General features: G+C 40.6%; 3 protein-coding genes and 1 long non-coding RNA gene across 5 annotated transcripts; 2 read left to right on the top strand and 2 right to left on the bottom strand.

Moving 5' to 3' along the window:
- Positions 1-9,827: 9,827 nt before the first annotated feature.
- Positions 9,828-11,360, bottom strand: LOC307201356. The gene is made up of 3 exons (XR_013832687.1): positions 11,273-11,360; positions 10,106-10,332; positions 9,828-9,874 (listed from the first exon to the last, which is right to left on the bottom strand). It is a non-coding gene; the product is annotated as an uncharacterized lncRNA (long non-coding RNA).
- Positions 11,361-18,116: 6,756 nt separating this feature from the next.
- LOC307201355 (vomeronasal type-2 receptor 116-like) lies at positions 18,117-19,903 on the bottom strand. 2 transcript variants are annotated; one of them, XM_079950494.1, is made up of 4 exons: positions 19,806-19,903; positions 19,640-19,690; positions 18,754-18,980; positions 18,117-18,524 (listed from the first exon to the last, which is right to left on the bottom strand). In XM_079950494.1, exons 2-4 carry the CDS (start codon positions 19,671-19,673, stop codon positions 18,249-18,251), a joined length of 537 nt encoding a protein of 178 aa, XP_079806620.1. In that variant the 5' UTR covers positions 19,674-19,690; positions 19,806-19,903; the 3' UTR covers positions 18,117-18,248. The 2 variants fall into 2 exon arrangements, 1 of the variants encoding a protein (XP_079806620.1); XR_013832686.1 differs by lacking the exon at positions 19,640-19,690 and having other exon boundaries at positions 19,806-19,900.
- A 26,249-nt stretch (positions 19,904-46,152) lies between these two features.
- Positions 46,153-54,825, top strand: LOC307201667 (vomeronasal type-2 receptor 26-like; the record flags this gene model as incomplete). Its single annotated transcript, XM_079950963.1, has 4 exons — positions 46,153-46,213; positions 53,206-53,427; positions 53,703-53,829; positions 53,924-54,825. The coding sequence occupies exons 2-4, from the start codon at positions 53,254-53,256 to the stop codon at positions 54,823-54,825; spliced, it is 1,203 nt and encodes a 400-aa protein (XP_079807089.1). The 5' UTR covers positions 46,153-46,213; positions 53,206-53,253.
- A 4,534-nt stretch (positions 54,826-59,359) lies between these two features.
- On the top strand, positions 59,360-65,766 carry LOC307201666 (vomeronasal type-2 receptor 26-like; the record flags this gene model as incomplete). Its single annotated transcript, XM_079950962.1, has 5 exons — positions 59,360-59,650; positions 59,876-60,739; positions 62,068-62,295; positions 62,920-62,983; positions 64,865-65,766. 5 exons carry the CDS (start codon positions 59,360-59,362, stop codon positions 65,764-65,766), a joined length of 2,349 nt encoding a protein of 782 aa, XP_079807088.1.
- Positions 65,767-72,089: the final 6,323 nt, after the last annotated feature.

The raw sequence follows: 72,089 nt of genomic DNA, 5'->3' as shown, positions 1-72,089 counted from the left end.
CGGTTATTGGCTTTGACAATGGGGGTATCTTTATGCTTAATGAAGGTAGCAAACACTAAGGTTGTGATGAAAGAAAAAGAAGCCGTAACTGAAGCTAAGCCTTTTCCTAGAGGTTCTTCATAAGACAAAAAAATTATGATTTTGGGGTTGCACTGACTTCTGTTCTTGCTTGGATACTGATCTTCTGGGCATTTGAAACAGTCTTCCGTATCTGTATACAGGTTGAGGTGGGGGAGTTACAACTTACTGACCATTCATTGAATACAGAAAATTATTTTTACCTTTTGTTTTGGCAAGATGACATGACCTACCTGTTTGGTTTGAAATCTTCCCATCTGGACATGGAGCACAATCATAGCAGCAAAATTTTTCACCCTCCTTCCTTTTCTTCTGATGACCAGGATGGCAACATTCATTACACACAGAAAGGGGAACAACCTGTCCATATACATTTTTGTTTTTGTTTTTTTTAAAGAATTAGTTATATTGAAAAAATATATTTCTCACTTACTGATGAAGTATCATAACAATAGAGAAAGCCATGCAGCACATTCAAATGAAATGAAATAATCAATGATATATAGATGCAGGATGTTTGTACCAGAGTGACTTGTTTTATTTACAGTAATAAGTATGCTGTTCCCCTCTCCCGTTTGTTTATGTGAAGTTGTAATTATCATGGCAGATCTCAGATGTGCCTGTAAGTGAGTTGCCTGAAAATGTTCGGAAGACTACATGTAGGAATGACAAAATCATGATGAACGTAATACAAATTGAAGCTTTTGTTCATATCATGATTGTCATCAAGGTCACCTTAAAGGTCAGAGGACGTTACAATGATCTGGCAGAACTTGAACTTTTTCCGTAAAAATCCCCCCCATTCATACCTGATTCTACTTTATCCCAGCCTCCGTGACTGAGTGCGTCTTTACTAGTAGTAGAATTGCCATAATGCTCCTTTTGAACTTACAATACATAGAGTTGTTTTTATTTGATTCCAGTGGTCTTGCTAATGTGGTTTGATTTTATATTATGCACTGATTATTTTTCTATGATATTTTGTAAACCACTTAGAGACTATTGTAGTTAAGTGGAATATGAATTGTATTTTAAAGAGCAGAAACAAAGACCTCACACTATTGTCAGATAGTAACTCAGACCATTGAGACAGTAATGTTAAAACTTAGCACCATCAATTCCCTAGAATTACAGGCAGGGTTTTCCCTCAGTCATTCCTGGAGATGCTAAACACTGAACATGGAACCCTTTGTATGGAAAACATATGCTCTACAATTGAGCTCCAACTCTTTCACATGTAGCAAGCAAAGACACTGTAATGAGTCATATATTGTTGAATTGGAAAGGACGCTAAGAGACCATATGGGTCATCTAGTACAATCCAATTTCTGCTGAAGTAATATGATGGTGTACATTCCGAAAATTTTATGTGTTTGTTTGTTTGTTTTAGATCATGTCATCCATGTCGTTGGCATAACGTGATGTACAGAAATACACCCTTTGTGAAATGTATTGATAATGCCATTAGTCTTAATGTCAAATGGAGTCCAGAAGACATGGCAGCATAATACCCACCCACCCAAGAGTGAAGGGGGGGAGAGCATAAACAGGGTCATAGATCCCTCCAAGCTCCTTCCCAAGCTGGACGAGTGCTAACTAGATTTTGGGGAGGGTGTTGAAGATTCTTTGACCCTTCCAGAGCCCTTACACCTCCTTCCCATAACTGGGCAAGTGCTTACTAGGAGCCTACTCTGCTTTGACCTGGTTTGGGAGGAACTGTTTGTGCTGCCCTGAAACCTCCTCTGGTTTCTGAATGTGAAAGGAAAAATTGAATTCACTCTAGAGTTTCAAGTGCCATTGCAACATCAAGTAATGGAGAAAATATACTCCTTATATCTTAGTGCAATACAATGGGCTCTCCAAGATAGACCCAGAATGCCCCTTCCGACCTTCAGGAGGAGGGGGGGTTGTGGGATCACGACCCCGCCCACACTCTGCGAGGCTGGCGTCAGCCTCGCAGGAGACAGGGATTCACCCAATTAGCATACCCTGTGGCGCCAGCCAATTGGCTGGCGGCAGGGGCGGGCCTTCCTAGGGCCACTTAAGGTCAGGGCAGCCCCTGGCTCACCCCCTTTCTTCCCTGGAGACGTCGCAGTTTGCAGTTTGCAGTTTGGGTTTCCCTCAGCTGCTGGACCACATGGAGTTATCTCAGAAGAGGCTGGCCGGCAGGGAAGTTTTTACCTTTTGTTATTCCTTTCTCCTCTAGGAGTGAGGGCTGCTTAATTTGCCTTTATTGCGCTGCTCTCTTCATAATTGGGTACTTTGGCTGAATTTTAATTGATTGGGGTGCCTGGGGGGGTGACTACATTGCCATTCGTCGTTAATTCTGCTGGTGCGTTGCTGTTTGTGTGTGTGTTTATTGTTCCCGTGGTTAGCAGAGGTGCTTCAGAATTTCCTCATCCTTCCTCCTTTTGCTTCTCCCCCTCTCTCCCCATGGTTTGAATGCTCTTTAATCAGCTGATTTTACACGGTCTCCGTTCTGCCCCCCTTGTTTCTCCCCTCTCCCCAGCTAATTTAAACAGTCTCCATTCTGGCCCTTCGTTTCTCTCCTCTCCCCGGCCAGCCCTCACGTTTCCCGCATATCAGCTGTTCCTGCTTGTGGGAGATCTTATCTGCCTTGCCTGGAGCGTTCCTGCCTTGCTTCTTTGTTGCCTTTGTTCTTGAGCTGCAGGGCACCTCGTGGAATATGCTGTAGCTTCACAGAAAAAGCTCCCTTTCTTTTACAGGGAATTTTCAGCATTCGCTGCTGGTGTTGCTTTATTTCTAAACTGCTTGATTTTCAGGAGTTGTTATCTCTAATTTTGTGGGGCTTTTCTCCTTCTGGGGGTTTCCCCCTTTGCGCTCCAGTCCAGCTGCTGCAGTTTAACACGGGAGCTGTAATTGAGCTAAAATCACTGTGTGTGTGTGTTTGTGTGCTTTCCTTCCAGCATCTCTTTCACGTCTACAGTTTTACAGGAAGCTCTGTGTGTTTTGGTGCAAGTTCCCTGCCCTCAGGAGCTTGCCTTGCCTGCTGCTGCATGCCCCCTTCAGAAGAATTTATTCAGCTTTGTGGAGCTTTTTCTGGAAGAAAGGCCAGAGGACACAGCGCACCCATCCAATCAGGTTTTTGCTGTTGGGGCTTCATGCTTTAGCTAGGGGTTTGTGCAGGGGAGCGTGGTGCAATTAGGTGGATGGCAGCTGCGGGAGGAGAGCGGGCTGCATTTGGTGCCGGTTGTGTTTCATTTTCCTGCTGGGGTGAGGGGGCAGAATTTCTTCTCAAATAATCATTTCAGCAGCATTCTTGAGGGGGTGAGTTCTACAGGCTGCTTTATTTTCGCGCGGAAGTTTAGACTTGGAAAGCATCGGAAGCAGCTGTGCCGTTGCCGGGCAACCACCGTGCCCCTGCCGCCATTTCATCCACCCACATTGCCTTCCGGGCGGTTGCCATTTTACTATAGGCACTCCACGTGGGAAGTAATTTTAAAAACCCTACCTTTTAAGCCTAACCGGCGGAAAAACCAGGGAAATAATTAATGTTCATAAGGGGTACGTGGGGAATGCCTGCAGGTTTTGCTCTTGCGGTTGTGGAATTTTTCAGTGTTAAAGGGCTAGCGTTAAGTGTTTCCGCACATGTTCCTTGCCGCTAGGCAGTGGGAACGCATTACGGCCGCCATTTTGATTGCCCACGTGGCCTTGCGGCGGCGGCCATTTTAGGAGAGGCAAAACCACGTGGGATCTACTTTTTGAGTGCCCCTCACTTTCTATTTGGTTTTAAATTCAAAAGCAATATAAACAATATAAACAAAGGAAATAAACACAAGCTATATAAACAAAGGATGATAGCGCAACTATTAATAGAGCCTAGCTTAAATATGAGCATGCAAGGGGCTGCAGGGAGCCCCTCCTCTTGGTGCATAAGCTTGCATAGAGCTGGCTACAGCGTCTCTGGCTAGGCTAATCTTAGAATTAATATCCTCTAATTAATTTGACTGCTTTTGTTTATACTTACACTCTCGAGAATTTCATTCTGGGAATTTAGGAAACACATTTAAATCAAATTGAAGCATTAGTGCATAGTATATTGGAATTCAAATTATTTCATTCAGCTTGCGGTGCTCTGTGGAGCTGTGTCATTTACTCTCTGCCTAGGCTTTAATTTTATAATTTGGTATAGTCAATTCATAGTTATAAGGAAAAGAGATCCAGGTTTTACATCATTTGATTTATTAAAGGGTTTCTTCGCCTGCAATCTCTTGCGAGTTTTGCATACAGGTTATAGGGAATCTAAAGCAAATAGCTCATGCCTCTTTTACGTTCATCTCTTTCTGGTATTTCATCAGTTAGTTTATAAGTATATATTTAATCTGGCAATTTTAAATCATTTGGTTGATTTTGATAATAGTGCTTAAGGGCTTTTGGGAGCTTTGCTTTGCTTATAGGTTTGTTGCATAAGTCAACTTATCATCTTTCACTGCTGTATTGCTGGGTTACAATGTATAATTCTACCTCTAGCTTGCTGCATAGCTGCTGACATTATCAAAGGTGCTCTTCTGTTTATTATAGACTCAGTATTCCTCAAAATACATTGCTTGAGGTGTGGGCTGGTATTTTGGTTTGCTATCCAGTGCAGATAATAATGAGCTACGGTGATATTGTTTGCAGCTAAATACAATTTGTTGGAGATTAGTTAGGCATCTTTGATTCCTTTAAACTCACCAGTGCGGACAATACTGAACTACTGTGATATTGCTCGCACCTCACCCATATAATCCAAGCTAGTTGGCGTTGATTTTACTGAACCAGGCTAATTAAGGGTATCAAACTATGTCTGCTCAAAATGCCGCTATATCTGGGGTGGCACAAGGGAACCAGGAGGGGTCCCAGGCTTTGTAATGCCTACTGTATCGGGGGGGGGGGGGGCATAAGGGAACCAAGAGGGGCCTCAGGCCTTCGTAGTGCCTAGTAACCCACATACTTTGGCACAGTTTTTCAATGCTCTTAGACATTTTATAGGCAATATAGGCCCGCAGGCCAGGTGGCAGCGGCACCTCTTGCGCTCACCCAAGAATGCATCCCGGATACGCCACCTACGTTGTGGACCGCCCTGGTACCTCCGCGGCCACCGCAGCAGTGCTGAGAGCAGCCAATGATTCAACAGTGAGTCCTGTGTCCAAGATGGGTTAGGGTAGCCTCCTGTGCCCTGCAACCCACAGGCCTAGTCAGTGTTTCCTCTGCTTTGGAAACCTTTTACCAACAATTCAGGCCCATGGTCACTACGGCCTCTTCCGAAATAGTGAGGAGCTCCTTTGCACTTTGGCCTCCTTATTTAGGGTTCCACATTCGGGTAGCAATCCATTTATGCATCCTCACACATAATTACAGTCTACGTGTCCCTGGGTTTTCAATGACAGATCCTCGGGAGGTAGGGCTCATGCTTACAATTATAACCTTTCTGCCTCTCAGTATACCCCAGACTTTCCCAGTATTCCACAGGGAATGCTGTGGAAGGGAGAAAGAAGTCTAAGTAAGAAGAAGCATTCCGCCAAGAAGAGCAAAAGAAGTAAGCCTTCTGATGCCGAGGACGATTCAGAAAAGCTTCCTGCTGCCCACCACCTGCTGTGTTCCGAGCGACCAGAATTACTGGATGGAGCATATGGGTCCCTATGTGGGAAAAGGAAAGTCAGAAAATTTGAAGCCAAGCGAGTCCCTCACCATGAGGTTTGCTGGGAGTACAACACGGGTGTGTGCCAAGGGCCAAATTGTAAGTATGTGCATGAATGTGAGAAGTGCCTAGGTAACCACCCAGCGTCTTCGTGTTTTAAAGGTAAACAGCCTTTTCCGGGCAGCAGGGGGCATTTCCATCAGGGGTCTTGAAAAGCTCACAGACCCGCCAAAAAGAACAGCCAGAAACTGGTATTAATTTGGCCCTTGACTGGCATGTTCTCTTCTGTTGAGCCCTCACCTCTTAGAACCCTTCTCGATAGATACCCTAAAAAATAGAGGCAGCAAAGAGTTTCTCTTATGGCCTCAGGATCCTCATTTCATTACCCCCTAACTCGGGGAACCCCCCCCCCAAACCAAAGAATCAGTTCGGGAAGTGTCCCGTCTAAACAATTATCGCACTCCTAGAGTGGCAAACCTGTCCCGGACCTTTGACCTTTAGTGCTTAGAAATAAACATCTACTTCTCTAACAAATTTACCCCTGGGGTTAACAAGGGCATCACGGATGCACAGGTGCAGCGAATTGCCACAGCCATTCCGGGAGCACCTTTGGAGCCTTGGGAACATGATGTCCTGAAGGGAGTATTAGTTTCAGGAGCCAAGCCCACGCTTAGATCTTTTAAAAGGGCTTGGGTGGACTTTATGGAGTTTCAAGGCAAACTTATAAATAATAATAATAAAATATGAGAATGATAATAATAATAATGACAATAATAATAATAGTAAAAAACAAAAAAAAAACAAAAAAAAACCAAAAACCAAAAACCTATGCTTGACACACCTCAAGGTAAATTAAAAAATCCTAAGCTTCACACGCCTCCTACCAAGGCTGAAGCTCTGCAATACTTGGTACATTGGAGAGTGCTGGGTCGTGCAGCAAAGACTCTTAAACATCCAGTAGGCGGCAATCTCCTTTTTCTGTAAGGTTGTTTAATCCAGAGACCCTGGTGTGGCCTTCTTAGTGTGAAGGGCACTGTGGGGCTGGCGCAGGCCGCAGCCTCCTAAAAGTGATGGTAGAAGGCCCTTAACTTATGACATTCTATGCTAATTCATAAATAAATAAATAAATGTAAAATAATAATAATAATAATAATAATAATAATAATAATAATAAACCATAAAAAAAAAAAAACAAGAAGGAAGAAAATTAAGAAGTATCTGTTGGTCCGAGGACAAGGCCCAGTTATTTACAGCTGCATACTCCATTGCCTTTGGCGCTATGCGCAGTGGCGAAGTGGTTTGTAAGGGCCAACCAGATTCCATTGCCCGAGGTAGTTTGAGAGACCTGACCTTGTTCAGATCCAATTTAGTCCTGCATGTCCAATGTTCCAAAACCGATCAGCAGTAAAGGACACTAAACAATTCATGTACATGGGACCAACCGTCTCAGGTCCATTCCTCGAACATTGGGATGGCTCCGGCCTTGCATGGCATCAGTCCATGCACGTTATGCGAAGGGCGATTGCTGCCTGAGGTTTACCCTCAGCTAAATTCACGGTTAACTCCTTTCGGATTGGGGCCGCCACCACAGCAGTGCATTTTGGACTCTCATCTGAAAGGATGAAGGACTTGGGGGCAGTGGAAGTCTGATGCATTAAGGGAAGTCTGATGCATATAAAGGATATATTCATAAGACCTTGTGATTGTTCACAGTATACCTGACCTGGCTTTGTTACCTTCTTTTGCTTTCAGGTGACGTTGTGATGCATATTTGGAGTATAGGCCCTGCACCGTCCACTGGGATATAAACCATGCCGCTAATGGGGACCTAGGGTGCAGGAGCTACGAGGGCGCGCATCTGGATAATCAGGCACAGCATGGTGCATTGGGCCAGGGTCCGCGCCATCAATTCCGGTCTCGGGCCGCACCTTAGCTACATAAATATATCTTGGATCTCTCGAAGGAGAATGCGCTGGGCCAAAAAATGTTGCCCGCTATTAGGGCCAGAGAGGCGGCGGAGGGGCCCCCAGATGCTTTAGATATCCAATTAGGCGAAAAGTGTTAGCTTACAGAAAGGCAGTCGACTTGATGTGGCATATCTTTAGTGACTTGGAGGAACTTAAGGCCTCTTACCCAAACGTCACTACTAGTTTATTTGGGGCCTCGTGGATGGAGAGGCGGGTTTGGAGAGATTGCAGGTGCCCGATAGCCATAAACAGGGCTAGGAAAGCCTGGCATTGGGCGGTGGTGCGTAGAGTGGCAGCCCTGGGTGGGAGTGGCATTGAGGGCCCACCCAGTGCCATGGTCATCCAGCTGAGCGAGAACGACTTGGCGTATAGGAAAGGGGTGGACTTGATATGGAACATTATCAATGACTTGGAATTGTTGAGGGCATCCCATGAAAACATTACAATAATCTGGTCATCTTTGCTGGAAAGGCGATGTTGGAAAGGGATGCAGAAAAACCCGTGGCTGTGAACAAAGCTAGGAGGATTGTGGAGCGCACGGTGGCTCGTAGAGTGGCCGCATGGGGCGGTCGGGTCATTCAGCACCCATGCATACGGTTTGACAAGGAAATGCTTTATCACTGGGATGGCGTGCATACGGTTTGACAAGGAAATGCTTTATCACTGGGATGGCGTGCATCTATCTGATGCTGGCAATGCTATTTGGTTGGCAGATAATTTTCAAGGCGTTAGGGATTGGTTACAGGTCTGAGGGTATTGGCGGCGAGCCGGCTTGCGGCTCGGTGGCGGTAGGCATTGGCCGGGGTATTATCATGCAGATGAGGTTGGGGGGGAGGAACGCCATCACCTCCCCCAATGCTTGAAGGGTAGTTCGTTAAAGGACTCCGAGGGGCGACGCCTCGTCCGAAACCTACGGAGGCTAGGGCCTAAAGCGCGCCCCCGAGCGGTAACCCCTTGGGGAGCGCCCAGGGATATGCATCTCGGGTGGCTCCCCCTGTTGGTGTTTAACCCTTCCCGGTCAGACCGGATAGTCGGTTAGGGCCAATGCCTAAAGCCAATACCCTTCTTTCCTGTAATCAATAAAGTTGTGGCCATTTTTCGCCCATTAACCTAAAACTCTGTGTCCGTTGTCTTCATTTATTCCACCTGTGGGGGGGAGGGAATAGCCACACAATGCCCCTTCCGACCTTCAGGAGGAGGGGGGGTTGTGGGATCACGACCCCGCCCACACTCTGCGAGGCTGGCGTCAGCCTCGCAGGAGACAGGGATTCACCCAATTAGCATACCCTGTGGCGCCAGCCAATTGGCTGGCGGCAGGGGCGGGCCTTCCTAGGGCCACTTAAGGTCAGGGCAGCCCCTGGCTCACCCCCTTTCTTCCCTGGAGACGTCGCAGTTTCCCACCCACCCGCCCTTTAGGTTTTGCCACTGACCTTGCTATGGGCTTCGGCTGGTCGCCGCAAGGGGCCTGGTAGGAGTTTTTCCATTTGGCTAATTGGCTGGTTTTGTGAGCCACTTGGTTTTTTCGCCTACCTCGTAGCAAATCGTCACAACTCCCTCGGTTTTGGCGGTAGGCATTGGCCGGGGTATTATCATGCAGATGAGGTTGGGGGGGAGGAACGCCATCACCTCCCCCAATGCTTGAAGGGTAGTTCGTTAAAGGACTCCGAGGGGCGACGCCTCGTCCGAAACCTACGGAGGCTAGGGCCTAAAGCGCGCCCCCGAGCGGTAACCCCTTGGGGAGCGCCCAGGGATATGCATCTCGGGTGGCTCCCCCTGTTGGTGTTTAACCCTTCCCGGTCAGACCGGATAGTCGGTTAGGGCCAATGCCTAAAGCCAATACCCTTCTTTCCTGTAATCAATAAAGTTGTGGCCATTTTTCGCCCATTAACCTAAAACTCTGTGTCCGTTGTCTTCATTTATTCCACCTGTGGGGGGGAGGGAATAGCCACACAATCAATACCTCGTTAAAATATCTGTGCCATACAATTTTATTCTCACTAATGGTAATTCCTTTCCTATCAGCAACATGTGGAAAAACACTGCCAACTTTTATTCTCTGAAAGGAATTGTTGGGAAAGGTGACCAGGTTCATGATGTCAAATCCACCGCTTATTTCCCATTGATCATTAAAGGAAATGGTTTCTCCAGCTGAATTGTTAAATGAGATGCCTTGAAGAAAGTGGTGGAGCTATTTCAAAAGTAAAAGGAAAGAAATCAAGACAAAATAGCAGCATGCTGAAGATTTCAGAATGCCATTCATTGCAAGTTTCAATTTTGGAAGGAAATGTAAGCCCAATTTTTGAAATGAGAAAGATGTTGAATATCTTCCTTATTTATTCCAGGAGGACAAAAAATAATGTATTCCTACCATGTAGCCATCAGACATTGAAATAAAAAGAGTTTGTTGAGAAGAAATTACCTGCCAAGGCTGCAGAGACTGAAGTTTGACACTGTTACCAACTGCCTTTGGTTTATGTTTGGATCCAGTCAAGACCATGGCATGCAAAGCATGAGCCAAAGCATAAACAGCATTATAGATACTGTAGCTGTGTCCAGTCATGTGCATTTCAAAAAGACCTGCAGGGAGACTCTCCAGCCTCTCCTCTCCAGTACAAGTGTCATCATCCATCACAGGCATACCTGGATCTGGAAAGGAACAATCAAATGCTTGCTCCCAGAAATTTTTGATGAAACCATCTCTTTCTGTCCTGTAAGGTTTGATATCCTGAAGAAATTCCCTGAAACCTGGAACCTCTTTTGTGTGAATAGCAAATAAAATAGTACCATGGAACATCTGGAAATCCCATCCTCTTGTACCACCTGTTAATATAAAAACTGTTTGGGTTGTCACAATCCACACCTTTCCAAATGGGTTTTTTGTATTTCCTGAATCTTGTGAATGCATAAAAGTTCTCAGCCGTAAAATTCTTAAAGATTCTCCATACATGATAACTGTACTAGCTTTATAGTCTGGGAAAGCTATATGAATATCACTGTAATCATAAAACTGATTTATTAAATCCTCCATCAGATTTCCTTTGGGGATTCTTTTGGTGAAAGCTGAACAGATTCCATGTCTGAAAATCAATGGCTCCAGTATTTTTAGGAATTGCTCTCCACTGTTATCATCCACAACAAAGAGCCCAACCCAGGTCCACCTAAAATGCTGAAGTAACCATAAAATACCCATATACTGAAGGTTTTCGTTTGGGACCATGCGGTAAATGGAGGGAACTTCCACTATTTTGGTCTCATCTATGGTAAATGAGCCATATGTAAGCTGTAAGAAAACACAGATAAGAGGTAAATATTTAGAGGTACTCTAAATATTTCAGAGGTAAGTTAGGAGTACTCTAAATATTTCAGAAGGCACTTATTAGGAACTTCTGCATGACAAAATATATTTTTCAAAAGATTTTTTGACTTTTTCTGGCTGAAATTTCTCAAGTTATGGAAACGTTCATTATATATGAAAATACAAATATACACTATATCCCCAAGTCTTTCTTCTTAACCATCCCATTATTACAAGTTGTAAAATCAGAAAGATATAATATTACCACCAGCAGCCATGCACATATCCTACCTGTGGTATCTTATATAGACCTAAGACATCCATCAAATGGAAAGAAGTGTCTGAGCTAAGTCCTCCAATGACGGCTAATAGGTTTTTCTCTGTGGCACATTTGTAGTTGGGGAGAAACCTATGTGACTTGAAGATCTGATGCAATGCGGTGCGAAAGGTCATCCTTGCATCATAATAGGTGTCAGAGATGTGGAAACCAAGTGTCACATTAGGTAGTATTTTGGGATTCTTGTTGATTTCATTTATGGCAAACACCAAGGCTAGCACATGCTGGTAGAACTTGGTAATGACTCTGCCAATAATATTACTCTCATTAATTCAGAAGGTGAGTCAGAAATGCATGAATTCTTTATGCTACAAACCTAGTCATACCTGTGTGTAACTGAATTGAGTTTATTTACAGCAAAAGCCAAGGGATATACATATTGTCAGAACTTGGTCACTATCCTGACAATAGACATTTTTTTTCTAATTCCAATTATGTATCTACAATTCATGAAACTGTTATGCTGTAATCCCACTTATCTACATGATCACTCGAATCTCACAGGAATGGGAATATATTTTACATTTGCTCCTGATTCCCTACAGCCAACTATCACTCTTCTTGCCAGCCAAAACTTTGCCTGTGCTTTGTCATTTATAACATATGCATTTTAAAAAAATCTGTAATGCATAGTGCCTTGTCATGTCCTGAGAAAAATATATTGAGATATTTAATCTCTCTTTCCAGTGCACAAGGAATAAGCATAGAGGTTACTTCTTAATGTTTTATAACTCCCCATTAAAAAATATTTACAGCAACCATATTTTCTCTAAATACATGCAATTTAAACGGTTCAGATAAGAGGATCCTTACTGTGGGATGTCAAAGAGGTTCTGAGTAGGATGTTCCTTGAACCAAACTTCATGGAAAAAGTAAAAGAACAGAGAAGTAATCTCACCAATGAGGAGACCACCTGGCTGGTACCATTCATGTGGTATAGGCAGGGGATCACCTGTGAGACATTTCAGGGGACCTACTTTGGGCACAATGGAAGACAAAAGAAAAAGAAGCAGCAGCAATGTTTTTCCTAACATGCTTTCCTCAAAGCTTCTTTCTACATATAAGTTGCCCTGCACCTATTTCCTTACATTGAGCTTATAAAAGGCAACAGAAAAAAAATGTCAGAGACAGTGTTGCTTGCCTCTTGTATTTAATCCGAATTTCCCATAGGACACGTGTTCATTTATAATCTCTTTCAGACTTGCTTGCTGACTGTTTTCTCCTACCCTTTTGAAAGTCTCTGGAGCTTTGACCACCTGAGCAAATGATAGTGCTGTCGGTAATTGTGTATTTATGAGGGGAAATTAACATTTAATACCCCTTTTTTGTCATTAAGCAGAACTAAGAAATCAAAGGGAAAGGCTGTCTGTAGTATTTTATGCAAAACACCAGAACACACAACTTTGATATAATTTCTTATAAATATACAGTGGTGCCTCGGGTTAAGAACTTAATTCGTTTTGGAGGTTCTTTCTTAACCTGAAGCACCACTTTAGCTAATGGTGCCTCCCGCTGCTGCCACCGCACGGTTTCTGTTCTCATCCTGAAGCAAAGTTCTTAACCTAAGGTACTATTTCTGGGTTAGCGGAGTCTGTAACATGAAGTGTTTGTAACCTGAAGCATCTGTAACCTAAAGTACCACTGTATCCTTTATTTTAGGCATCCTTAAAATGTTGTCATTACATCATGTAAAATCTCATTGCCACTTTTTTATAGAGTATGGGTAGGCAAACTAAGGTCTGGATCTGGTCCAATCGCCTTCTAAATCCAGCCCACGTGTTTTTACATGAGTAGAATGTGTCCTTTTATTTAAAATGCATCTCTGGGTTATTTGTGGGGCCTGCCTGGTGTTTTTACATGAGTAGAATGTGTGCTTTTATTTAAAATGCATCTCTAGGTTATTTGAGGGGCATAGGAATTTGTTCATTGTTTCTTTTTCAAAATATAGTCTGGCCCCCCCACAAGGTCTGAGGGACAATGGACTAGCCCCCTGCTGAAAGTGGCAATCTTTGTTCCTCCCAGTTCTCATTTCCCCATCAGAGTGGTGTTTTGGCCTATCAGGGTGAATGATGTCCAATTGGGCCATTGTGTGCATGTCATGTTCATATACAGTGGTACCTTGGGTTACATACGCTTCAGGTTACATATGCTTCAGGTTACAGATTCCGCTAACCCAGAAATAATACCTCGGGTTATGAACTTTGCTTCAGGATGAGAACAGAAATCGTGTTCCAGTGGCACGGCAGCTGTAGGAGGCCAAAATAGCTAAAGTGGTGCTTCAGGTTAAGAACAGTTTCAAGTTAAGAACGGACCTCCGAAATGAATTAAGTACTTAACCCGAGGTACCACTGTACCCAAGCAGCATGCAGTGAAGGTGGAGGAGATTTCTTGATGCATGATGGCAGCATGTGGTTGGCAGCAGACTTAGGCAGTGGGCGAGTTGAAACCCTCCCATTAAGCCACCTCACCATCCCAGTCTCATTGGTTTTGGTTTCTATAGTTATTATATTTTAATAAATACAACCTGTTGCACATCCTTCTTGTCTTGGGTTTTCTTGGGTGTTGACAGATGTGTATTGCTTCCACATTAGACCATATCCTTACACTCTTTCAAGTGTGGTGTGCTTAAAGGGGATATGGTAATGCCTTGGGAGACCAGGGCTTTGACCCCTGCTCAGCCTGAACCACATCAGTGACCTTGATCCAGTCATCATCATCATCATTCCAACACAATCCTTTTATTTGTATGCCACCTTTCCACAGTTAAAACAATGTTCAAGGCAGCTTACAATATGAAAAGATTTACATAATTACAAACATAGCAAAGTGGTCATAAAAAGAAATAAAACAAATCAAAAATTTCATAACCAAACTGAACAATTTCCACATAAAAATAAAGATACAAAAAAAATTAATAGCAATAATAGCAAAACCTCCAGACAAAACTTTTCCCCAAATACCCTAGTCCTTGCTGGGCAGCAGCAGCAGCAGTACTTATGAAGCCTGGCAGGTTGCGCCCTGGGCCAGGTGGAAAGAGGCAGGAAGGTGGCCCTCAGGCTCCCAGTCAGTGTCAGATTTACCTTCCTCACAGCTAAGACAGAGTAGTACAATGTACACCACTTAAAATAAGAAATGTGGGTTATAAATGTAATTACAAAATAGAAGCCACTTCCTCTCATTTTCTTAACCTTTTCCTTCCAGCCTGCAAGAGCAGTAAAGAGAGTCACCAAAGGAAAAAGGAAGCCCTAATAATTGTTTCTGTGCCTCCTAGGCAATTACCTATATTCTGCAATTTAAAAACCTTTTCTCTCTTTCTTAAGGGAGCAAGGGCTGTCTGACCTTAAATAGAGAATTGCAAGACATGTTCATGGAGAATCAGTACCCTATTTGGTGTAAAAGGTAAAAAGTAGAGGAACCTGGATGTTTAAGTCCAGTTGAATTTGACTGTGGGGTGTGGTGCTCACCTCCACTTTCAGGCCCAGGGTGCCGGCGTTTGTCCACAGACAGCTTTCCCAGTCATGTGTCCAGATGACTATGCGCTTCTGGCACAATGGAACATTGTAACGGAAGCCAGAGTGCACAGAAACACTGTTTACCTTCCTACCATAGAGGTACCTATTTATCTGCTATTGCTGGTAATGCTGGGACCAAGCAATGGGAGTTCACTCCATCACACACATACCCTCTTTTTTCCCCTGAAATCATTTTTATTTCATATTACAAATGTAAATTAATTACAATACCAAATACATATACATAAAATGAGATTTCTCTGAATCTCAGGACTTCCCCCATCCCCTCATGGGTCGTATTGTCAACATTTCCAACTGCATATTATTACATAGTCTATTTTTTGTATCGATCCATATTGTCCATAGTATTTCTTACATTACGAGTGAGATTAAAATCCTGCTAATGTTTTCATCTTCTTACAGTTGTCTCCTAAATAAGTTATGAACTTTTCCCATTATTTCTTGATTTTCTTGTCTTCTTTGTCTATGAGTTTTCCAGTCAGTTTTGCCATTTCAGTGCAGTCTTACAGCTTAGCTTGCCATTCCTCTCTAGTAGGTAAACCACAAACCCTCTGGAGCTTTATGATTGCAAAGTCAACATATTAGTTGCACAACATAAAAAAACCAGAAAATAATTGTTCTTGCATTAGAAACCAAAAAACATCATCCCATGTGGTGCCAAAATACTTGGCCATCAAGCAAAGCAGTATGACTGGAGAAAAGAGGACAAATTCCTCAATGTTGTCTCCTCATTATCTGCTCCCTGCTGTTCAGTTCAGGCCTCAGCAAAATGATGTAGCACTTAGGGAAAAACATGCATCCCAGTAACACAGCACTGGACGTCAGGATGGAGAAGATCTCCACAGCCACCATGCCTTTCCCTCTGGTGCTCAGGTAAGTTGGAACAAAGGACAACCAAACACTGCAAAATGCCAACATGCTGAAAGTGATGAACTTTGCTTCATTAAAACTGTCAGGTAACTTTCGGGCCAGGAAGGCCACAATGAAGCTGCTGATAGCCAGGAGACCCATGTAGCCCAAGACACAATAGAACATGGTGACAGACCCTTCATTACACTGGACAATGATTTCTTCATTCACAGAATGCATGTCTAAATCAGGGAATGGGGGAAAGGTTGAGAGCCACACTGTGCAAAAGCACAATTGAACCAGTGAACAACAAACAGCAGTTGAATAAGATACTTTCTTCCCCATCCATTTCTTCACTCTTGATCCTGGTTTTGTGGCCATGAATGCTAGAGAAACAATGGTGGTCTTGGCCAACATGCAAGAAACAGCCACTGAGAAAATGATTCCAAATGTTGGTTGTCGGAGAAGGCAGGTCACTTTCCCAGGTTGCCCAAGGAATAACAAAGAGGAGAGGAAGCAGAGCAGGAGGGAGACCAGGAGAATGTAGGTGAGGTCCCGGTTGTTGGCTTTGACAATGGGGGTATCTTTATGCTTAATGAAGGTAGCAAAAACCAAGGTTGTGATGAAAGAAAAAGAAGCCGTAACTGAAGCTAAGCCTTTCCCTAAAGGTTCTTCGAAAGACAAAAAATGTATGATTTTCGGGTGGCATTGACTTCTATTCTTGCTTGGATACTGATCTTCTGGACATTTGAAACAGTCTTCCATATCTGAAAAATGGGGTAGGGTGGGGGAGATTCTACTTACTGACCAATCATTGGATACAGCAAAATATTTTCACCCTTTGTTATGGCAAGATGACATGACCTACCAGTTTTGTTTGAAATTTTCCCATCTGGACATGGAGCACAATCATAGCAGCAAAATTTTTCACCCTCCTTCCGTTTCTTCTCATGACCAGCTTGGCAATATTCATTACACACAGAAAGAGGAACCACCTGTCCATATACATTTTTAGATTTTTTGTTATTTAAATAGTTATATTGAAAAGATATATTTCTCAGTTACTGATGAAGTATCATATCAATAGAGACAGCCGTCAAATGAAACGAAATAATCTATCATATATAGATGCAGGATGTTTGTGCCAGTGTAACTTGTTTTATTTACAGTAATAAGTATTCTGTTTCCCCTCTGCCATTGGTTTATGTGAAATTGTAATTATCATGGCAGATCTCATAGATGTGCCTCTAGGTAAGTTGCCTGAAAATGTTCAGAAGAATACATGCAGGAATGACAAAATCATGATGAATGTAATACAGTTTGAAGCTTTTGTTCTTATCATGATTGTCATCAAGGTGACCTTAAATGTCAGAGGATGTTACTATGATCTGGCAGAACTTGAATAGCCAATATTTTCATAAACATCACCCCCACATTCATTCCCGATTCTGCTTTATTCCATCTTGGCATGACTGAGTGTGTCTTTACTACTTGTAGAATTTTTATGATGCCCCTTTTGAACTTCCAGTGTTGTTCTTGTTTGATTCCAGGGGATTTGCTAATGTGGTTTGATTTTATAGCACGCACTGATGATTTTTGTATGATATCTTTATAAACCACTTAGAGACTATTGTAATTAAGTGGAATATGAATTGTTTTTTAAAGAGCAGAAACACAGAAGACCTCACACTAGTGTCAAATAGTAACCCAGACCATTGAGACAGTGATGTTGAAATGTAGCACCAGCAATTCCCTAGAATTTCAGGCAGTCATTCCTGGAGATCCTAAAGACTGAACATGGGACCCTTTGCATGGAATACATATGCTCTACAACTGAGCTCCAACTCTTTCACATGTAACATGCAAAGACACTATAATGAGTTGTTGAATTAAAATGGACCTTAAGAGCCCACATGGTTCATCTAGTATAATCCAATTTCTGCTGAAGTGATATGGTGGTGTACATTTCATTGTTGAGATACTGCACTACAAGAGCAAAGAAATGGGTCAAAAGAGGCAAACAGGCAAGACAGCTCACTAAGATAATGTTGTCAGGAAGACACAATCTTTGTGTAGTGTGTGCCAATCCAAACATTTTCTATGGTTTATTTTGGTAGATCATGACATCCATGTAGCTGGCATAATGTGATGTATTTTTTTTTTTTAATGATTTTTATTAATTTCCAATTTCTAAAAAATTGGAAATTAATGTGATGTACTAAAAGACACCCTTTGTGAAATGTATTGATAATGCCATTAGTGTTAATGTCAAATGGAGCCCAGAAGACATGGCAGCATAATACCCTCCCACCCAAGACTGAAGGAGGGAAACAGCATCAACAGCATCATAGATCCCTCCCAGCTCCTTCCCAAGCTGGGCAAGTGCTAACTGGGAGCCTCCTCTGCTTTGTGCCCAGTGTGGGAGGAACTGTTTGTGCTGCCCTGAAACCACCTCTGGTTTCTGAATGTGAAAGGAAAAATTGAATTCACTCTAGAGTTTCAGGTGCCATTGCCATGTCAGGTTATGGAGAAAAGATTACTCCTGACTTCATAGTTCAACACAATGGGTTCTCCAATATAGACGTAGAATCAATACCTCATTAAAATATCCATGCCACACAATTTTATGCTCACTAATGGTAATTCCTTTCCTATCAGCAACATGTGGAGCAACACTTCCAACTTTTACTCTCTGAAAGGAATTGTTGGGAAAGGTGACCAGGTTCATGATGTCAAATCCACCTCGCATTTCCAATTGATCATTAAAGGACATGGTTTCTCCAGCTGAATTGTTAAATGAGATGCGTTGAAGAAAATGGTGGAGCTATTTGCAAAAAGAGAAGGAAATCAAAAAAGAAAAACACCATGCTTAAGATTTCAGAATGGCCTTCGTTTCAAATTTCATTCATAGAAAGGAACTGTAAACCTTGTTTTGAAAACAAGAATATGTGTACCATTTTCATTATTTATCCAAGCAGGACAAAAACTAATGTATTATCACCCTGTATGAGTATGTACATTGAAATATGAAGCATTTGTTGGGGAAACATTACCTGCCAAGGCTGCAGAGACTGAAGTTCGACACTGTTACCAACTACCTTTGATTTAGGTTTGGATCTACCAAAGTCCATGGCATGTAAAGCATGGGCCAAAGCATAAACAGCATTATAGATACTGTAGCTGTGTCCAGTCATGTGAATTTCAAAAAGACCTGCAGGGAGATTCTCTAGCCTCTCCTCTCCAGTACAAGTGTCATCATCCATCACAGGCATACCTGGATCTGGAAAGGAACAATCAAATGCTTGCTCCCAGAAATTTTGGAGGAAACCATCTCTTTCCGTCTTAGTAGGGATTATATTCTGAAGAAATTCCCTGAAACCTGGAACATCGTTTGTGTGAATGGCAAATGAAATGGCACCCTGGAACATCTGAAAATCCCATCCTCTTGCTGCGCCTGTTAATATAAAATCTGTTTGGGTTGTCACAATCCACACCTTTCCAAATAATGGGTTTTTTGTATTTCCTGAATCTTGTGAATATATAAAAACTCTCAGATGCAAAATTATTAAAGATTCTCCATACATGATAATTGTACGAGCTTTACAATCTTGGGAAGACAAATTAATTGAACTAGAATCAAAAAACTGATTTATGAAATCCTCCATATGAGCTTCTTGTGGGATTCTTTTGGTGAAGGCTGAACAGATTCCATTTCTGGAAAACAATGACTCCAGTATTTTTAGGAATTGCTCTCCACTGTTATCATCCACAACAAAGAGCCCAACCCAGGTCCACCTAAAATGCTGAAGTAACAATATAATTCCCATATACTCAATGTTTTCGTTTGGGATCATGCGGTAAAAGGGAAGAACTTCCATTATTTTGGTCTCTTCTATGGTAAATGAGCCATATGTAAGCTGTAAGAAAATATATAGATACTGTGTAGATAAGTTAGGAGTAGGGTCTTTATCATTAGGGTCTTTTTCTGGTCTTTGAAATTCAAGCAAATTCAATATCACTAGTTATTTCTTCTGAATCATCACATTATTCCAAGTTGTAAATACAGAAATATATATTCCCACCAGCCCCCATGCACATATTGTACCTGTGGTATCTTATATAGAGCTAAGACATCCATCAAATGGAAAGAAGTGTCAGAGCCCAGTCCTCCAATGACGGCTAGGAGGTTTTTCTCTGTGGTACATTTGTAGTTTGGAAAAAACCTATGGGACTTGAAGATCAGATCCAGTGTGGTGCGATAGGTCATCCTTGCATCATGATAGGTGTCACATATGTGGAAACCAAGTGTCACATTAGGCAGGATTTTGGGATTCTTGTTGATGTCATTTATGGCAAACACCAGAGCCAGAACATGCTGGTAAAACTTGGTAATGATTCTGCCAATAACATGACTTTCATTAATTCACAAAATGAATCTACAATGCAGGAATAAATAATGCTATAAACCTTGTAGTTTCTGTGTCAACAGAATTAAGTTTATTTACAGCAAAAGCCAAGAGAAATCCATCTTGCTAGAACTTGTTCGCCACACTGAGAATAGAATCATTTTTCTAATTCAGAAGATATACCTATTACTCTATAATACCATTACATGAGCAATTGAATCTTACAGGAGTGGAAATATCCTTTCCAATTTCTCCTGATTCCCTACAGACATCTGTTACGATTCTCACCAAACTTTATTTATATTTTGTTACATATAACATATGTGTTTTTCATCTATAATGCCTAGTGTCTTTAGCAACACTGTGATATCTTTAAAATAATATAACAATATGCTCCTCCTCTATCCCAGTGCACAAGGTATATACATAATGATGATTTCTTTTACTGTTTTTATATTTCCCCATTCACAAATCTTTACAGCATTGGATACTCCCCCATATATCCTATACATTTATAAAATATATTTGGCTAAGACAATCCTTACTGTGGAATGTCAAAGTGATTCTGGGAAGGATGTTCTTTGAACAGAATTTCATGGAAGAAGTAGATTATCTGAGAAGTAATCCCACTAATGAGGAAACCACCTGGCTGGTACCATTCATGAGGTATAGGTAGAGGATCACCTGTGTGACATTTCATGAGACCTACTTTGGACACAGTAGAAGGCAGAAGAAGAAGAAACATTGTTTTTCCTAACATGCTTTCCTCAAAGTTTCTCTCTAAATATAACATAAGCTGTCCTGCACCTATTTCTTTCTAACTAGCTTTGACAAGACAACGGGAGAAAATTGTCAGAGATGTCCTTGCTTGCCTCTTGCATTTAATCCCAACTTCCCATGGCACAGGCATTCATTTATCATTACTTTCAGACTTGCTTACTGACTGTTTTTTACTAACCTTTTGAAAGTCTCTGGAGCTTTGACCACATGAGCAAATGATAGTGCTGTAGATAACTGTATGTGTGAGAGGGGAATTACTCTCTCAGTGTTTTGATACTAATTGACCCTTCTGGTAGGCAACATGTTGGATCGTGTCTTCCATTTGTGAGCAGAAGTCTTCTCTGGTCCCTAAGAAAATAAGATAGGGGAACTTGACTCCAGATTTGCATGATCAAAAATATCATGTCTGACTGAACAAATAGCTTTTCATATAAATCACAAAGTCTTATTTATATCTCATCTATGGCTAATTATTACATTTAATAATTTCTGTATGTATGCTATTTCTGGATACTGTACTGAAATAAGCATATATTTGTGCTTTAACTGTAAGTGGATTGATGTTCTTTAGTCAATATACAACAACAGAGTATTTTTTAAGATTAGAATTTTTATGGGATGCCACGTGAGGAATTTATCTCTGCAGGACTAATGGGGTGTGTGTGGAGTTTTTCTATATATGCATTCCAACTTTTGCTCCAAACTGAGGTAGATATGCAGCTACATGAATGCACTCCAATCTTAAGTTTTAATGTTCTAAATTTCTTTTTATGTTGTAAACTGCTACAGATTACATTGTATGGTTTTAGATGAAAGTTTCCTTTTATTCTCTGTTGTCTGTTGTAAAGGTATTTCGCCTATATACAATAAAATGGATTGATTGATTAAAATGGTGAATGTTGGGGTGGGAGTTAATATCCAAGGTGATAAAACTCTGGCTGTAGACCTATCTGCACCAAATAAAGAGAAATCTATATTTTATGAAGTACTTACGGATAGGTTGATGGACTTTTCATATGAAAATTGATGCCTTATGGAAAACTGAAATAGAGACAGACCTTCAGAGAAAAATATTAAAAATTTCCAGGGTAAACCACTTAAATTTTTCTTTGAAATGATGGATAATATGAAAATTGCTGACATCCAGAGATATAAAAATGGAAATGCAAAGCAATTTACATATTTCAGTGAGGGACCCAGCTCTTTCTCAATACAGTGGTACCTCTGGTTATGAACTTAATTTGTTCTGGAGGTCTGTTCTTAACCTGAAACAGTTCTTAACCTGAGGTACTACTTTAGCTAATGGGACCTCCCACTGCCGCTGGGCCGCCGGGCCGCCGGGCCATGATTTCTGTTCTTATCCTCAGGCAAAGTTCTTAACCCGAGGTACTGTGTCTGGGTTAGCGGAGTCTGTAACCTGAAGTGTTTGTAACCCAAGGTACCATTGTAAGAGATATGATATGGTTGACTAAGACGCTAACAATTTAAGTGAATAAAGTAGATCGCAATCCAATCATTATGACTCTCAAAATCATTATGACTCTCAAAAGTTTTATTAGGTGGAGGTTTAATGCTGTTAAAACAAGAGAAGGTTGTACAAGATTGCAAACACAGTTTAAAAGGGTTATTTGAGAATAATTTTAATAAAGATGTAGGAGAAGGAGAAGAAGAGGAGGAGGAGGTGGCGTTTGGATTTGACATCCCACTTTATCACTACCCTAAGGAGTCTCAAAGCGGCTAACAGTCTCCTTTCCCTTCCTCCCCCACAACAAACACTCAGTGAGGTGAGTGGGGCTGAGAGACTTCAATAACATCACTGCCACATAACTGTTGCTGTTGTTGTTAATTAAATCTGTATACTACCCTTCATTCAAAGATTACAGGGGAGTTCACAACAGAAAAATAAAAAAATGAGAAGACAAAATATATTGATGATAGAATTGCATTAGAGGAAATTGCTTGCAAATAATAATAATAATAATAGGATCAGGAGAAATTTACACTATGATGCAGCATTTCAAAAATGAAAACAGCAAGAAATAAAAGACTACTCTAACAAAAATGAATGGGATTGCAAAAAAAATTGCATCAAATGCTTAAGTGTGAATTAAATATTACTGTGTCTACTCCATTGGCAGTATAATGACAAAGTTCTATCAGCACGCCCTGGCTTTGGTGTTTGTAATATAGGAGATCAATGATGATCAAAAGATCTTGCCCAATGCTACACTTGGGTTCCACATCTATGACAGTTACTATGATGCAAGGATGACCTATCGTACCACTTTGGACCTGCTCTTCAACTCACACAGATTTGTCTCCAACTACATATGTGATATCCAGAAAAACCTCATAGCCGTCATCGGGGGACTTACATCTGGCATCTCTATCAATATGGCAGACATCTTAACCCTCTACAAGGTTCCACAGGTAGGGTCTGTGTTTTGGAAAATGAGAGAGACTGCAAATTAAAAGAACCCTTTTTTTTAAAAAAAGGCAGAGTTGGGTGAGCAATCCTGTGGCAAAATTTTCTGGGATGAGTGATTTATGATGCAGAGGAACTCTGGGATCAAAAACGGCTCACAGAGTGTTAAGTGTCCAATCCTGGATCATCTGAAGATATGCTACTATAATTTGCTCATCCCATCTCAGCTATGGTTTAGCCACTACTGGTGTAAGTCCTACACTCAAAAGGCCTTCCAGGGTAACGATGGGACTGGGCAGGAGCTTAGGCTGGATCCTAAACCTGTTCAGTTTGTGCACATGAACTGTCAGCTCACCATGGAACATCTTTATTACTGCTGTCAGGCTTAGGTAAAGCAGAAAAAAATATACTGGAAAATGCTTATTTTTCTCAAAAAAATGATTAGCTGTCATTCTTTTGAAACCCACAAAGTTCTTAAATAAATATTTTGTTATGAAATCACATACAACAAACAATATGGGCACAGAGATAATCATCTTAGCTTATTGCTGCAATGAAGCTGTTTTCTTTTAGCTTACCTATGGTTCATTTGCCGCAGAAGAGATTCAAGCATTGCAGAGCTTTTCCTTTTACAGCATGGTCCCAAATGAAAGCCATCAATATATTGGCATTATCCGTTTACTTCAGTATTTCGGATGGACATGGGTTGGGCTGTGTGTTGTGGATGATAACACGGGAGAACATTTCTTGAAGACCCTGGAGCCACTGTTTTCCAAGCATGGAATCTGTTCAGCCTTCACAAAAAGAATCCCAGAGCAAGTTTCTATGGAAAATGTAGATGAAATACTGAATAAAATTGAAAGAATTTATGTATCTCTCACAGATAAGAAGGCCAGAACACTTATCTGCTATGGAGAATCTTTGACAATCGCCTGGCTGAGAATTGTTAATCTTTTTCATGATCATGGACATAAGGAAAATGCTTCATTTGGAAAGGTATGGGTTATGACATCCCAGATAGATTTCACATCTACTGGCCCTCAGAGAAACTGGGATTTTCAGCTTTTCCAAGGTGCACTTTCCTTCACAATTCAGTCAAGAGAGCTTCTGGATTTTTCAGAATTTCTCCAGAGCATCAAGCCTTCCAGGACCCAAGCAGATGGTTTTCTCAAGGGCTTCTGGGAGCAAGCATTTGACTGTTTATTTCCAGATCCAGAGATGCCTATGATGGATGATGACAGCTGTACTGGAGAGGAGAGGCTAGAAAGTCTCCCTGCGGGTATTTTTGAAATGCACATGACAGGCCACAGCTACAGTGTCTATAATGCTGCCTATGCTTTGGCTCATGTTCTGCATACCTTCTACTCATCCCAATCCAAGCACAGACCAAGGGTGGATGGTAGCAGTATTGAACTTCAGTCTCTGCAGCCTTGGCAGGTAATGTCTTCACAACAAAATAATCTCATTGCGATGGATAGTGACCTTATGCATACAAAATACAGCAATGCTGTTTATACTTCAGCTTATGCTTTGCATGCCATTTATACATCTAGATCCATACGAAGAACAATATTCTTGAGTAATGTTGATGACCTTCAGTCACTGCATCCATGGAACTTAATGTCTTTACATAAAAAAATCATTTCAATTCACAATTAAAATTATCATATGTGAGAATCAGCTGAAGCAGGTGACAATTGTAATGAATCTTATACATTCAAACAGCTTCATGGGGCTTGCATCTCAAGCGGGACTTGACATTTTTCCACAGGGCCTGCAAGACAGAGCTGTTCTACCAGGCCTTTGGCCAGGGCACAGCCTGACTCCCTCCCTCGGAAATCTTCGCGGAGCTCTTGCCCAATGGTTGCCAGTGGCTTGAATTAATTAATTTCATAATGAATGATTTTAGAGTGTTGTTTGTGCTGTACTTTTGTACTGTTTTATTGTTCTTAGCCGCCCTGAGCCCGGCTTCGGCTGGGGAGTGCGCAATATAAATTATTATTATTATTATTATTATTATTATTATTATTATTATTATGTCATTGGACCATATATTTAAGTTAAGTCTGAAAACTTTTCTATCTCTCAAAACTAGGTTGACTTATTTCTGCAAAATGTTGAATTTAACAACTCTGCTGGAGTGATGGTGTCCTTTAATGATAAAGGGGAATTGAGCGGTGGATATGACATTATGAACCTGGTCACATTCCACAACAACTCTTTCCAGAGAGTGAAAGTTGGGAGAGTGGACCCCGGTGAAGAAGAAGACTTCATCATTAATGAAGATCTAATTGTCTCGAGCTTGCGGGAGACAATTAGATCTTAGACAATTAGATCTTAGACAATTAGATCTGTTGGTGCCAGGTCTGCCTCGAGCTTGCGGGAGACAGCGCTCCGCTCTCAATACTAAGAAATTCGGACTTGAATCTATAACCGGAAGAATCTGATTATAACTTTAAGAGAAGTCTCGAATTATTAAAGAGAAGACTCCGAGTTCAGCGTTCGTTTGGGATCTATAAAGACGCAGAACGGTATGCAGAGCCAGAAACGAAAGTGAGTTGCCGCTAGCGGTTATTGTTTCTGTTTCCCCCTAACTTTTAGAAACTGTTTCAAATAAGTTAAAGGACAAAAGTAACTTTATTATAAGAAGGAGAGGAAAGGAGAACATTAAGGGGGAACAGAGGTGAGCTGTGAGTTAAGCGAAGGTCTTAGATGTAACTGAGGAATAACTTTTTTTGTTAATAAATTGAAGAATTAGTTTTGCACGTTAAAGAAGAACCAGTGACGCCATTTTAACTGATTCTTCGGGGTATTTGGGTACGAGAAAGCAAAGTTTGGATCTGACTTCAGTGTCCTTTTGGTGGATTTTGGAACTTTTTTTCTGTACTATTTCCTCTTTTTTTTCTCCTCTTTTTTGATTTGGAACGCAAACTGCTTAAATTTTTTTTGATTTTGTTTCGGACTGTAAATTGCATAAAGTAGAAACGAGGACTAAACTTCAACCCCCCTAATGGATGGAATGTAATACTACAAGTTGTTTTTCTGGAATTTTTTCTTGCCGTTGACTGTACTTATTAGGACTTGAGAAAGAACTGTTCCCTACGGGATCTCCTCCTTGTGGATATTTATTCCTATTCTTTTTTTTTTCTGAGCTTATAAAAATCAGCAAAACTTATAAAAATCTCCTCACAGGCTTGATAAATAGTTACAGAGAGACTGGATTAAAAAATTGGGATTATAATTGAATTTCTTTTTTCTTTTTTTTTTCTTTATTTGGGAGATTCTGCATTTTTCTCTGGATTATAATACCTAACTGATCCCTAATTGGATTACAATATATTAACATCTTTGACAACTTGTGGATTAGCCCAAGTGGGGGCAAGAAGATAAACGAATTTACCTACAATTGGATCTCCTCCATTTATAGTCAATTGGATTTTGTTTTTGTTGTTTGGTTTTCAGCAGTGGAAGTGACTTTGGTCATAAAGTGGGTATCTATACTAAATTTAATCACACTGTTATAAAACCCTGGACTTATATTTGGACTATTATTCGGACTACTATTTGAACTATTTGGAAATTGTATGTTTGTACTCTGATTATATTTGCTATTTGATTTATTGAGATAACGTACATTACTGGGTTTGGTGGAATTGAAAAAGATGTCTCATTTGCCAAAAAAGGGGGCAGAGGGGGGGACCCCTACGGACAGGAGAGCTTCAAAACAGGAAACAGAGTTTAGAACAGAAATATTGAAAATGTTCGCAGAAATAAAACAAAGTGAGAAAAATTTGGAGACAAAATTAGAACAGGTAGACAATAAAATCGGTAAAATGGACAGAAAAATTGACGAGACAGTTAATGAATTGAAAGGACAGATCAAAGAGGTATCAAAAAAAGTGGATGAGGGATTAAAGAGGACAAAACAGGAGATGAAGGAGATGAAGCGGGAAGAGGAGAAGATAAAGACTGAGATGGTGGAGTTAAATAAAGCACAAGAAGATATAAAAGATTCTATTGCTATGAATGAATTGAGACAGAGGGAAGTTAACCTAAGGCTGAGACAAGTCCCAGAGGTACAGAATGAAAATATAAAAGAGAAACTAACAAAAGAAATTGCGCAGTGGCTGGAGCTGTCAGAAGAAGATGTTGCAAAAACAATACAAAATGCATTTAGAATGAAAATAAGAACAAGCAAAACAAAGAAATCTCCAGGCGATTGTTTGGTCACATTCAAGGATAGAGAAATGAGAAACTTGATTCTACAAAGAAACAGAGAGAAGAGACTCTACATAGACGGGAACTACATAATCATCTTTAAAGATATACCGATAAGGTTGTTGAAACGAAGAGAAGCTTACAAACCACTGGTGCAAATTCTCAAAAAAAACAAGATAGACTTCAGATGGGAATTCCCCGAAGGAGTTTCGTTCTTTTACAAAGGTGTGAAAAGAAGACTGACCAGTCCTGAGGAAATAGGAAAATTTCTGAGGAGATACAAAGAACTACAGACGGGAGAGGAAGAGACCAAGGGAGCAGAGGGAGGATTAGGACTGAAGGGGGAGTCTGAATTAGGAGAAGAAGAGGAACAAAACGGGGAAAGCTCGCAAGAAGAGGAAGAGGAAGAAGAAGAGGTAGACAGATTGTAAAACAAAATAAATTAAATTTATTTAATTGGAAGAAGAATGGCGCTGAAATTTTGGAATTGGAACATTAATGGGATGAATGATAAGAAGAAACGAAACAGAATTGAACAATTTCTAAAAAAGAAAAACTTAGATGTCATATGTTTACAAGAAACCCATGTGGCAAAAAGACATAGAAAAATTTTGATCAACAAAAGATTAGGGAATGAATTTATATCCTCGGATAAAGACAAAAAGAGAGGTGTTGTTCTATACATTAAAAATAAAATTGAATCTCACCAATTATTCAAAGATGAAGAAGGGAGAATCATAGCTGTCCAAATCAAATGGCAAGGCGAGAAATTAATAATTGTCGGGATCTATGCACCAAATGGAAATAAGACTGATTTTTACAGATCATTGGAAGAAAAACTATTTGAGTACATGGACCAAAAAATTGTAATAATGGGAGATATGAATGGTGTGGTATCGTTGGAAATGGATAGACTGAGAGAGGCAAAGAATAAAGAAGGGAAACTGCCTAAGACGTTTTTTACGATGATGAAGAACTGCAATTTGATTGATATCTGGAGACTCAGGCACCCCTTGGAGAAGCAATTTACTCATTATTCAGAACCGAATCAGTCAATGTCAAGAATAGATCAAATTTGGGTTTCGAACGAACTGACACCAAGAATCCATCAAATTGAAATACAAGCCAGAGTGATCTCAGATCACAATCCCATAGAATTGGAGTTAAAAGGCTTTGAAGAGAGATCATTTAGGTGGCGATTGAATGATAATTTGTGGGACGATCAGAAGATGGTTGAAAAAGCGCAAAAGAAACTATCCGAATATTTTTTGGACAATGTGGACAAAGGTACTAAAATGAGTATTGTTTGGGACGCAAGCAAAGCAGTAATGAGAGGTTTATTGATCCAACAAAATGCATTGAAGAAAAACAATAAGGAAAAAAGGATAAAAGAAATTTCAGGACAGATCATGGACTATGAGCAAAAATTGATCAAAAAACCTAACAATTTGAAAATAAAGCAGGAAATAAAGACTTTACAAACACAATTCGCGATGATATTAAGCAAAGAAGTTGAGTGGAACATCAAAAGGCTAAGACAGAAAAGTTTTGAATCAGCAAATAAATCAGGAAAATGGCTTGCGTGGCAACTGAAAAAAAGAAAGGAGCAGAATACAATCAATAAAATTATGATAAAGGGAGAAGAGACAACCGACCCGAAAGAGATAAGAGAAGGATTCTTGGACTTTTACAAGCAATTATATAAAAATAAAGAAAGGAATAATAAGAAGAAAATAGAAAGATATCTAAGAGAGAAAATGGTGCAAAAGATCCCGACAGACCAAAAAGACCAGCTGAATGCCCCAATAGAAAAAGAAGAAGTACAAGAAGTGATAAAGGACTTGAAAAGAGGGAAAGCCCCAGGACCAGACGGGTTTACATCAAGTTATTACAAAGAAATGAAAGAGGTGTTGACGACCCCACTGACCGTCGTTATGAACAATATCTTAAAAGAAAGAGACATTCCAGAAACGTGGAAAGAAGCATATATAACATTAATCCCAAAACAAGACTCTGACTTAACACAAGTCAAAAATTACAGGCCTATTTCGCTTCTGAATATAGATTATAAGATCTTTGCAGGAATTCTAGCAAAGAGACTGAAAAAGATATTAATAAAGATTTTTCACAAGGATCAAGCAGGCTTCCTACCAGGCAGACAACTGAGAGATAACATAAGAACTATAATTAATGTCATAGAATATCTGTCTGATAGGTGTGATAAACCAGCGACTCTAATGTTTGTGGATGCAGAAAAGGCCTTTGACAACATAATTTGGGAATTTATGTTGAAGAATTTAGAACATATGGAGGTTGGTCAAGAGTTTTTCAATGGCATAAAGGCAATCTATACAGAACAGAGAGCAAAATTAATAGTGAACAATGTTATCACTGAAGATATAAAAATATCTAAAGGAACAAGACAAGGTTGCCCGTTATCGCCATTATTATTTATAACGGTTCTGGAAGTCTTTCTAAATGCAATTAGACAAAACAAACAAATAAAGGGGGTAGCAGTAGGTCAAAATGAGTATAAAGTTAAAGCCTTTGCCGACGATTTGGTACTGACTATGGAAGAACCAGTAGAAAGTATAGAGGAGGTACTGGACGAGATGGACAAATTTGGTACGGTGGCAGGATTCAGATTGAATAAAAGAAAGACAAAAATGATTGTAAAAAATATGGATCAAAAGATGATCGATTTAATGCAACAACGAACAGAGATAGAGGTGGTGAAAAAGGTTAAATATTTGGGAATTTGGGTGACAGCCAAGAATATTGATCTATACCAAAATAATTACATCCCGGTATGGAAGGGAATAAAGAAGGATCTGGAGGTGTGGGCCAGAATGAAATTATCATTTTGGGGAAGAATTTCCACAATAAAAATGACGGTGCTACCAAAGATGTTATTCCTATTTCAGACCTTACCCATATTAAAGGGTACAGGAATTTTTAAAGAATGGCAAAAAGTGATTTCAAGGTATATCTGGCAGGGGAAGAAGCCTAGAATAAAATTTAAATTACTGACGGATGTAAAAGAAAGAGGAGGCTTCGCCCTGCCAGATATGAGACTATACTATGAAGCAGCCTGTCTGTGCTGGCTAAAAGAATGGATAAAGTTAGAAAATAATGAATTATTAGATCTTGAAGGATTTGATAACAGATTTGGGTGGCACGCGTATCTTTGGTGTGATAAAAAAAGGGTTCACAAAGGATTTGGAAACCACATCTTCAGGGGTTCACTAATAGAGGTTTGGGAGAGATACAAGAATATACTGGAACCAAAAGTTCCACACTGGCTGTCCCCGTTAGAGGTAATAACTGTGAAGAAGATCAATATGAGAAATAAATGGGCCACTTATGGGGAACTGATAGTTAAAGAGGGAGGAAAATGGAAACTGAAGCCATATGAACAAGTTAAAGATCTAGTTTACGATTGGTTGCATCATTACCAAGTTAATGAAATATTTAAAAAAGATCTGAAGGAAAAGGGTTATGTGGAAAGGGAATCAAATTTCCAAAAGGACATTATAAACAATGAGTACAAAATTCTGTCAAAAATGTATAAGATATTGCTGGAATGGAATACGAAAGATGAAGAGGTCAAATTGGTAATGATACAGTGGGCAAAGGATTTTGGGTACAATATTCAATTTGAAGATTGGGAAAAATTGTGGAAAGAGCATTTAAAATTTACAGCATGTATCACACTGAAGGAGAATGTGATGAAAATGTTTTATAGATGGTATATGACACCTGTAAAATTAGCAAAGATGTATAAGGTTGATAACAAATGTTGGAAGTGCAAAGATAAGGAAGGGACATTCTTTCATCAGTGGTGGGAATGTAAGAAAGTGAAAAGTTTTTGGGAAATGATCTATAATGAGTTGAAAAAAATGTTAAGATATACTTTTGCGAAAAAACCCGAAGCTTTTCTTTTAGGTATGGTAGGAAAGGACATCAGAAGAAAGGATTGTAAGCTTTTTCAGTATGCGGTAACGGCAGCCAGAATCCTGTTGGCTCAGAAGTGGAAACAAGAGGAAATACCGACGATAGAAGAATGGAGACTAAAAATGACAGACTATGCAGAACTGGACAAATTAACTGGGAAAATTAGATATATTAAAGATCAAAAGTTCATCGAAGACTGGGGGAAATTTGTGGATTATCTGAAAAATATATGTGGTGTGAACACAACGCTAGCGGGATTTAAAGAGGCACTGTAAAAAAAGAAAATAAGTATTGTTTATGAGAAATAATAGGAGTAAGGAGGAAAAATGGCAATACGAAAGAAGGGAATGTGTACTAAAGGTGTAATTACGGAGGATTGTCAGAGACGTTGAAGGAAGTCAAAAAATAATCATGATTTGTTGTATGCGGGATTGAACGAAGAATTGGAGGGAACTTTATAAAATGTATAATAATAAAAATTATTATAAAAAAAAGAAGAAGATCTAATTGTCTGGCATAAAATATTTAATCAGGTAGAGATGATGAGGATTTCTTGGGCAAATAGGCAATGAGGATGTCCGAAAATACTAGTTCTGCCTAATGTAGCCTTGTAAATAACCCCACAAATACTACTAGGCTGAAGAACAAAAGACTATTGAACTACATTCATATTCATATTTTATCTCCATAGATGATAAAACTATGAACACAAGCATAACTAATCATGTGGCTTTAGGATGATTCATATGAAAGTTAACTACAATCTCTCACCCCAAGTCCCACAGCCATCTTATGTTTGTGCGTAGGTGCTTCCACTTTCTGTGTGTAATGAACACTGCCACACTGGTCATCATAAGAAGAAGAAGGAAGAGGAAAAGTTCTGTTGCTATGATTGTGCTCCATGTCCAGAAGGGAAGATTTCAGACCAGAAAGGTAGGTTCCTAAAATTTTGTCAACATACATAATTAACTCCATATGATGTGGCTAATGAATTGCCACTAAAATGTCTCTTCTATTTGTATTTCAGATACAGAAGACTGTTTCCAGTGCCTGGCAGACCAATATCCAAACAGAAACAGAGATGCTTGCATCACCAAAATTAGAAACTTTCTATCTTATAAAGAACCACTGGGGGTCAGTTTAGCTTCAGTTGCTGTTTTTTTGTCCTTCATCACAGCTGTGGTGCTAGGGATTTTTATTCAGCACAAAGACACACCCATAGCCAAAGCAAACAATCGTGACCTCACCTACACTCTCCTCACTGTGGTTACAGCTTTCATGGCCACCAGACCAGGGTCCAGCATGAGGAAGTGGGTGGGGAAAAGACTAGCCATCTTCATTGTTTTAACCTGCTCCCTTGTTCAAGCAAGCATTTGTACTATGTGGCTGGCAAATTCAGCTCCCTTCTCCGATTTGGACTTTCATTCAGTAAGTGGAGAAATTATTGTGCAATGTAATGAAGGGTCAGTCACCATGTTCTACTGTGTCTTGGGCTACATGGGCCTCTTGGCCATCACCAGCTTTGTTGTAGCATTCTTAGCCCGCAAGTTACCGGACAGCTTCAATAAAGCCAAGTTCATTACATTCAGCATGTTAGCATTTTGTAGTGTTTGGGCCTCTTTTGTTCCTACTTACTTGAGCACAAGAGGAAAGGACATGGTGGCTGTGGAAGTCTTCTCTATCTTGGCCTCCAGTGCTGGGCTACTGGCCTGCATCTTTGCTCCTAAATGTTACATCATTGTGTTGAGACCTGAGCTGAATAGCAGGGAGCAGCTAATAAGAAGAAAACATTAAAGGATTTGTCCCTTCTGTTACACTGACATGTTTGTTAGGCAAGCATTTTAGGTAAAGATCAGTTCTCTCCTCCCCCCCCCCCTTATTTCATTAATTTATTTCATAAGAATGATGTACACAATGTTGGATAAATCAACCTCATATTACCAACCTTCTAGTCATCATCCTACTCACAAAGTGGCCAACCAGATGTCTATGGGAAGTCCAGATATTTGGGGGAGAGATACATTCACATAACATTAGTTATAGATATTTACTTATATATGCCTTCTATAGGAAGGATAGTAAAGGATGCCACTCTGTATGTTAATATGAACATTGAGTCCAGCAAGCTAGAAATCCAAAAAGGGGAAACATTATGCGGGGTGATTCAGGACCCGAAATGTGATTTAGTATTGAAGATGTGCTATTGTGCACCTTATAACAATGCTCGGTAAAATCTTGAGAGGCAGAAATCAAAGAAGCATTCAAAAGTGAAAATCTTGTTGTGATGGGTGACTTCATCTATCCTTACTGAATCTAGCTAGGTGACTGTTTCAGTCAGAACCAATTTAAATTTCTTGATACCCTAAATGAAGTTACCCTAAATCAGTTGGTCACAGAACAGACCACATGAACCTGTTGAGAGTTGTAGTGCCCTTTAGCTGGTTTGAAGCAGTGACCATAGCGTTATTCAACTAAAAAGAAGTATAAATGGCCAATTGCCAAGAAAGTCCAGTATGGTCACATGCTACTCCCAAAGAGAAAACTCCCCAATAAAAGAGAATAATAGTAAAAAGGAAGTTGGTAAGCAAAGTCAATGGATAAAGTCACTCCAAAATGCTTAAGAGCTGTCCAAAAACACATTATTAGACTATATACTTCTGCTCTGCAAAGGTGGTACCAGGAGCCAAGGGGGTATTGATGTGGTTACTGATTATAGTCAAATAAGATATTAGAGGCAAGAAAGCTTTCTTCTGTTGGTGCCAGGTCTGCAGAATGGATGCAAACTTTGATAAGAGATGAAGTTCTATACCTATGAAACAAAATATAAACTGATATGTGGATAAATCCTGATGGATGTGATCTTGCATCCAAGGCTTAAAGGCAAAGGTAAAGGGACCCCTGACCGTTAGGTCCAGTCGCGGACAACTCTGGGGTTGCAGCGCTAATCTCGCTTTACTGGGCGAGGGAGCTGGCGTACAGCTTCCGGGTCATGTGGCCATCATGACTAAGCTGCTTCTGGCAAACCAGAGCAGCGCACGGAAATGCCATTTACTTTCCCGCTGGTGTGGTACCTATTTATCTACTTGCACTTCGTGCTTTCAAACTGCTAGGTTGGCAGGAGCAGGGACCGAGCAATGGGAGCTCACCCAGTCGCAGGGATTCGAACCGCAGACCTTCTGATCAGCAAGCCCTGGGCTCTGTGGCTCTTGAGGGACTGCTAATAGTGACTTCCCTGGAGACCTCAAGGTATAAGGGCAGGTATATAAGGAATTTGGACTGGGCAATATCTGGTTTTCAACATGATAATATATCACCAGCTAAACAGTGCATGATTAATCTCCACTCTACTAAATTAATTTCTCCTTTCCTCAGGGGAAAGACATATTGAATTTAATAGGGCTTGCTTGTGAACAGACATAAATTTGCATGCACTGCTTACCGAAAAATGCCCTCCACATCGTTCTCACCTCACAACTAACCAAACTCCCATTTCAGCATAAGGCAGCTCTTTAAATCCCCCCATTTCCCCCTATTGTGACACAAACGGCCCCCTCTGCCAAGTACCCATTCCACCAGTCTCTCTCTTTTTATCAGTCTATCAAAGTGATAATCTCCTTTAAATAACAACAACAACAACAACAACAACAACCTTCGTTTTTAATATAGAGGGAAGCTATTCGGGGGGAACCAACAACTTAACCATCACCAGAAAATAATCAAAAACATTCCCCCTTTTTCTTTTTTGCTGGTGTTGGTGGGTGAGAGGGAAGAAAAATAAAAAATGAAGAAGTATAGGGTGTACTCCCGGTGGAGTATAGGGTCAGGTTTAAGGTGCTGATTTTGACCTTTAAAACCCTAGGTGGTCTAGGACCCTCGTACTTATGGGACCGCCTCTCCTGGTATGTCCCACAGTGGACTCTAAGGTCCATGAATAATAATAGCTTAAAGGTCCTGGGCCCTAAGGAAGCCAGACTATCCTCCACCAGGGCCAGGGCTTTTTCAGTGACGGCTCCGACCTGGTGGAACACTCTGTCCCACGAGACTAGGGCCCTGCAGGACTTGATCTCCTTCTGTAGGGCCTGTAAGGCAGAGCTATTCCTCCTGGCCTTCAATTTGAATTAGTCTGATCCTCTATTCCTGTTTCCCTTTCCTTTTCTATGAAGAAACCCTTTCTGGGACCCCACATTTAAATTCTTCCCTGGTCTCCTTGCTGGCCCTAGTAGGACCAACTTGGCCAGTTAGCCCTGGTGATCATTTGATGTCTATTGACTGGGTTTGTTTTTTTCTTTTTCTCCCCACCCACCAATGACCTCTGAATTTTTGAATTTTATTGATATTGATGCTGCATTTTATGTTGTATTTTATGCTGTTTTGTGCTGTTTTTAAGTCACATTTTAATCAATGTTTTATATTTGCTGTTACCTGCCCTGAGCCCAGTTTTTAAACCAAGAAGGGTGGGGTAAAAATAAATTATTATTATTATTATTATTATTATTATTATTATTATTGAATTATAGGATGAGGGAATAAATATATGAGAAAGCCTAATCCCATATAAAGATTGGTGATATATCAATACATCATCCAAAACTGGTTTGAAGCCCACTTGTCACAACTGTTTCATAAAATTTGACCTGCCAGTATATCACGAATTACAATGTATGTGTGTGCTATGCAAAAGATCATGATGTGGGACAAGCCGTGAAGCCAGTCAATGCTTCTCTCAAAGCATTACCATCATTGTGGTAATTCAGAAAGAGCTGTAGCTGAGTGGTGTAACATCTGCTTTGCATACAGAAGGTCCTAAGTTGAATTCCTGGCATCTCCAGATAGGCCTGAAAATGCCCCCTGTCTGAAACTCAGGAGAACCTATTCAGGTCTATGCAGACATTACTGAGCTATTAGGTAGAAGTTAGACACACCTGCTACTAATGGTCTGATTCAGGGCTAGAACTCAGAGCAGGTGATTATATCTCCCTATAATTACCCATACCATAATAATCAGTTTAGTGGACTGCTTTCCAGAAGGCACCAGAAATAGCATCAGTAACCAATTCAGAAAGTGTCTATAAAACCTTCCTTTTGTGGCATTTAGAGCCGGAATGAGGGACAGGGCTTTGTCACATTGAATTGTGAAAGTTCCTCCACTTTCCATGATACAAGACTCCTGGCTTCAAATCCATGTATGCTTCCTGTCCTCCATGCTTCTCTTTGCAGTGTATAGTGACAGAGTCCTTTGCTATCAATTGTCAGTTTCTTTTAAAACTGAGATAGGTGCCAGTGGCGAGGCTTTAGGTGGACACAGGAGATTCTGCTCAAGGGAAGACATTTATGCAGAGATGGTGAAGTGCCTGTTGTTGTTGCTGCTGCTGCCTCTGACGGGGTGCAAAATACATTCTGCGACGTGCCCTGCAATGGACTCCCTCCCTGTTCCCCATGAGTGGTATGAGCCTGGTAACCACCTCATTGGTGGGATTGCCTCTCAGATTCTTTATATTTCCCCAAAATTTTCCTTCCAGGTATATCCTTCTCAGGAGCTGGGCACTGATCTTCCAATGTAAGAAACTCTTCCATTTCCACATTGGATAACATTTGAGTTGGGAAGCCCAGGGATTATAAAATATAAGACATGGTATTTCTTTTTTTAAGAAAAAAAAATACATATGAGATGTATCTAACACAGCAGGTTTCTTTAACTTTTTCTGGGCTACACAATTGGTAGGCAAGTGTTCCATGCTAGAGTTGGGAAAATTGGCGAATAAAGAAAACAAGAACCATCCTTTGAGCCAGTAGTAACCCCACATAACTTTTGGAATAATTTCCTTTTCCTAATAAAAAAATGATTTAAAATCCCTCCCAATTTAAGAGGTCAATTATCAACCAGCCTTAAAAGAATTAGTCACTGCTTTATAATAAAGCACTGGATTTGCATGGATAAGATCTTAGCTTCAGGGGCAGAAAACTAGTAAAAGACTCAATAGACAAACTGTGTTGAAGGGACAAATATACCACATATATTGCTATCTGTTTGTGGTCCTCCCTCTCTGTCTCTGATCAGCTTTGAAATTATTGACTATAGTTCTTTTTCACTGCCATTGTGATTGTTCCCCCCCCCCCACTCGCTCCATCTATTCAAAAATACTGAAAGACTATCATACTATATTTAAATAGGAGCATTTCAAAATTTAGATTGGGTTTGTGCAGTCTTGGAAGTCATAGCATTCCTGAGTTCTGAAAACTCCATTTTACACAGTCTGGAACTCATTTCTGAAAGGATATATAACTCCTTGCAGCATGGTGACCAAGTTCTACCAACACATCCTAGCTTTGGCATTTGCCATCAGTGAAATCAATGAGAATCCCAAGATTTTGCCCAATGTCACACTTGGGTTCCACATCTATGACAGCTACTACCAGGAGAAGATGTTCTATCGTACTATGCTAGACTTGCTCTTCAAATCACACCGGTTTGTCCCCAACTATAGATGTGGCACCCAGAAGAACCTAGTAGCCATTATTGGTGCACTTGGTTCTGATATCTCTTTTCACATGGCAGACATCTTAGTCCTCTACAAGATCCCACAGGTAATGGAGGTGGACTGGTGGGCTAATCTTACATGTAATTCATGTTTTCTAATTCGGGGGGGGGGTGCTGGGGCTATGAAAGTCACAGTGGAAAGGCTGGCTGTAAAAAGTATTTTGTCCAATATGTAACTTTGCGGTATACAATCACATAAGAATGCACTCAGGTATACCTAATATCCAAGCTCTATACAAGCAATCTTTAGTTTTCTGTTGGTCTTTCAGCTTGTATATGGATCATTTGCCCTGAAGGAGGGTCATACAAAACATGCCTCTTCCTTTTACCGCATGGTGCCCAGTGAATCCCAGCAGTATATGGGGATTATCCATTTGCTTCAGCATTTTGGGTGGACATGGATTGGGCTCTTTGCTGTGGATGATGACAGTGGAGACCATTTTTTGCAGGCTTTAGAGCCCCTGCTTTCCCAGAATAGAATCTGTCCAGCTTTCATACAAAGAATCCCAAACCAAGGCAATTTCCTTTCTTTTGATGAATTGATTGATATGGGGTGGAGTATTAACACACCTTTCATGGAGAGCAAAGCCAGAGCGCTTGTCACTTATGGTGAAACAATGACCATAATGTGGTTGACCACCATAGTAGCTCTGTTCTTTCGTGAATATAATGAAGACACATCTGTTGGGAAAGTGTGGATTATGACAGCTCAGATAGATTTTTCTGTAACATCCATGATAAGGACATGGAATTTTCAACTATTCCATGGAGCCATATCTTTCGCAATTCACTCAAATGAACCTAATGGGTTCCAAACATATATCCAGAACAAAAAACCCAACTCTGCAGATGAAGACGGATTTTTCAAGGTTTTCTGGGAGCAGGCGTTTGAATGTTCTTTTTCAAATTCCATGTTGTCGGAGATACTGAATGCAACATGTACTGGAGATGAGAAACCGGAGAGCCTTCCCAGATCTGTGTTTGAAATGGGCATGACTGGCCACAGTTACAGTGTGTATAATGCTGTCTATGCTATAGCACATGCTTTGCACGCCATGTACTCCTCTTGGGTCAAGTACAGAGCAGTGAAGGTATTTGAAAGGTTTGACCTTCACAGTGTTCAACCTTGGCAGGTAATGTCTCCCAAATGAAATGGTTTTATTCTGGTAAAGTAGAAAGTGAAAGAGCACCTATCACTCACACCCATGTAAAATGATTTACTTATTATGATCATTGTCAGCTGCTGCCCAAGCTACCTGATAATGATGTTTTTCAACCTTGGGTTCTCAGATATTGTGGGTGATAGTTCTTGGACAGTTCTTGACTCAGAAAAGATTCAGCTTATTCAGTCTTATCCTTTCCTAAACTAACACCAATTTCAAACACCTTGTAATCAGATGATGGGTGCTGAAATTGGTTTTTAATCACAATCCTGATGACTTTTCCCAGAATTGTCAGGTAGATGACACTTTATGCTTCCTCACATGTTCATTTCAGTATGCCTCTGAATGCCCGGCACTGGGAATCATTAATGGGGAGAACGCCTTTGCATTCAGGACTTGATTGTGAACTTCTCAAAGGTACTGTGTTGGCCAATGTGATACTGGCATATAAGCCATTATTATGTTTTCACGGTATTAAGTGTGTGGAACAGCAGTCTCCCAGCATCACCTTCTGAGATCAACTCTCCTGAAGCAACTAAAGCTACTGAGAAATAATGTTGATGTTTCCTATCCTGACTAAATGCTATGCAGAAATAGAATCTCGTGTCTTCTAATTTTGGGAGGTGTTGGGGGAGGGAGCATTCCAATTTCATAAAAGCCTTAACGATTTTAAAAAAATTGCATTTATATTCCACATTTCTTATCCAAGAAGCTCAAGATAGCATACATAGTTCTCCTCAGTTCAGTCCCACAATGTCCCTATAAGGCAGGTGAAGCTGAGAGTCCTGGCCCAAGGTCACTAAGTGAGCTTCATAGCCAAGTTGTGATTTTAACCTTGGTCTCCCAGATCCAAGTTCAACCACTACACAATAATAAAACTACAGTGGTACCTTGGGTTACATATGCTTCAGGTTACATACGCTTCAGATTACAGACTCGGCTAACTCAGAAATAGTACCTCGGGTTAAGAACTTTGCTTCAAGATGAGAACAGAAATCGTGTGGCGGCAGCAGGAGGCCCCTTTAGCTAAAGTGGTGCTTCAGGTTAGGAACAGTTTCAGGTTAAGAACGGACCTCCGGAACGGATTAAGTACGTAACCAGAGGTACCACTGTGTTTGGAAGTATTATAAGTGAATAATCTAGCTATATCTGTATTTGATTGTATTTGAGTCATTTGCTATGGCTTGTGGCTGACACCAATAAAGATTTTATCTTATCCAGGTCTTATCCATGTTCCTAAAACGTCACAAAAAGACTTCATCATGTTTCTTCTTTATTTTTTTGTTCCCCCCAGCTTCACTCCTTTCTTCAAAGAATTTCTTTTAACAACTCAGCTGGAGAAAAAATGTTTTTTGATGACCATGGGGAATTGATGGCCAGATTTGATATCATGAACATGGACCTCTTCCCAAACAATTCCTTTATTAAAATGAAAGTTGGAATGATGGATCCAGGTGCTGGGGAAGGAAAGCAATTCACTATTAATGACAATATCATTGTGTGGCACAGGAGCTTTAAGCAGGTGTGGATTCTTACATACTCTGGGCAACAGTTACATTTTCAGGGTATGTGATTAGAGGTCTAAATGATCCAGGAGTACACCCCACAAGCTATGAACAGCTCCATCCAGGGGAGAGCAACTCAGTCCAGAAATGGCTATTTTCATATTCGCTGGACTTGAGAAGCTGTACACACAACACCTCTCTCTTTTCAGAATTCAGTTATATAGATGGCTGAGATAAACAGAATGTTCAGATGAATTGTGGGAGAGAGTGATGTGGCTGTAGTCATGACATTTTTCAAGAAGACAGCTGGAAGATAAGAAAAACCTTATAATATTGTGAAGCAAAATGTCTTTGATTGAGTAAAGGAACAGTATAGGATCACTGCTGCAGTTTTGCAGAGATAGCAAAGTCCCACACCCTAAATTTTGTAAGACACTTACCAGTCCACCCCAGAATTTCTTTCAACAATTTTGTAGCTTGAGAATGGACGTGTGAAGGTGGGCTCTCAATGCCCCATCATTATATGTCATGTTCTGTATTTAGGCATGCCTATTGTTATGTTTTTTTCTTTGTGTGGCGGTAAATCAATACTCCACCCCACAATTTATCCACCCCTAAACTCCCTTCATTGCTCTGTATAGGTAACACCTATTTCTGTATGTGGAGATTCTTGCCCCCCTGGTTATCAGAAGAAAAAGAAAGAAGGTGAGAAATTTTGCTGCTATGATTGTGCTCCATGCCCAGAAGGGAAGATCTCTGACCAAATGGGTAAGTAATACACTTCACCAATTGTTATACTCTGGTGGATTAAACAGAACATGGGATTGTGTGGTTCAAATTTTGCCCAAATTTTGTAAGCAATTTTGCAAGTACTCGGGAAGAAAGGTCACTTAAACTTTGGGCACACAAGCCATTTTACAACAGAATTGACCTCTGCCTGTTCAAGCAAAATGAGGCCTTGTGTCTCTGTTAAGCTGAATTAGAAATGGAGTACTACAATATATCCAAAACAATGGGAGAAATTGGAAGGATCTCAAAAGAAAAGGCAGACAGGGACTGGAAGGTGTTTAAAAGATACTTGCAAAACTATATCAAAAAATCAGAACTCCTATTAGAATAAACAAGTTTCGTTTCAAATATTGGAATACTAAATAAGATGGATAACAATGTGTAATAGAAAAAGAAATATGAAATTAGGTTAAAGGTGTGTGAAAGAAAGTAACAGAAGTAGAAAGAAATTGCAATTGAGTAGATTGGAAGTCTAACACAAAGGGTGAGGGGTGGTGGATGGTGATGGGAATTATCTGTGGGATTGAGTGTAGGTATGTTGTAGGTATGTTGTAGGTATCTAGGTATGTTGTATGAAATGTATGTTTGTATGCGTATTAATGTTGAATTATTTTAACAATAAAAAATTATATCTAAAAAAAGAAAAAGAAAGAGCTGACAGCCCCTTAAAGTAGCTGATGGGAGACAGAAAGCAACCCACCGCGAAACACTTTTGGATCGAGAATATGTTCAGTGGTGGGTTGAGTTTTGCCCTCTCCCAGTCATTGTTTTGGCAGGGGCAGACTGGGATGCCAACAGGATGTTATGGGCTCAGGAGACCGTAGATATATTTGGCCTTGACTCGTACATAAAACAGATCACAGATCTGCAAATTGTATAAGATTCGTGTAAGTAGGGCCTAGACTTTAGCTCCTGTATAGTAGGAGACAGGCTAAGCCATTTTTGCGGGGTTTTTCTTCTTCTAATTTTGCTTTTGCTGTGTGAGGGCAGAGGATTTCTTAATATCCACTGTAGCTATTGTATAGCTGTATTTGAGAAAAGAAAAGAAAAGAAAAGAAAAGAAAAGAAAAGAAAAGAAAAGAAAAGATTTATAGTGAGTAACCTGATTTTTGGTTGGGACGCAGGTGGCGCTGTGGGTTAAAGCCTCAGAGCCTAGGACTTGCCGATCGAAAGGTCGGCGGTTCGAATCCCTGCGGCGGGGTGCGCTCCCGCTGCTCGGTCCCAGCGCCTGCCAACCTAGCAGTTCGAAAGCACCTCCGGGTGCAAGTAGATAAATAGGGACCGCTTACCAGCGGGAAGGTAAACGGCGTTTCCGTGTGCGGCTCTGGCTCTGGCCAGAGCAGCGATGTCACGCTGGCCACGTGACCCGGAAGTGTCTCCGGACAGCGCTGGCCCCTGGCCTCTTAAGTGAGATGGGCGCACAACCCCAGAGTCTGTCAAGACTGGCCCGTACGGGCAGGGGTACCTTTACCTTTACCTTTACTAACCTGATTTCAGACAAATTCACCAAAGGAAATATGCATCCTTGTTGCTACGAAAAAGAGAAGGGCAAACTGCTGAGATTCCAAGCACTAGAAAATGAGACAGAAGCTGAAAAAGTGCACTAAAGGGGATGGAATACAGTAGTATTGTTTTTGGAGAGGCCAACATGGATTTCTGTTGCTTATGTGTTTTTCTTTTTCAAGTCACTTGTCAATCACATATCTGACTCATTGGCTAAAGAATGACCAACCACTGAAACAATGGAGTATACAGTCCTAGAATCAGATACAATTTGTGTATAAATTGGCACAGGGGTGATGAATCATCTTTCCTTTTTCAGACATGGATGAATGCTTTAAATGCCCAGATGGTCAATATCCTAAACAGAGTAGAGATAGATGCATCTCCAAGCTTATGACATTTCTTTCTTTTGAAGAATCTTTGGGGATCAGCCTTAGTTCGGTTTCTGTTCTTCTTTCACTCATCACCACTTTCATGCTAAGACTTTTCATCAAGCACAGAGATACCCCCATAGTCAAAGCCAACAATCGGGACATCAGCTACATTCTCCTTGTCTCCCTCCTCCTCTGCTTCCTCTGTTCTTTGCTGTTTCTTGGAAGACCTACGAAGGTGACCTGCATTCTCCGTCAAACTACTTTTGGCATTGTCTTCTCTGTGGCTGTTTCTTGTGTGTTGGCTAAAACCATCACTGTGGTTGTTGCTTTTATGGCCACCAAACCGGGGTCTAGCATGAGGAAGTGGGTGGGCAAAAGACTGGCCAACTCCATTGTGCTTTCAAGCCCTCTTATTCAAGCAGGCATTTGTCTGGTGTGGCTGGCAATCTCTCCCCCATTCCCAGATTTGGACATGTACTCACAGGCTGTGGAGATCATAGTTGAATGCAACGAAGGTTCTGTCCTCATGTTTTATCTTGTCCTGGGCTACATGGGCCTTCTAGCCATCATCAGCTTCAATGTGGCTTTCTTGGCCAGGAAGTTGCCGGACACTTTCAATGAGGCCAAATTTATCACCTTCAGCATGTTGATGTTTTCTAGTGTTTGGATGTCCTTTGTCCCTACCTACCTGAGCACCAAGGGGAAATATATGGTAGCTGTAGAGATCTTCTCCATCTTAGCCTCTGGTGCCGGGCTGTTGGGTTGTATCTTTGTCCCTAAATGCTACATTATTCTGGTGAAGCCCAAGCTGAACATCAAAGAGCAACTAGCAAGGAGATATAATTAAGGAATGTAATAATTTAATTACTTTCTACTCAGTGTTTGAAACTGAGATATGAACGCTAGGAACTAAATGGCACCTTAAACCTAGGTTATGGGTTCAGAAACGCAATGTCTAGGCACACTTTTTATAACAAGAATACAAAAAAATCCTAAACCTTTAACAGTCTCAATATGAACATTTCTAAGTACACTTTATAAAATTTAAGCATGTTGGTGCTGTTTTTTGAGCTGAAAGCTTTTACTGCAAAATTCAGAAATGTGGAAAATCCAGAGTATAAATCTATGTTCCTATCTTATCTGCATATCAGTTAAGGAGGTATGAAATGCATTCGTTCACTTGAAAAAGCAAACTCACTGAAACTCTCCTTCATTCCTGGATTCAAGAAATGGTTCATTTCTGAGAGAAATTGCTGCCATTGCCCTCTTCCCCAAAAGATATGTCTCCTGCTTGGAAGCAGCTAAAGAGCAGGCACCTACTAATAATTTACTATATCGCTAACTTACAGCACATCTATTCAGAAGTAAGTCTCAGTTTTAAACCGGGTTTAGTCTCAAGTAAGTGAGTAGAGGATGGCAGCCTAGGCTTTGCTGTAGAACAGTGTTTCCCAAACCTGGGTCTCCAGCTGTGTTTGGACTACAACTCCCATCATCCCTAGTTATCAGGACCAGTGATCAAGGATGATGGAATTGTAAACTAAGAACAGCTGGAGGATACTGTACCTAGAACAGCCATTTTACAATGTGCCCACAGCACTAGCTAAAAATGTGAAATAGTTCTAGCAATCCAACAATGTTGTTGACCAGCATCTGGACAGATTTCTGAATTGGGCTGCCTTTGAAGGCTGCTCAAATACTTAATCTGTGAAACAACAAATCTACCTGCTATGCAGCTAAGACTGGGAGATTGGCACTTATTTCATTGATATTACACAAGTTGCACTGGTTGCCAGTGCTTTTTGGGATGCTGCTGTTGACTTTACATTTTGTTGCACATTGTGGAGAAGCTCTCTCAAGAAATAAGGTATAAATTTGTTAAATAAAAATAGATTGATAAGTTTGCTTCAATTTTCTGAACATTAGACATCATTTCAGAATTTACTGATTACATCTCCAGGCAATAAGTTAGCTCCACTTTAGATGCATTTTCCAGATGGGATCAGCTCACCATGGAAATCTGGAACAAATCTTCCATTTCTAATTTCTTTAGGGAGCAGAAGAGATGTGTGGTCAAATCTCAAAAGAAAGGTCTTCATATATTTTACCAAAAGAAGAATGTATGTATGAAGAAGTAATTATCTTCCTCTACAATTATCTAAATCACAATAATGTGTTGACTTGGCCAAATTTCTAAAAGCTTTCCAGAAGGCACTGGAAAACATGAAGGAAACTTGGAAATAGTTATAAATAACCCCCTCTGTCAGGTATAGTTGGGAGTGCAGGCATAAGGTGGTTGGCAGGACTTAGTAACAACAAGCCACCCGTTTTTCATCATATTAGCCACTACTCACATTGAAATGTTGGCAACCTAAGTAAGCATTCAATAAAAGTAAGTGTGATGCACGTATCTATAAGAGGTGTATTCCAAAATCACATTCCCCAAACTCCTATCATATTTGTGGGTAGGTGCTTCCCCTTTATGTGTGTAATGACAGCTCCCCGCTTAATACGGGGGGTGCCCTTTGCGTGGACGCATGCAGTCCCTAGATCTGGAGCGGCTCCAACAGCATAGGCTTGGCTTTGCCTTCCCTCAGGTGGGATACCTGGAGGTCTCCGCCTACCTCAATCAGTTGTCCAATCCCACCTGGGGGAAGCGTTGCCAAGGAGACCAGGCCAGGTAGGGCAGGGATTACCTGCCCACACATAGAGGGAGGATCTTACCTGGGAATCCTCACTTGGCTCCAGAGCCAATGAATATTGCCATCCTGGTCATCAGAAAGAAAAGAAAAGAAAGGATAAAAGTTTTGCTGCTATGATTGCGCCCCATTCCCCGAAAGGGGAGATTTCAAACCAGACTGGTAGGTATTGTCCTCACTATAAAATGTTGGCATCATATGTGTTTATTTCAAAGTGATGTTTGAGATGAACAAGAACTGAACTGTTGGTTTTTTTAAAAAAAAAATTCTCAGACATGAATGACTGTTTCAAATGCCCAGAAGATCAATATCCAAGCATAAACAGAGATGATTGTATCCCATATGAACTTTCTGTCATATGAAGAACCTTTGGGCATCACTTTGGGCATCACTTTAGCATCAGTTGCTGGGGGGGGGGGTTCCCTCATCACAGTCTGGGTGTTAGGGATTTTTATTAAATACAAAGACACCCCCATTGTGAAGGCAAACAACCAAGCTCTCACCTACACTCTCCTAATCTCCCTCGTTCTCTGCTTCCTTTCTTCTTTCCTATTCCTTGGTAAACCTTGTGTAGTGTAGTGATGCCAACAACCCACTTTTTAATAAATAAGGTATACTATTCATTGTAACAAATGGTAGATATCAACGGAGGTCTCATAAAGTTCAACAACAAAAAGTAAATGACCCAGTAGATCAGTTCATTCTCTAATCAGCCCATGCATAAGGTCCATACATGTGTAAGTATCAGTGTCTATTCCACCTGTCTGTTCATAGAGTCCAACAACCCACATGAAAGGTTGTTAGAGTTCCACAGAATCCTTTCACAGAGTCTAAGACAAGGATTTCTAGAATATTAGCCTTGTTTTGGTGTAGAATCATAGAGTTGGAAGAGACCACAAGGGCCATTGAGTCCAACCCCCTGCCAAACAGGAAACACCATCAGAGCACTCCTGACATATGGTTGTCAAGCCTCTGCTTAAAGACCTCCAAAGAAGGAGACTCCGCCACACTCCTTGGCAGCAAATTCCACTGTCAAACAGCTCTGTCAGGAAGTTCTTCCTAATGTTTAGGTGGAATCTTTTTTCTTGTAGTTTGGAACCATTGCTCCGTGTCCGCTTCTCTGGAGCAGCAGAAAACAACCTTTCTCCCTCCTCTACGTGACATCCTTTTATATATTTGAACATGGCTATCATATCACCCCTTAACCTCCTCTTCACCATACTAAACATGCCCAGCTCCCTTAGCCGTTCCTCATAAGGCATCGTTTCCAGGCGTTTGACCATTTTGGTTGCCCTCCTCTGGACACGTTCCAGTTTGTCAGTGTCCTTCTTGAACTGTGGTGCCCAGAACTGGACACAGTACTCCAGGTGAGGTCTGACCAGAGCAGAATACAGTGGCACTATTACTTCCCTTGATCTAGAACTAGGCTTCATCAGTAGTACAGGCTCTAGGTAATACAAATAAATACAATATCGTCATCTCACACACTTTTACAGCAAAAATGATATAAAAAAACCATAAACAACTGTACATACCATATGTAATATTACAGGACAGTGGATCTTATAGCATAGTAGTAGGTGCAGTAAGCAGCAACTGTTACAAAGCCTGATTATATGGACAAGCACAATATTGGTTTGACTAACAGGTGTTGGCAATCCACAGATACACAATTTCTTTCTTAAAATGACCCATATGGCACAACAAAGGTAAAACAAACTTAATCCATACTCAGATGTTATATATTTATACAAACTCATACATAAAATAATAGCAATCCAATGAAACAAAATGTGTTTTTCAAAGTAATCTACTCAGCCCACAGAAGTAAAACAAACTTAGCCCATGCTCAGGTTTTCTACATATAAACATTAGTACACATTCACAAAAAGCAACTATAATCAATTTCAGTATTCAGACCTGAGGGATGTAAAGAATTCAATTCTCAATTCTGAAAGTCATATGGTTGTATTCTAAGGAAGCAAAAATATACGAAGATCTTGTATTAACATGTGAACCACATGAAGAAGGGTCAACCTCTCTTTTAATTGTGTTTTTTGAAAGGCAGTTTTTACAGATTTTGGATAACCTCTTTGTAATAAGGATGCAGAAAGCAAATTAGAATGGACTTTTAAGTCTCGTGGGTCTGATGAATTGCGTTTTAATCTTAAAAACTGACCTAAGGGCAGGTTATCATGGAGATGTTTGGGATGATTAGATCTATAATATAACAAGGAATTTCTGTCTGTGCTTTTCTTATATGGACGCACTTTAATTCTTGACTCATCCACAAAAAATTCTAGATCAAGAAAAGGTAAATGATGTGGACTTGAAGTCTCTTCAAAGGTCAAATGTGGAATTACACTATTGATCCAATGGTTAAACGATTCAAAAATATCCTCAGAAAATATAAATATCAAATCACCTATATATTGGCCATAAAACAAAATACATTCACTAAATGGGTTATTATGAACAATGTGTTCTAAATCAACATTTCTCATAAAGATATTGGCCACACTGGGAGCATATTTCAAGCCCATAGCTACACCTTGTTTTTGTTTATATATGTATGGACCTTATGCATGGACTGATTATAGAATGAACTGATCCACTGGGTCTTCTACTTTTTTTGTTGAACTTTATGAGACTTCCGTTGATATCTACCATTTGTTACAATGAATAGTATACCTTATTTATTCAAAAGTGCATCTGGTTACATCTTGTGTGTTTATTGAGTATGTTTCACATAACCATAGGTTTGTTGTTGTTTACCAACCCACTTTTGGCATCATTTTCTCAATGGCCATTTCTTGTGTCTTAGCCAAAACCATCACTGTAGTTGTAGCTTTCATAGCCACCAAGCCAGGTTCCAGCATGAGGAAGTGGGTGGGCTGAAGACTGGCTACCTCCATTGTCCTTTCATGCTCCCTCATTCAAGTAAGCATCTGTGCTTTTTGGATAGCAATGTTTCTACCCTTCCCTGATTTAGATATGCACACAGTAACGGGTGGAGTCATTGTCCTATGTAATGAAGGCTCTGTTGCCATCTTTTACTCTGTTCTGGGCTACATGGGTCTTTTGGCCATCTCCCAGTTCAACTGGCATATGCAGGCTCTTGAACTTGGTACTGTTTACTTGCAAAGCAGATAACCCACCATGCAGCTATGTCCCAGCTATGTTGCAGAGGTTACACTGGTTCACAATTAAAAATGCAGCCCTATTATCTGCCCATTTGATTTTCACTATGGCTAGTGGTGCTTTGTATTCTATTCCAGGGTGTCTCCCTTTGTGAAGCAGGCGGAGAACAGTTGGCTACTAAGTATAATGACAATGTTCCACCTCCACAGTGGTATTGCTTCTCAATGCCAGTTGCCAGATGCTGGGAATCATGTGTGGGGAGAATGCTTTTGCTCTCAGAACCTGTGGGGTGAGCATTCGGTTAACCATTGTGATGTTTCAGTTCTGGGCTACATGAGCCTGATATTCTTGAGCTGGCTCAACAAAACAGCTCACACCAGACTAGAGGAACAATTTTAGATTAAATCAAGTGTCACTGCTCCTCTTGTTGATCCCATGTCAATACATTCAAGGTTACAATGTTATTGCAAAATTGGAGTTGGACAGTGGATTTCATTTTGGGATTTAGCACTTATTGGTTTCCGTAGGTAAGATTATGGCTCTGTGTCAGGTCCTGATTTTCTTGCAGGGCTTTGATCTTCAGGGAAATCTGAAGTTTTCTCATCTACAAAAACAAGGAAACTTATTTGCACTTGCTTCCGACTCTAAAGTCTGAAGGTGTAATTATCTCCCCCTGCAATTAGCCAATTCAAAATAATTGCTTCAGTCACCCAAATATCAAAAGGCTTTCACAAAGACACTAGAAAACAGTCAATAAACAGCTTGGAAAAGTATTAAGGAAACAAAGTGCTCACTGACAGTTGGGAATGGGGGACAGGAGGTAGTCTGTGATAATGATTACACATAGCGCCACTTTTTCATATTGATCACCCAGCATAAAAAGAGAGAGAAGGATTAACTATTTAAATTAGTATTTAAACTATGCTTATGATAAAAGCAAAGGTGATATGTTTCACCTTATGAAGTGAATTGTGAGAGTGAGGCAACATTTAACGTAGTCAAAGTCAGGCAGTTGGTGTATATGAACACCAAGGAATCTGCCCCCTAGGGGGAGATCTATTGCAACTATGCAGAGGCTTTTGCTACTGCTTCTGCTACCAATTGTGTGCAAAGTGATCCGATCTCAGTTCCACATGAATGGTACCAGCCAGGTGACCTCCTGATTGGTGGGATTGCTTCTCATATATTTTACCATTCCTCAGTAATTGAATTTAAGGAAGATCCTTCTCAGGAGCTACTTGAGGTTCCACAGTAAGTACTTATATTCATCACTCACCCCCCCCCCCGAAAGAGCAATTGTCTTTTACAAGGCTGCATGTTTGTGTGAAGCAGGAGTGGCTAGCAATACCCATCCAGCAGCAACATCACTGCCACATACCTGTTGCTGTTGTTGTTAATTAATTCTGTATACTACCCTTCATTGAAAGATTACAGGGGAGTTCACAACATAAAATAAATAAATGAGAAGACAAAATATATTGATGATAGAATTGCATTAGAGGAAATTGCTTGCAAAAAAATTATAAATTTACACTATGATGCTGGATTTCAAAAATGAAAACCAATGAAAACAGCAAGAAATAAAAGGCTACTCTAACAAAAATGAATGGGATTGAGGAAAGATGGTATCAAATGCTTAAGTGTGAATTAAAGTATTAATGTGTCGACTCCATTGGCAGTATAGTGACAAAGTTCTATCAGTACATCCTGGCCTTGGTGTTTGCCATAAAGGAGATCAATGATGATCAAAAGATCTTGCCAAATGCTACACTTGGGTTCCACATCCATGACAGCTACTACGATGCAAGGATGACCTATTGTACCACTTTGGACCTGCTCTTCAAATCACACAGATTTGTCCCTAACTACAAATGTGGCAGCCAGAAAAACCTCATAGCTATAATTGGAGGACTTACATCTGGCATCTCTATCAATACGGCAGAAATCTTAACCCTCTACAAGGTTCCACAGGTAGGATCTGTGCATTGGAAAACGAGGGAGAACGCAAATTAAAAGGGAATGCTTATTTTTTTTAAGGCAGAGTTGGGTGAAGAATCCTGTGGCAAGATCTTCTGGGATGAGTGATTTAGAATGCAGAGGAATTCCAGCCTCAGACAGGTTCAGAGAGTGTTAAGTCTCCAATCCTGGATCAGCTGAGGATATGCTGCTATAATTTGCTCATCCCATCTGAGCTATGGTTTAGCCACTACTGGTGTAGGTCCTGCACTCAAAAGGCCTTCCAGAGGCAGGGTGGGACAGAAGCAGGGCGTAAGCTGGATCCTAAACCTGTTCAGTTTGCTCACATAAACGGGCAACTCAACAGGTAACACTAATTAGTGTCTATATTCCTTCTGCCAGGCTTAGGTAAATAAAGCAGAAGAAATATACAGTGGTACTTTGGTTTAAAACCATAATCCGTTCTGGAGGTCTGTTTGTAAACTAAAATAGGTTGTAACCCAAGGCGCGCTTTCGCCAATGGGGCCTTCCAAAAAAAAAAATTGTTCGTAATCCCCCCCCCCATAAAAAGGGGTTGTAATCTTAAAAAATGTTACAAACCAGGACACACACTTCCGGGTTTGACTTGTTTATAATCCAAAACAAATGCAAACCAAGACATATGCAAACCAAGGTACCATTGTACTGGAAAATGCATATTTTTCTCAATTTTTTCAAAATTAATTGTCATTCTTTTGGAACCCACAAAGTTCGTAAATAAATATTTTGTTATAAAGACACATTCTCATAGCAAAATGGGCACACATATAATTATATTATATTATAGCTGCAATACAGATATGTTTTCTTTTAGCTCACCTATGGTTCATTTTCCGCAGAAGAGATTCAAGCATTGCAGAGCTTTTCCTTTTACAGCATGGTCCCAAATGAAAGCCATATATATTGGCATTATCCGTTTACTTCAGTATTTCGGATGGACATGGGTTGGGCTGTTTGTTGTGGATGATAACACGGGAGAACATTTCTTGAAGACCCTGGAGCCACTGTTTTCCAAGCATGGAATCTGTTTTCACAAAAACTAGAATAACTAGTTTAATGGAAAGAATTTTTGTAGCTCTCACAGATAACAAGGCCAGAACACTTATCAGCTATGGAGAATCTTTGACAATTGCCTGGCTGAGAATGGTTAATATTTTTAATGATCTTGGACATAACAAAAGTGCTCCATTTGGAAAGGTATGGGTTATGACATCCCAGATAGATTTCACATCTACTGGCCCTCAGAGAAACTGGGATTTTCAGCTTTTCCAAGGTGCACTTTCCTTCACAATTCAGTCAAGAGAGCTTCTGGATTTTTCAGAATTTCTCCAGAGCATCAAGCCTTCCAGGACCCAAGCAGATGGTTTTCTCAAGGGCTTCTGGGAGCAAGCATTTGACTGTTTATTTCCAGATCCAGAGATGCCTATGATGGATGATGGCAGCTGTACTGGAGAGGAGAGGCTAGAAAGTCTCCCTGCTGGTCTTTTTGAAATGCACATGACAGGCCATAGCTACAGTGTCTATAATGCTGTCTATGCTTTGCTCATGCTCTGCATACCTTCTACTCATCCCAATCCAAGCAAAGAGCAAAGGTGTATGGTAGCAATTTTGAACGTCAGTCTCTGCAGCCTTGGCAGGTAATGTGTTCTTAAAGAAATCATTCTTTTCTTTGCATAAACAGACCTTATGGATGCAAAAATACAACATTTTTAAAATCCCTTACCATATGCTTTACATGGCATGTACACATCTGGATACAACAAAGAACTATGTCTTTGGAGAAACTTGATGACCTTCAGTCACTGCATCCATAGCAGAATTTCTCTACATAAATGGTAGCATTTCAATTCACAGATTATTATTTTAAAAAGGAGATTACACTCAGCATCCGTGAATAACAGGTGAAAAAGTGTTAGAAATTGTAATGACTGAAGCATATGCATGGGTTTACATCTCATTCTATACTGGGACCATATAATGAAGTTCATTCTTAAAACTTTTCTCTCTCTTCAAACTAGGTTGACTTATTTCTGCAAAATGTTGCATTTAACAACTCTGCTGGAGTGATGGTGTCCTTTAATGATAAAGGAGAACTGAGCGGTGGATATGACATTATGAACCTGGTCACATTCCACAACAACTCTTTCCAGAGAGTGAAAGTTGGGAGAGTGGACCCCAGTGAAGAAGAAGACTTCACCATTAATGAAGATCTAATTGTCTGGCATAAAACATTTAATCAGGTAGAGATGAGAGGGATTTCTTAGCAGACTTTCTGTTGGGCAATCAGGCACTGAGGATGTCCGAAATTACTATACCTACCTAATGTAGCCTTGCAAATAACCCCACATATGTAGGGTTTGTAGGCTGCAAAACAGAGGAATAAATAGCTATATTTGTGAATGTCTAATACTTGTGGAACCTTGCTAAAATATCCTGTAGCTCTGGAGATGACGTGCATAAATTTCTCCACCGATCTCTCACCCCAAATCTCAAACCCTCCCATGTTTGTGCATAGGTGCTTCCACTTTCTGTGTGTAATGAACACTGCCATACTGGTCATCATAAGAAGAAGAAGGAAGAGAAAAAGTTCTGCTGCTATGATTGTGCTCCATGTCCAGAAGGGAAGATTTCAGACCAGAAAGGTAGGTTCCTAAAATTTTGTCAACATACATGATTAACTCAATATGATGTGGCAAATGAATTGCCACTAAAATGTCTCTTCTATTTATATTTCAGATACAGAAGACTGTTTCCAGTGCTCAGCAGACCAATATTCAAACAGAAACAGAGATGCTTGCATCCCCAAAATTAGAAACTTTCTTTCTTATAAAGAACCTCTGGGGATCAGTTTAGCTTCAGTTGCTGTTTTTTTGTCCTTCATCACAGCTGTGGTGCTAGGGATTTTTATTCAGCACAAAGACACGCCCATAGCCAAAGCAAACAATCGTGACCTCACCTACACCCTCCTCCTCTGCCTCTTGTTCTGCTTCCTCTCTTCTTTGTTATTTCTTGGCCAACCTTGTATAGTGACCTGCTTTCTCCGACAACCAATGTTTGTCATAATTTTCTCACTGGCTGTTTCTTGCATCCTGGCCAAAACCATCACTGTGGTTACAGCTTTCATGGCCACCAGACCAGGGTCCAGCGTGAGGAAGTGGGTGGGGAAAAGACTAGCCATCTTCATTGTTTTAACCTGCTCCCTTGTTCAAGCAAGCATTTGTACTATGTGGCTGGCAACCTCAGCTCCCTTCCCCGATTTGGGCTTTCATTCAGTAAGTGGAGAAATTATTGTGCAATGTAATGAAGGGTCAGTCACCATGTTCTACTGTGTCTTGGGCTACATGGGCCTCTTGGCCATCACCAGCTTTGTTGTAGCATTCTTAGCCCGCAAGTTACCAGACAGCTTCAATGAAGCCAAGTTCATTACATTCAGCATGTTAGCATTTTGTAGTGTTTGGGCCTCTTTTGTTCCTACTTACTTGAGCACAAGAGGAAAGGACATGGTGGCTGTGGAAGTCTTCTCTATCTTGGCCTCCAGTGCTGGGCTACTGGCCTGCATCTTTGCTCCTAAATGTTACATCATTTTGTTGAGACCTGAGCTGAATAGCAGGGAGCAGCTAATAAGAAGAAAACATTAAAGGATTTGTCCCTTCTGTTACACTGACATGTTTGTTAGGCAAGCATTTTAGGTAAAGATCAGTTCTCTCCTCCCCCTCTTATTTCATTAATTTATTTCATAAGAATGATGTACACAATGTTGGATAAATCAACCTCATATTACCAACCTTCTAGTCATCATCCTACTCACAAAGTGGCCAACCAGATGTCTATGGGAAGTCCAGATATTTGGGGGAGAGATACATTCACATAACATTAGTTATAGATATTTACTTATATATGCCTTCTATAGGAAGGATAGTAAAGGATGCCACTCTGTATGTTAATATGAACATTGAGTCCAGCAAGCTAGAAATCCAAAAAGGGGAAACATTATGCGGGGTGATTCAGGACCCGAAATGTGATTTAGTATTGAAGATGTGCTATTGTGCACCTTATAACAATGCTCGGTAAAATCTTGAGAGGCAGAAATCAAAGAAGCATTCAAAAGTGAAAATCTTGTTGTGATGGGTGACTTCATCTATCCTTACTGAATCTAGCTAGGTGACTGTTTTAGTCAGAACCAATTTAAATTTCTTGATACCCTAAATGAAGTTACCCTAAATCAGTTGGTCACAGAACAGACCACATGGACAGTAACTCTGGACTTCATATTTTGTGATGATTGGAACCTGTTGAGAGTTGTAGTGCCCTTTAGCTGGTTTGAAGCAGTGACCATAGCGTTATTCAACTAAAAAGAAGTATAAATGGCCAATTGCCAAGAAAGTCCAGTATGGTCACATGCTACTCCCAAAGAGAAAACTCCCCAATAAAAGAGAATAGTAAAAAGGAAGTTGGTAAGCAAAGTCACTCCAAAATGCTTAAGAGCTGTCTAAAAACACATTATTAGACTATATACTTCTGCTTTCCAAAGGTGGTACCAGGAGCCAAGGGGGTATTGATGTGGTTACTGATTATAGTCAAATAAGATATTAGAGGCAAGAAAGGTGCCAGGTCTGCAGAATTGATGCAAACTTTGATGAGAGATGAAGTTCTATACCTAAGAAACAAAATATAAACTGATATGTTGATAAATCCTGATGGATGTGATCTTGCATCCAAGGCTTAAAGGTAAAGGTAAAGGCTTAAAGGTAAAGGTAAAGGGACCCCTGACCGTTAGGTCCAGTCGCGGACAACTCTGGGGTTGCAGCGCTAATCTCGCTTTACTGGGCGGGGTAGCTGGCGTACAGCTTCCGGGTCATGTGGCCATCATGACTAAGCTGCTTCTGGCAAACCAGAGCAGCGCACGGAAATGTCATTTACTTTCCCGCTGGTGTGGTACCTATTTATCTACTTGCACTTCGTGCTTTCAAACTGCTAGGTTGGCAGGAGCAGGGACCGAACAATGGGAGCTCACCCAGTCGCAGGGATTCGAACCGCAGACCTTCTGATCAGCAAGCCCTGGGCTCTGTGGCTCTTGAGGGACTGCTAATAGTGACTTCCCTGGAGACCTCAAGGTATAAGGGCAGGTATATAAGGAATTTGGACTGGGCAATATCTGGTTTTCAAGATGATAATATATCACCAGCTAAACAGTGCATGATTAATCTCCACTCTACTAAATTAATTTCTCCTTTCCTCAGGGGAAAGACATATTGAATTTAATAGGGCTTGCTTGTGAACAGACATAAATTTGCGTGCACTGCTTACCGAAAAATGCCCTCCACATCATTCTCACCTCACAACTAACCAAACTCCCATTTCAGCATAAGGCAGCTCTTTAAATCCCCCCATTTCCCCCTATTGTGACACAAACGCCCCCCTCTGCCAAGTACCCATTCCACCAGTCTCTCTCTTTTTATCAGTCTATCAAAGTGATAATCTCCTTTTAATAACAACAACAACAACAACAACAACAACCTTCCTTTTTAATATAGAGGGAAGCTATTCGGGGGGAACCAACAACTTAACCATCACCAGAAAATAATCAAAAACATTCCCCCTTTTTCTTTTTTGCTGGTGTTGGTGGGTGAGAGGGAAGAAAAATGAAAAATGAAGAAGTATAGGGTGTACTCCCGGTGGAGTATAGGGTCAGGTTTAAGGTGCTGATTTTGACCTTTAAAGCCCTAGGTGGTCTAGGACCCTCGTACTTATGGGACCGCCTCTCCTGGTATGTCCCACAGTGGACTCTAAGGTCCATGAATAATAATAGCTTAAAGGTCCTGGGCCCTAAGGAAGCCAGACTATCCTCCACCAGGGCCAGGGCTTTTTCAGTGACGGCTCCGACCTGGTGGAACACTCTGTCCCACGAGACTAGGGCCCTGCAGGACTTGATCTCCTTCTGTAGGGCCTGTAAGACAGAGCTATTCCTCCTGGCCTTCAATTTGAATTAGTCTGATCCTCTATTCCTGTTTCCCTTTCCTCTTCTATGAAGAAACCCTTTCTGGGACCCCACATTTAAATTCTTCCCTGGTCTCCTTGCTGGCCCTAGTAGGACCAACTTAGCCAGTTAGCCCTGGTGATCATTTGATGTCTATTGACTGGGTTTGTTTTTTTCTTTTTCTCCCCACCCACCAATGACCTCTGAATTTTTGAATTTTATTGATATTGATGCTGCATTTTATGTTGTATTTTATGCTGTTTTGTGCTGTTTTTAAGTCACATTTTAATCAATGTTTTATATTTGCTGTTACCTGCCCTGAGCCAGGTTTTTAAACCAAGAAGGGTGGGGTAAAATTAAATTATTATTATTATTATTATTGTTGTTGTTGTTGTTGTTGTTGTTGTTGTTGAATTATAGGATGAGGGAATAAATATATGAGAAAGCCTAATCCCATATAAAGATTGGTGATATATCAATACATCATCCAAAACTGGTTTGAAGCCCACTTGTCACAACTGTTTCATAAAATTTGACCTGCCAGTATATCACGAATTACAATGTATGTGTGTACTATGCAAGAGATCATGATGTGGGACAAGCCGTGAAGCCAGTCAATGCTTCTCTCGAAGCATTACCATCATTGTGGTAATTCAGAAAGAGCTGTAGCTGAGTGGTGTAACATCTTCTTTGCATACAGAAGGTCCTAAGTTGAATTCCTGGCATCTCCAGATAGGCCTGAAAATGCCCCCTGTCTGAAACTCAGGAGAACCTATTCAGGTCTATGCAGACATTACTGAGCTATTAGGTAGAAGTTAGACACACCTGCTACTAATGGTCTGATTCAGGGCTAGAACTCAGAGCAGGTGATTATATCTCCCTATAATTACCCATACCATAATAATCAGTTTAGTGGACTGCTTTCCAGAAGGCACCAGAAATAGCATCAGTAACCAATTCAGAAAGTGTCTATAAAACCTTCCTTTTGTGGCATTTAGAGCCGGAATGAGGGACAGGGCTTTGTCACATTGAATTGTGAAAGTTCCTCCACTTTCCATGATACAAGACTCCTGGCTTCAAATCCATGTATGCTTCCTGTCCTCCATGCTTCTCTTTGCAGTGTATAGTGACAGAGTCCTTTGCTATCAATTGTCAGTTTCTTTTAAAACTGAGATAGGTGCCAGTGGCGAGGCTTTAGGTGGACACAGGAGATTCTGCTCAAGGGAAGACATTTATGCAGAGATGGTGAAGTGCCTGTTGTTGTTGCTGCTGCTGCCTCTGACGGGGTGCAAAATACATTCTGCGACGTGCCCTGCAATGGACTCCCTCCCTGTTCCCCATGAGTGGTATGAGCCTGGTAACCACCTCATTGGTGGGATTGCCTCTCAGATTCTTTATATTTCCCCAAAATTTTCCTTCCAGGTATATCCTTCTCAGGAGCTGGGCACTGATCTTCCAATGTAAGAAACTCTTCCATTTCCACATTGGATAACATTTGAGTTGGGAAGCCCAGGGATTATAAAATATAAGACATGGTATTTCTTTTTTTAAGAAAAAAAAATACATATGAGATGTATCTAACACAGCAGGTTTCTTTAACTTTTTCTGGGCTACACAATTGGTAGGCAAGTGTTCCATGCTAGAGTTGGGAAAATTGGCGAATAAAGAAAACAAGAACCATCCTTTGAGCCAGTAGTAACCCCACATAACTTTTGGAATAATTTCCTTTTCCTAATAAAAAAATGATTTAAAATCCCTCTCAATTTAAGAGGTCAATTATCAACCAGCCTTAAAAGAATTAGTCACTGCTTTATAATAAAGCACTGGATTTGCATGGATAAGATCTTAGCTTCAGGGGCAGAAAACTAGTAAAAGACTTAATAGACAAACTGTGTTGAAGGGACAAATATACCACATATATTGCTATCTGTTTGTGGTCCTCCCTCTCTGTCTCTGATCAGCTTTGAAATTATTGACTATAGTTCTTTTTCACTGCCATTGTGATTGTTCCCCCCCCCACTTGCTCCATCTATTCAAAAATACTGAAAGACTATCATACTATATTTAAATAGGAGCATTTCAAAATTTAGATTGGGTTTGTGCAGTCTTGGAAGTCATAGCATTCCTGAGTTCTGAAAACTCCATTTTACACAGTCTGGAACTCATTTCTGAAAGGATATATAACTCCTTGCAGCATGGTGACCAAGTTCTACCAACACATCCTAGCTTTGGCATTTGCCATCAGTGAAATCAATGAGAATCCCAAGATTTTGCCCAATGTCACACTTGGGTTCCACATCTATGACAGCTACTACCAGGAGAAGATGTTCTATCGTACTATGCTAGACTTGCTCTTCAAATCACACCGGTTTGTCCCCAACTATAGATGTGGCACCCAGAAGAACCTAGTAGCCATTATTGGTGCACTTGGTTCTGATATCTCTTTTCACATGGCAGACATCTTAGTCCTCTACAAGATCCCACAGGTAATGGAGGTGGACTGGTGGGCTAATCTTACATGTAATTCATGTTTTCTAATTCGGGGGGGGGGGGATGCTGGGGCTATGAAAGTCACAGTGGAAAGGCTGGCTGTAAAAAATATTTTGTCCAATATGTAACTTTGCGGTATACAATCACATAAGAATGCACTCAGGTATACCTAATATCCAAGCTCTATACAAGCAATCTTTAGTTTTCTGTTGGTCTTTCAGCTTGTATATGGATCATTTGCCCTGAAGGAGGGTCATACAAAACATGCCTCTTCCTTTTACCGCATGGTGCCCAGTGAATCCCAGCAGTATATGGGGATTATCCATTTGCTTCAGCATTTTGGGTGGACATGGATTGGGCTCTTTGCTGTGGATGATGACAGTGGAGACCATTTTTTGCAGGCTTTAGAGCCCCTGCTTTCCCAGAATAGAATCTGTCCAGCTTTCATACAAAGAATCCCAAACCAAGGCAATTTCCTTTCTTTTGATGAATTGATTGATATGGGGTGGAGTATTAACACACCTTTCATGGAGAGCAAAGCCAGAGCGCTTGTCACTTATGGTGAAACGATGACCATAATGTGGTTGACCACCATAGTAGCTCTGTTCTTTCGTGAATATAATGAAGACACATCTGTTGGGAAAGTGTGGATTATGACAGCTCAGATAGATTTTTCTGTAACATCCATGATAAGGACATGGAATTTTCAACTATTCCATGGAGCCATATCTTTCGCAATTCACTCAAATGAACCTAATGGGTTCCAAACATATATCCAGAACAAAAAACCCAACTCTGCAGATGAAGACGGATTTTTCAAGGTTTTCTGGGAGCAGGCGTTTGAATGTTCTTTTTCAAATTCCATGTTGTCGGAGATACTGAATGCAACATGTACTGGAGATGAGAAACCGGAGAGCCTTCCCAGATCTGTGTTTGAAATGGGCATGACTGGCCACAGTTACAGTGTGTATAATGCTGTCTATGCTATAGCACATGCATTGCACGCCATGTACTCCTCTTGGGTCAAGTACAGAGCAGTGAAGGTATTTGAAAGGTTTGACCTTCACAGTGTTCAACCTTGGCAGGTAATGTCTCCCAAATGAAATGGTTTTATTCTGGTAAAGTAGAAAGTGAAAGAGCACCTATCACTCACACCCATGTAAAATGATTTACTTATTATGATCATTGTCAGCTGCTGCCCAAGCTACCTGATAATGATGTTTTTCAACCTTGGGTTCTCAGATATTGTGGGTGATAGTTCTTGGACAGTTCTTGACTCAGAAAAGATTCAGCTTATTCAGTCTTATCCTTTCCTAAACTAACACCAATTTCAAACACCTTGTAATCAGATGATGGGTGCTGAAATTGGTTTTTAATCACAATCCTGATGACTTTTCCCAGAATTGTCAGGTAGATGACACTTTATGCTTCCTCACATGTTCATTTCAGTATGCCTCTGAATGCCCGGTACTGGGAATCATTAATGGGGAGAACGCCTTTGCATTCAGGACTTGATTGTGAACTTCTCAAAGGTACTGTGTTGGCCAATGTGATACTGGCATATAAGCCATTATTATGTTTTCACGGTATTAAGTGTGTGGAACAGCAGTCTCCCAGCATCACCTTCTGAGATCAACTCTCCTGAAGCAACTAAAGCTACTGAGAAATAATGTTGATGTTTCCTATCCTGACTAAATGCTATGCAGAAATAGAATCTCGTGTCTTCTAATTTTGGGAGGTGTTGGGGGAGGGAGCATTCCAATTTCATAAAAGCCTTAACAATTTAAAAAAATTGCATTTATATTCCACATTTCTTATCCAAGAAGCTCAAGATAGCATACATAGTTCTCCTCAGTTCGGTCCCACAATGTCCCTATAAGGCAGGTGAAGCTGAGAGTCTGTGACTGGCCCAAGGTCACTAAGTGAGCTTCATAGCCAAGTTGTGATTTTAACCTTGGTCTCCCAGATCCAAGTTCAACCACTACACAATAATAAAACTACAGTGGTACCTTGGGTTACATATGCTTCAGGTTACATACGCTTCAGATTACAGACTCGGCTAACTCAGAAATAGTACCTCGGGTTAAGAACTTTGCTTCAAGATGAGAACAGAAATCGTGTGGCGGCAGCAGGAGGCCCCTTTAGCTAAAGTGGTGCTTCAGGTTAGGAACAGTTTCAGGTTAAGAACGGACCTCCGGAACGGATTAAGTACGTAACCAGAGGTACCACTGTGTTTGGAAGTATTATAAGTGAATAATCTAGCTATATCTGTGTTTGATTGTATTTGAGTCATTTGCTATGGCTTGTGGCTGACACCAATAAAGATTTTATCTTATCCAGGTCTTATCCATGTTCCTAAAACGTCACAAAAAGACTTCATCATGTTTCTTCTTTATTTTTTTGTTCCCCCCAGCTTCACTCCTTTCTTCAAAGAATTTCTTTTAACAACTCAGCTGGAGAAAAAATGTTTTTTGATGACCATGGGGAATTGATGGCCAGATTTGATATCATGAACATGGACCTCTTCCCAAACAATTCCTTTATTAAAATGAAAGTTGGAATGATGGATCCAGGTGCTGGGGAAGGAAAACAATTCACTATTAATGACAATATCATTGTGTGGCACAGGAGCTTTAAGCAGGTGTGGATTCTTACATACTCTGGGCAACAGTTACATTTTCAGGGTATGTGATTAGAGGTCTAAATGATCCAGGAGTACACCCCACAAGCTATGAACAGCTCCATCCAGGGGAGAGCAACTCAGTCCAGAAATGGCTATTTTCATATCCGCTGGACTTGAGAAGCTGTACACACAACACCTCTCTCTTTTCAGAATTCAGTTATATAGATGGCTGAGATAAACAGAATGTTCAGATGAATTGTGGGAGAGAGTGATGTGGCTGTAGTCATGACATTTTTCAAGAAGACAGCTGGAAGATAAGAAAAACCTTATAATATTGTGAAGCAAAATGTCTTTGATTGAGTAAAGGAACAGTATAGGATCACTGCTGCAGTTTTGCAGAGATAGCAAAGTCCCACATCCTAAATTTTGCAAGACACTTACCAGTCCACCCCAGAATTTCTTTCAACAATTTTGTAGCTTGAGAATGGACGTGTGAAGGTGGGCTCTCAATGCCCCATCATTATATGTCATGTTCTGTATTTAGGCATGCCTATTGTTATGTTTTTTTCTTTGTGTGACAGTAAATCAATACTCCACCCCACAATTTATCCACCCCTAAACTCCCTTCATTGCTCTGTATAGGTAACACCTATTTCTGTATGTGGAGATTCTTGCCCCCCTGGTTATCAGAAGAAAAAGAAAGAAGGTGAGAAATTTTGCTGCTATGATTGTGCTCCATGCCCAGAAGGGAAGATCTCTGACCAAATGGGTAAGTAATACACTTCACCAATTGTTATACTCTGGTGGATGAAACAGAACATGGGATTGTGTGGTTCAAATTTTGCCCAAATTTTGTAAGCAATTTTGCAAGTACTCGGGAAGAAAGGTCACTTAAACTTTGGGCACACAAGCCATTTTACAACAGAATTGACCTCTGCCTGTTCAAGCAAAATGAGGCCTTGTGTCTCTGTTAAGCTGAATTAGAAATGGAGTACTACAATATATCCAAAACAATGGGAGAAATTGGAAGGATCTCAAAAGAAAAGGCAGACAGGGACTGGAAGGTGTTTAAAAGATACTTGCAAAACTATATCAAAAAATCAGAACTCCTATTAGAATAAACAAGTTTCGTTTCAAATATTGGAATACTAAATAAGATGGATAACAACGTGTAATAGAAAAAGAAATATGAAATTAGGTTAAAGGTGTGTGAAAGAAAGTAATAGAAGTAGAAAGAAATTGCAATTGAGTAGATTGGAAGTCTAACACAAAGGGTGAGGGGTGGTGGATGGTGATGGGAATTATCTGTGGGATTGAGTGTAGGTATGTTGTAGGTATGTTGAATGTATCTAGGTATGTTGTATGAAATGTATGTTTGTATGCGTATTAATGTTGAATTATTTTAACAATAAAAAATTATATCTAAAAAAAGAAAAAGAAAGAGATGACAGCCCCTTAAAGTAGCTGATGGGAGACAGAAAGCAACCCACCACGAAACACTTTTGGATCGAGAATATGTTCAGTGGTGGGTTGAGTTTTGCCCTCTCCCAGTCATTGTTTTGGCAGGGGCAGACTGGGATGCCAACAGGATGTTATGGGCTCAGGAGACCGTAGATATATTTGGCCTTGACTCGTACATAAAACAGATCACAGATCTGCAAATTGTATAAGATTCGTGTAAGTAGGGCCTAGACTTTAGCTCCTGTATAGTAGGAGACAGGCTAAGCCATTTTTGCGGGGTTTTTCTTCTTCTAATTTTGCTTTTGCTGTGTGAGGGCAGAGGATTTCTTAATATCCACTGTAGCTATTGTATAGCTGTATTTGAGAAAAGAAAAGAAAAGAAAAGAAAAGATTTATAGTGAGTAACCTGATTTTTTGTTGGGACGCAGGTGGCGCTGTGGGTTAAAGCCTCAGCGCGTAGGGCTTGCCGATCGAAAGGTCGGCGGTTCGAATCCCTGCGGTGGGGTGCGCTCCCGCTGCTCGGTCCCAGCGCCTGCCAACCTAGCAGTTCGAAAGCACCTCCGGGTGCAAGTAGATAAATAGGGACCGCTTACCAGCGGGAAGGTAAACGGCGTTTCCGTGTGCGGCTCTGGCTCTGGCCAGAGCAGCGATGTCACGCTGGCCACGTGACCCAGAAGTGTCTCCTGACAGCGCTGGCCCCTGGCCTCTTAAGTGAGATGGGCGCACAACCCCAGAGTCTGTCAAGACTGGCCCGTACGGGCAGGGGTACCTTTACCTTTACCTTTACTAACCTGATTTCAGACAAATTCACCAAAGGAAATATGCATCCTTGTTGCTACGAAAAAGAGAAGGGCAAACTGCTGAGATTCCAAGCACTAGAAAATGAGACAGAAGCTGAAAAAGTGCACTAAAGGGGATGGAATACAGTAGTATTGTTTTTGGAGAGGCCAACATGGATTTCTGTTGCTTATGTGTTTTTCTTTTTCAAGTCACTTGTCAATCACATATCTGACTCATTGGCTAAAGAATGACCAACCACTGAAACAATGGAGTATACAGTCCTAGAATCAGATACAATTTGTGTATAAATTGGCACAGGGGTGATGAATCATCTTTCCTTTTTCAGACATGGATGAATGCTTTAAATGCCCAGATGGTCAATATCCTAAACAGAGTAGAGATAGATGCATCTCCAAGCTTATGACATTTCTTTCTTTTGAAGAATCTTTGGGGATCAGCCTTAGTTCGGTTTCTGTTCTTCTTTCACTCATCACCACTTTCATGCTAAGACTTTTCATCAAGCACAGAGATACCCCCATAGTCAAAGCCAACAATCGGGACATCAGCTACATTCTCCTTGTCTCCCTCCTCCTCTGCTTCCTCTGTTCTTTGCTGTTTCTTGGAAGACCTACGAAGGTGACCTGCATTCTCCGTCAAACTACTTTTGGCATTGTCTTCTCTGTGGCTGTTTCTTGTGTGTTGGCTAAAACCATCACTGTGGTTGTTGCTTTTATGGCCACCAAACCGGGGTCTAGCATGAGGAAGTGGGTGGGCAAAAGACTGGCCAACTCCATTGTGCTTTCAAGCCCTCTTATTCAAGCAGGCATTTGTGTGGTGTGGCTGGCAATCTCTCCCCCATTCCCAGATTTGGACATGTACTCACAGGCTGTGGAGATCATAGTTGAATGCAACGAAGGTTCTGTCCTCATGTTTTATCTTGTCCTGGGCTACATGGGCCTTCTAGCCATCATTAGCTTCAATGTGGCTTTCTTGGCCAGGAAGTTGCCGGACACTTTCAATGAGGCCAAATTTATCACCTTCAGCATGTTGATGTTTTCTAGTGTTTGGATGTCCTTTGTCCCTACCTACCTGAGCACCAAGGGGAAATATATGGTAGCTGTAGAGATCTTCTCCATCTTAGCCTCTGGTGCCGGGCTATTGGGTTGTATCTTTGTCCCTAAATGCTACATTATTCTGGTGAAGCCCAAGCTGAACATCAAAGAGCAACTAGCAAGGAGATATAATTAAGGAATGTAATAATTTAATTACTTTCTACTCAGTGTTTGAAACTGAGATATGAACGCTAGGAACTAAATGGCACCTTAAACCTAGGTTATGGGTTCAGAAACGCAATGTCTAGGCACACTTTTTATAACAAGAATACAAAAAAATCCTAAACCTTTAACAGTCTCAATATGAACATTTCTAAGTACACTTTATAAAATTTAAGCATGTTGGTGCTGTTTTTTGAGCTGAAAGCTTTTACTGCAAAATTCAGAAATGTGGAAAATCCAAAGTATAAATCTATGTTCCTATCTTATCTGCATATCAGTTAAGGAGGTATGAAATGCATTCGTTCACTTGAAAAAGCAAACTCACTGAAACTCTCCTTCGTTCCTGGATTCAAGAAATGGTTCATTTCTGAGAGAAATTGCTGCCATTGCCCTCTTCCCCAAAAGATATGTCTCCTGCTTGGAAGCAGCTAAAGAGCAGGCACCTACTAATAATTTACTATATCGCTAACTTACAGCACATCTATTCAGAAGTAAGTCTCAGTTTTAAACCGGGTTTAGTCTCAAGTAAGTGAGTAGAGGATGGCAGCCTAGGCTTTGCTGTAGAACAGTGTTTCCCAAACCTGGGTCTCCAGCTGTGTTTGGACTACAACTCCCATCATCCCTAGTTATCAGGACCAGTGATCAAGGATGATGGAATTGTAAACTAAGAACAGCTGGAGGATACTGTACCTAGAACAGCCATTTTACAATGTGCCCACAGCACTAGCTAAAAATGTGAAATAGTTCTAGCAATCCAACAATGTTGTTGACCAGCATCTGGACAGATTTCTGAATTGGGCTGCCTTTGAATGCTGCTCAAATACTTAATCTGTGAAACAACAAATCTACCTGCTATGCAGCTAAGATTGGGAGATTGGCACTTACTTCATTGATATTACACAAGTTGCACTGGTTGCCAGTGCTTTTTGGGATGCTGCTGTTGACTTTACATTTTGTTGCACATTGTGGAGAAGCTCTCTCAAGAAATAAGGTATAAATTTGTTAAATAAAAATAGATTGATAAGTTTGCTTCAATTTTCTGAACATTAGACATCATTTCAGAATTTACTGATTACATCTCCAGGCATTAAGTTAGCTCCACTTTAGATGTATTTTCCAGATGGGATCAGCTCACCATGGAAATCTGGAACAAATCTTCCATTTCTAATTTATTTAGGGAGCAGAAGAGATGTGTGGTCAAATCTCAAAAGAAAGGTCTTCATATATTTTACCAAAAGAAGAATGTATGTATGAAGAAGTAATTATCTTCCTCTACAATTATCTAAATCACAATAATGTGTTGACTTGGCCAAATTTCTAAAAGCTTTCCAGAAGGCACTGGAAAACATGAAGGAAACTTGGAAATAGTTATAAATAACCCCCTCTGTCAGGTATAGTTGGGAGTGCAGGCATAAGGTGGTTGGCAGGACTTAGTAACAACAAGCCACCCGTTTTTCATCATATTAGCCACTACTCACATTGAAATGTTGGCAACCTAAGTAAGCATTCAATAAAAGTAAGTGTGATGCACGTATCTATAAGAGGTGTATTCCAAAATCACATTCCCCAAACTCCTATCATATTTGTGGGTAGGTGCTTCCCCTTTATGTGTGTAATGACAGCTCCCCGCTTAATACGGGGGGTGCCCTTTGCGTGGACGCATGCAGTCCCTAGATCTGGAGCGGCTCCAACAGCATAGGCTTGGCTTTGCCTTCCCTCAGGTGGGATACCTGGAGGTCTCCGCCTACCTCAATCAGTTGTCCAATCCCACCTGGGGGAAGCGTTGCCAAGGAGACCAGGCCAGGTAGGGCAGGGATTACCTGCCCACACATAGAGGGAGGATCTTACCTGGGAATCCTCACTTGGCTCCAGAGCCAATGAATATTGCCATCCTGGTCATCAGAAAAAAAAGAAAAGAAAGGATAAAAGTTTTGCTGCTATGATTGCGCCCCATTCCCCGAAAGGGGAGATTTCAAACCAGACTGGTAGGTATTGTCCTCATTATAAAATGTTGGCATCATATGTGTTTATTTCAAAGTGATGTTTGAGATGAACAAGAACTGAACTGCTGGTTTTTTTTAAAAAAAAAATTCTCAGACATGAATGACTGTTTCAAATGCCCAGAAGATCAATATCCAAGCATAAACAGAGATGATTGTATCCCGAAACATATGAACTTTCTGTCATATGAAGAACCTTTGGGCATCACTTTAGCATCAGTTGCTGGGGGGGCGGGTTTCCCTCATCACAGTCTGGGTGTTAGGGATTTTTATTAAATACAAAGACACCCCCATTGTGAAGGCCAACAACCAAGCTCTCACCTACACTCTCCTAATCTCCCTCTTTCTCTGCTTCCTTTCTTCTTTCCTATTCCTTGGTAAACCTTGTGTAGTGTAGTGATGCCAACAACCCACTTTTTAATAAATAAGGTATACTATTCATTGTAACAAATGGTAGATATCAACGGAGGTCTCATAAAGTTCAACAACAAAAAGTAAATGGCCCAGTAGATCAGTTCATTCTCTAATCAGCCCATGCATAAGGTCCATACATGTGTAAGTATCAGTGTCTATTCCACCTGTCTGTTCATAGAGTCCAACAACCCACATGAAAGGTTGTTACAGTTCCACAGAATCCTTTCACAGAGTCTAAGACAAGGATTTCTAGAATATTAGCCTTGTTTTGGTGTAGAATCATAGAGTTGGAAGAGACCACAAGGGCCATTGAGTCCAACCCCCTGCCAAACAGGAAACACCATCAGAGCACTCCTGACATATGGTTGTCAAGCCTCTGCTTAAAGACCTCCAAAGAAGGAGACTCCACCACACTCCTTGGCAGCAAATTCCACTGTCAAACAGCTCTGTCAGGAAGTTCTTCCTAATGTTTAGGTGGAATCTTTTTTCTTGTAGTTTGGAACCATTGCTCCGTGTCCGCTTCTCTGGAGCAGCAGAAAACAACCTTTCTCCCTCCTCTACGTGACATCCTTTTATATATTTGAACATGGCTATCATATCACCCCTTAACGTCCTCTTCTCCATACTAAACATGCCCAGCTCCCTTAGCCGTTCCTCATAAGGCATCGTTTCCAGGCCTTTGACCATTTTGGTTGCCCTCCTCTGGACACGTTCCAGTTTGTCAGTGTCCTTCTTGAACTGTGGTGCCCAGAACTGGACACAGTACTCCAGGTGAGGTCTGACCAGAGCAGAATACAGTGGCACTATTACTTCCCTTGATCTAGAACTAGGCTTCATCAGTAGTACAGGCTCTAGGTAATACAAATAAATACAATATCGTCATCTCACACACTTTTACAGCAAAAATGATATAAAAAAACCATAAACAACTGTACATACCATATGTAATATTACAGGACAGTGGATCTTATAGCATAGTAGTAGGTGCAGTAAGCAGCAACTGTTACAAAGCCTGATTATATGGACAAGCACAATATTGGTTTGACTAACAGGTGTTGGCAATCCACAGATACACAATTTCTTTCTTAAAATGACCCATATGGCACAACAAAGGTAAAACAAACTTAATCCATACTCAGATGTTATATATTTATACAAACTCATACATAAAATAATAGCAATCCAATGAAACAAAATGTGTTTTTCAAAGTAATCTACTCAGCCCACAGAAGTAAAACAAACTTAGCCCATGCTCAGGTTTTCTACATATAAACATTAGTACACATTCACAAAAAGCAACTATAATCAATTTCAGTATTCAGACCTGAGGGATGTAAAGAATTCAATTCTCAATTCTGAAAGTCATATGGTTGTATTCTAAGGAAGCAAAAATATACGAAGATCTTGTATAAACATGTGAACCACATGAAGAAGGGTCAACCTCTCTTTTAATTGTGTTTTTTGAAAGGCAGTTTTTACAGATTTTGGATAACCTCTTTGTAATAAGGATGCAGAAAGCAAATTAGAATGGACTTTTAAGTCTCGTGGGTCTGATGAATTGCGTTTTAATCTTAAAAACTGACCTAAGGGCAGGTTACCATGGAGATGTTTGGGATGATTAGATCTATAATATAACAAGGAATTTCTGTCTGTGCTTTTCTTATATGGACGCACTTTAATTCTTGACTCATCCACAAAAAATTCTAGATCAAGAAAAGTTAAATGATGTGGACTTGAAGTCTCTTCAAAGGTCAAATGTGGAATTACACTATTGATCCAATGGTTAAACGATTCAAAAATATCCTCAGAAAATATAAATATCAAATCACCTATATATTGGCCATAAAACAAAATACATTCACTAAATGGGTTATTATGAACAATGTGTTCTAAATCAACATTTCTCATAAAGATATTGGCCACACTGGGAGCACATTTCAAGCCCATAGCTACACCTTGTTTTTGTTTATATATGTATGGACCTTATGCATGGACTGATTATAGAATGAACTGATCCACTGGGTCTTCTACTTTTTTAGTTGAACTTTATGAGACTTCCGTTGATATCTACCATTTGTTACAATGAATAGTATACCTTATTTATTCAAAAGTGCATCTGGTTACATCTTGTGTGTTTATTGAGTATGTTTCACATAACCATAGGTTTGTTGTTGTTTACCAACCCACTTTTGGCATCATTTTCTCAATGGCCATTTCTTGTGTCTTAGCCAAAACCATCACTGTAGTTGTAGCTTTCATAGCCACCAAGCCAGGTTCCAGCATGAGGAAGTGGGTGGGCTGAAGACTGGCTACCTCCATTGTCCTTTCATGCTCCCTCATTCAAATAAGCATCTGTGCTTTTTGGATAGCAATGTTTCTACCCTTCCCTGATTTAGATATGCACACAGTAATGGGTGAAGTCATTGTCCTATGTAATGAAGGCTCTGTTGCCATCTTTTACTCTGTTCTGGGCTACATGGGTCTTTTGGCCATCTCCCAGTTCAACTGGCATATGCAGGCTCTTGAACGTGGTACTGTTTACTTGCAAAGCAGATAACCCACCATGCAGCTATGTCCCAGCTATGTTGCAGAGGTTACACTGGTTCACAATTAAAAATGCAGCCCTATTATCTGCCCATTTGATTTTCACTATGGCTAGTGGTGCTTTGTATTCTATTCCAGGGTGTCTCCCTTTGTGAAGTAGGCGGAGAACAGTTGGCTACTAAGTATAATGACAATGTTCCACCTCCACAGTGGTATTGCTTCTCAATGCCAGTTGCCAGATGCTGGGAATCATGTGTGGGGAGAATGCTTTTGCTCTCAGAACCTGTGGGTGAGCATTCGGTTAACCATTGTGATGTTTCAGTTCTGGGCTACATGAGCCTGATATTCTTGAGCTGGCTCAACAAAACAGCTCACACCAGACTAGAGGGACAATTTTAGATTAAATCAAGTGTCACTGCTCCTCTTGTTGATCCCATGTCAATACATTCAAGGTTACAATGTTATTGCAAAATTGGAGTTGGACAGTGGATTTCATTTTGGGATTTAGCACTTATTGGTTTCCCTAGGTAAGATTATGGCTCTGTGTCAGGTCCTGATTTTCTTGCAGGGCTTTGATCTTCAGGGAAATCTGAAGTTTTCTCATCTACAAAAACAAGGAAACTTATTTGCACTTACTTCCGACTCTAAAGTCTGAAGGTGTAATTATCTCCCCCTGCAATTAGCCAATTCAAAATAATTGCTTCAGTCACCCAAATATCGAAAGGCTTTCACAAAGACACTAGAAAACAGTCAAAAAACAGCTTGGAAAAGTATTAAGGAAACAAAGTGCTCACTGACAGTTGGGAATGGGGGACAGGAGGTAGTCTGTGATAATGATTACACATAGCGCCACTTTTTCATATTGATCACCCAGCATAAAAAGAGAGAGAAGGATTAACTATTTAAATTAGTATTTAAACTATGCTTATGCTAAAAGCAAAGGTGATATGTTTCACCTTATGAAGTGAATTGTGAGAGTGAGGCAACATTTAACGTAGTCAAAGTCAGGCAGTTGGTGTATATGAACACCAAGGAATCTGCCCCCTAGGGGGAGATTTATTGCAACTATGCAGAGGCTATTGCTACTGCTTCTGCTACCAATTGTGTGCAAAGTCAATACAATGCAGTGTCCTGCAGGTGATCCGATCTCAGTTCCACATGAATAGTACCAGCCAGGTGACCTCCTGATTGGTGGGATTGCTTCTCATATATTTTACCATTCCTCAGTAATTGAATTTAAGGAAGATCCTTCTCAGGAGCTACTTGAGGTTCCACAGTAAGTACTTATATTCATCACTCACCCCCCCCCCCGAAAGAGCAATTGTCTTTTACAAGGCTG

The sequence above is a fragment of the Podarcis cretensis genome, assembly GCF_951804945.1.
Source record: "Podarcis cretensis genome assembly, chromosome: 13".
Classification (NCBI taxonomy): domain Eukaryota; kingdom Metazoa; phylum Chordata; class Lepidosauria; order Squamata; family Lacertidae; genus Podarcis; species Podarcis cretensis.
The sequence above is the reverse complement of the archived record's forward strand: the minus strand, read 5'-3'. Positions and strand labels throughout refer to the sequence as shown.

Excerpts from the sequence above, each read along its gene's own strand:
- LOC307201355 (XM_079950494.1), bottom strand. The coding sequence starts at position 19,673 with ATGATAAAGACCCTACTCCTAACTTATCTACACA. Across the intron at positions 18,981-19,639 it reads ACTCCTAACTTATCTACACA|ATCCAGGTATGCCTGTGATG; the intron begins GTATCTATATAT and ends GTTCCTTTCCAG. Across the intron at positions 18,525-18,753 it reads AGTCTCTGCAGCCTTGGCAG|CTCCACCATTTTCTTCAACG; the intron begins GTAATGTTTCCC and ends TTTTGCAAATAG.